This window comes from Neomonachus schauinslandi, chromosome 11 (assembly GCF_002201575.2).
Source record: "Neomonachus schauinslandi chromosome 11, ASM220157v2, whole genome shotgun sequence".
Taxonomy (NCBI): Eukaryota; Metazoa; Chordata; class Mammalia; order Carnivora; family Phocidae; genus Neomonachus; species Neomonachus schauinslandi.
In genome coordinates, this window is record NC_058413.1 from 106,950,211 (window position 1) to 107,022,299 (window position 72,089).

Below are 72,089 nucleotides of genomic sequence, written 5' to 3' on the forward strand. Positions count from 1 at the left end.
ATGAGCCAATTACTCAAGCCTGTAAGACTGCTTCCTTATCCATAAAATGGGGATACTTACCCTACCCATCTCAGAGTGCTACAGTGAGGATTGAATGGTTATTTGTACAGCACTTGGAACATAGGCTGGAACAAAATTAACACTCTATAAATAGCCGTTACTATCATTCCAATTATATAGTCTCTGTGAACAGAACGTACATTCTGTTTTTGCATAAGTTTAAAGCACACTAAAATCTGATGATTTAATTCACTTATGTAGGCAAAATTTGGGGTCAGAGGTAGTCTGCAATACCTCTGTCCCCCTGCTCTATCGGCCCTAAACCTCCATGCAGTATTTTCAAAACCTTAGACCACTGTATTAGTCTCACCCATAACAGCGTAACCACAGAATGGGGGGCTTAAACAACAGAAGTGTTGTCTTACAGCTCTGGAGGCCAGAAGTCTCAGATCAAGCTGTCATCAGGGTTGGTTTCTTCTAAGTCCTCTCTCCATGGCTTGCAAATATCTGTCTTCTCACTGTGACTTCACATGGTCTTTCTTCCCAACATGTCTGTGTCCTAACCTCCTCTTGTGATAAGGACTCCAGTTGTAGTAGATTAGGGTCCAATCCTAAAGACCTCATTTCAACTTAATCACTTCTTTAAAGACCTTATGTCATGATACAGTTACCTTCTGAGGTGCTGTGAATATATGAATTTAGGGGACACCATTCAGCCCACAAAAATCACTAACTTTAGTTCAGCTATTAGTCATGGGTTTCTGTTTCAAGTCAGCCCTGGTAAGCACTGAGTTCCTTCCCTGTTATTCGTCTCTTGGAAGGGGACTAGTATGGAAGAATAAGCTCAACCCATAAGGTGAACACAGAGGCCTTACTCTGCAAGGATCAATGATTTTCTGTAGCATATTTCAATGACCTGGAACTAAGCATGGAAGAAAGGAAAAAGAAATTAAGTTTACTTTGCCCCAACCAATAGAAGCTGCAATTCTGCCTCAAACCACCCATCCTTTCAAGGTCAGCTTCCTTCAGACAAGTTTCCAAGGCCGAAGAGCCAGCCTCTAGCATGCCAATGTCAGAAATCTGCTGGGATTTCACATTTTCCACCAGTGGCCAGAAAATCACAAACCAGCTAATCACACATAGATGTTAAGGACTTGGCCCTTTGCTCTGGGCATTTGCCTCAGCCAGCTCAGATTATTCTCCCACAGCTGTTCCTTCTCTTTAACATACGTGGTCTTGGTCGCCACCGTACCTTGCTACTGCCACTTCATCCTTGCTGTTCCTTCGGGGGTGAGCTGCCTGGGTGCTGTTCTTCACTCCCATCAGGAAGGTGCTGAAACCCTTGGCAGAGTCTGTTGTATTTATCTCTTGGAAAGTCAGAAAACTTAGCCCTAGGCTTTACCCCCAGGAAGCTCACCCCAGGGTAGCTTTATTCCAACTTTTGGAGCACCTCCTTTCTTTATATTGTAGGAGGTCTGAGGATCACTCCTCAAGCAGCTCAGCCATTTCTGCAGAAACCTATTTAACAATAGCTAGCTCAGTATCAAGCAGGTATGTGCATTCTACAGATAGAATCCATCTAAATTCTCTTTCTGGGAAGGAGAGGAATATAGTGAATGAAAAGTACATAGGCTTTGGGATTCAAAGAACTGATTCAATTTTGGTTCATCCACTTTATTCCTTTTTGGAATAAGTCCTTGGCAAGAGCCTACTATGTGCCCTGCAGCTGTGACCTTGAGTAACATTAATACTCTGCACTTGTTTTTTTATCCACAAAATGAGCACATAATTACTGTCTTGCCTAGTTCTTACAAAAATTTAACGGCATCAGGAATGGAAAGGCCTTGGCTTACACTGGAGATTCTCAATAATTCTTAACTAATATTATTATTGATGTTAGTGTTATTATTTTGTGCAGATTAAGGGTGAACATCAGCAAATAGACCCACAGTACTTTGTAGTGGACCTGCCATCTTATCAGCTCTGGCCCTTATCCCCCCTTTCAGTGAGGTCTTCTTTTTTCTATGTTTCTTGTTTTCTTGTTTCTTGTTTTCTATGTTTCTATGTTTCTATGTTTTCTATGTTTCCTTCAACATTTCTCATTTGTCCGTTCAACATACCCATTTTGAATGTCAACTATGCCCCAGATACAAAGCCAAACCCAGGGGATACAACAGTGAACAAAAAAGGCATAGTTCCTGTAAGCAAGAGTCTTACAGGGATATGGAAGACACAGACATTACATTCAGCCAGTGATTCCAGATGCGGTATACGCTATGCAGGGCTATGGAGTGCTTTGAGGACCTTTATCAATAGGACCCATGTGAGTGACATAGGAACCACTCCAGCTGTCACATAAAATTAGGTTAAGAAAACACCTACAGTCTCCAAACTACGCACTCACACGGGTAACAGTTAAAGGCGAGCTAAGTTGTATTAGTATCCCTGCAGTAAATTCTGCTTTCTGGATATTCCCACGACTTGGGTACATTCCTCCAAAGTGACAGTGATAGGAAAGGCATGTCCTATCACTCCTGGGAATATATGCGCTGTTGTTTCATGAGACTTGGCTTCCACAAAAGAAATGATAAAGACCCGACATGGCCTTTCGTTATGAGAACATTCTTTCCGGGCCCATTCCTGGCATTATAATTTCATTTCTGCAGAGGCTTCCTAATGCATACCACGTTGACCCAGCCAGAGTGGAGGTAGAAGATTGCTCATATTGAAAACCACAGCCAGTTTTCCAATCAAAATAAATGAGGATGAACCCAGACTTCTGCTTCCAGTCCTTCCCATGACCCTTACACATCTAAATTATAGGTTGGATTTGTTTAGTCAGGGCTTTTTTTTTTTTTGGCTTTGCTTTTGTCTCTTTTCCTCTTTCTTTTTGTTGTTGCTTTAGTACTGTTAGAAAGAATTGAGGAGTCAAAATGGGGTTGCAGAGACAAAGGCAATGGGTCCATCATGCCCTGACTTGATACTCTCTGGAAAATACATTGCAAATTTTCACCCACCAGAGCGGAGCAATGGACAGTTTCCTCCAGTCATCCAGTCAGGGACCCAGATCTCTCCAAGGAGAAATAGGAAACAATCAGCACCAAGTAATTGTAGCATAGTAGCTGTGCAATAGCTCTTTATGAAGCAAAGAGCTTAAACAAGGAGGAATGTAAATCACATAAGCTAAACTAAAGCATAAATGGATAAAGCAGCTTACACACTATGACTCCTTATATAGCTTAAGATCATCCTGGACATGTAAGGCAGCAGGTCTTCTAAGAGGTGCCAAAGAGGGTTATTTTTTGCACACTATGATCTCCATCTGATAACAGATACAGTGGATCTCCTTGACAACTAGGAAGGCATTCCAGAAGCTAAAAACCTATTTGGTAAAACAAAACCATAATGATCATTTTGGAAAAAAAACACCTGTCCTTTTTTATTATAAAATTAATATATTTGAAAATACTTTCTAAATATAGTTAAGAAAATCTGAAAATACGTTGAATGTTTTTAAAATACAGTGATGCAAGAAGAAAATATGTATGGGTGTGTAAACTTTCATGCATTTATAGGCATCTCCCATTTTTTTTTAATGATTGAATAAAGATTCTTTGTATGGAAGCAACATAATTTAATTAAGCAACCTTGCATTGATAGATACTCAATTATAATTTTTCTCCATTATAATTAAGGCTGCGATAACTATTGCTTTGGTGAACAGCCATTAGTTATACACTGCATAGTTCTGATTATTTCTAATGACATTTTTTAAAAAGATTTATTTATTTATTTGAGAGAGAGAGCATGCATGAGCGAGGAGGGGCAGAGGGAGAGGGAGAAGCAGACTCCCTGCTGAGCAGGGAGCCCCTGACGTGGGGCTGGATCCCAGGACCCTGAGATCATGACCTGAGCTGAAACCAAGAGCCAACCACTTAACTGACTGAGCCACCCAGGCACTCCAGCTCTGATTATTTCTTATATTTTTCTAAAAATGGAATTGCTGGGTCAAAAATGTATACATTTGAAAAGTTCTCAGATAATTACTGGCAAATTTCCCTGCAGAGGGGTACTTCTTTCCCCTTTCAGCAGCACAGTCTAGGAGACTCCACATTTCCTGGGGACATGTTCTAAATAAAAACAGTGATTTCCATTTTATTTCTTATTTCATATGCACAAACACAAACCAACTCTTGCTCATTTTTTCTCCCCTGCTAGTTCTCCTATCCTATCCTCTCTCAGACTGCTGCTTGAAATTCTTCCCACCTAATTCTCTGTGTGTGGTCTAGGGGAGTTGGCCCTTTTCTGTGCAGACACTTTATTCTTTATCAGAGAGGAATGCCATGCTTCATCTGACCCTGACTTGACAGCTCTGAGGTTTGGCAATAAACTCTTTTTATCCTGCTTATCGGATCTGAAGGTCAGAGGTAAGCCTGCAAATCCAAGTGCTATTTTTGACACAGAAAAGCCAAACATTCCCTGTTCATCAGAAACATCACAAACCTTCTTTGTTCTCTTTTACTAAATGCACTCCTGGGAACCCTTGATTTATTGTATTCTTCTCTCGGTCCTGTGTAATGACCTGCTACTGTGTGATAAGCAAAGATTGATTTTGCTTTCCTCTTGTAAAAGAAAACACAACTTCCCTATTTGAAAAAGCATCCATGCTAGGAGCTGTGAACTGTGGTACCTCCCAGCACCAGCCCTCTTTGACCTTGGCACCAATTAGCAGGAGTACTTCTGAAGTCATGGCCTCCTGTCCACCACCACAGCAGGAAACATGGAGGTGACAGACATACTGTCCAATCCAGTAACCATTAGCCACATGGGACTATCTGAGCTCAAGTTAATTATTAAATAAATTTGAAAATCAGTTCCTCACCAGCACGACCCACATTTCGAGTGATCAATAGGTCAGTGTGGCTAGTGGTTACTGTGTTGAACAATGCAGATTACAGAACATTTTCATCAACAAAGAAAATTCTGTCAGACACCTTTCATCTAGAGATTCATTTCTGGTAATCATCAGAAAAGGGCTGAGGGTAAATTGAGAAACAGAATTTGTAATTTACTTCTTTAGTCAGCTTCAGGTCTTTTTTTGCCTATATTTTGCCCTCTTCCCCCAAGTTCAAGTGTTTCTTCTTCCAAAGCATCCTATCCTCCTTAATTCCAACACTGCATCTCTGGTTCATACACTGTTTGGGAAGGAGTATTTATCCATTACTTGCAGTGAAGAAATTTGATTATAGCAACAGAAGGAATAAAACGCAGGAGACAAATTCACTGTGTCAGCAGCATTTCCATTCCAGACCAGTATTTCTAACTCTGGATCCTGTCTCTCTTACTTTCTGCATCCTTACCATGAACCAGCAGTCTTAGAGGAAGCCTCAGGGCAAGGATACCTAATGGTCTCAGTTAAGTCATTTATTCAGTACAAATTTATTGAGCACTTACTACATGTCCAGCACTGTCCCCAGCACTGAGGACGTAGTAATCCTTCCAACAAAGTATCTGGCATCATAGAGCCATGCATTTTAGCAAACTACTGAGCACCACGATCTATGATTTTATGGCTTTCTTGAATAGAGCAAGCCTCTTTTAAACTTCTCACATATTATTATTTTCACTTTAGACTCCAAACTATTCTCCATTTCACACTCAGTCAGCTTGGATAACTTTGCATCTTCCCTTCATAAAAATCCCTTTATTCTCATTTAATACCTGCTTCAACATGCTACTTTCAAAAGAGAATTTAACTAGGTTAACAGAATCAGAATTATCACTCCCAGATAAAGAAATTGTTCTTTCCATAAGATCTACATTACATGAAATATGAGTTTATTTCAAGCCAAATTCGTAATGACCAGAAGAATAGCTTTGTAGAGTCCATCCTGCGTACCACAGGGATATGATGGATAGGCACCAATGCTTCAAACGTGAGCTTCTGACAAAACCTGCAACAGTTTTTATTCTCTGTCCAAATATAGAAAACATTGCTTACTCCAAACACATCGATTAACCAGAGTAGATAAAAATATGATGTCATGGGAAAGTGGAATTCATACAGTGTTTTTAGTATTTACTCAAAGGAAGTCCTTATGACCACTGTCTCCACCCCCCCCCCCCCCCGCCCCTGTGGCTGGGTGTACATGAACTTATTTCAAATGCTACCGTGATTCAGGTTTAGCCAGCTGACGGGGTCAGAAAGAAATGGGTTTTACTGGTTCTTTTCTCTACCAACAGACATTCAGTTTCAAGGGATGAACACGTTTTGGAATCTGTTCAAAAATAAGAATGCTAAATCATTCTGAAGACATAAAAGGGAAAGTCTCAAGTGCTGCTGGAATATTTAATAATGCAAAAGCATTCCAGATTATTTGAAGCATTCTGATTAATTGAAATTGATGACTAGCTGTCAATTCCCTGACAAGAAATAATATGATTCTCTGTTGGATAACAGAGGAGAAAAATGTTAAGCCAAATATAACCCCTGTTGTTAACGTGTTGAAAGGCAATGTTTTCATCTGCACACATACATTTATACTTGCTGATTAAATTTCTTATTTAATCTTATATCTTATATCACAATATTAATATTCAAATCATTGTAAGCAGTGCTTCAGGTGAAAGCTCTTTCTCAGAACTACATATACTGGGAAAATAGTCTGTGAGAATCTTTATTTCTCTAGGGATTTGAGATGACTTTTTGTTGCTGTTACGCATAGGCAAAAGCAAGTCACTAACGAAGATATCTGTATTACTGCTTATTCACGCAGTGATTCAATATGTTCATTCTGCTGATGCTTTTTAATTGGTGCATTACCTTTTTATTCAGCAAACATTTATTGCCTACTTTTCATCTAGGCAATGAAAACTCTGCCTTTTTAAGAAATAGAAATAGTGCTGACACCATTCATAATAAAAATAAATTATTGACTGCTTTTCATCTGTACCTGATACTCTCCTAGACATCAAGTTGGGTCATTTTCAATGGTCTCTGCTGTCTCAGAGTTTATCAAATGAACACAGCAGGTGTTTACCTTGTCTATAGGCAAAGAATAGTTCACTCTCGATGAATTCAAAGAGGGTCGTAAAGAATATGGCTAATTATTTGTATAGATTTTTTGCAGCTGTTAACTTTTAGATTTTTGAATTTTATGTTGTTTTCCAATGTCATTAAATATAGTGGCTTAAGATCAGAAAGGCAACGAGACCTTCCTTGAGATTGATATGTGCATAACTTCCAAGGATATACTAGAAATCTTTCATTACTCAGATACATTCTTTCATTTCCTTCCCATCCTTATAATTTCATCCATCCTTATAATTGACTCATACAGATTCCAAATAAAGTTATTCCTGACCTGTTCTTGATGGACTGAAATGGTTTAGGAGATACAAAAAAAGCTGAAGTTGCTCTTTGCCTCATAACATGAAAACCTTTATTCATTTTTCCTTCAATCACAATGTGTAGAGCTTAGAGTAAACACAGCTGTGTGTGGGTTCATCAAAGATTATTCATAAAATATGGCTCATCCCTAATCTAACTGAATAAAATATTAATGTACATCATAATGATGGGACTTTAAACATACACACAACATTCCTAAAAAAAAAAAAAACAAACAAACCTGACAAACAAATCTATCATAAGCGCTTGTATTTGTGGCTACAAAACTTACGTTGAAAGCAAGCACTATTGAGGTACGCCGAAGACAAGAACATACAGTGTTCATATGGTATTCACTAGTGAGTTCGGCTGAGCCTGGCTCCTCCACACACATGTGGACTCTAAGGACCCACATCCATGCATGAATAATCATTAACTGAGCAACTACTTTATGCTTCTTAGAAATAGGATTCCTAACCTCAAACAGGGCAACATCCCTTCTCCTTTGTCACTGATTACTTTCTTCACATGGGATAAAGCAATATCAAAATTGAAGCATGGGCTTTAAAACAATTAAAATTGGCATTTGAATAACTTTAAGAACTAATCATGTGTGCTTTCTTTATCCTTGGTGTAACTCAATGAGGTAACTGATACTGTAGGGACCAAGAGCAGACTGCCCCAAGATGGGCCAGTTGGGCATAAAGATTATATTGAGCTGAAGGCAACCAACACCCTGTGGGCTCAAGAAAAATTTTTGCCCCTCCCTTAACTACATGGAAGAATCTAAACTGGGAATCTTTCCCAGAATAAGGTTATTACTAAAGATAAATTTTATCTGAGTGACCCATCTGTACAGCAAACGTCTCATTACCAAACACCTGCCCCATGAAATGCATCCCTTTCCTCTGAAGTTCCAAACTTCCTGGCTCCTTCTACTTAGTTCCAGATGACGTATTTACCTCATTTTGTCTGTCTTTGAAATTTCCATGTCTGTGTGGATTCCCCATCATACAAAATTAAATCTGATTTTCTCCTGTTAATTGGTCTCCTATCAATTTGATTCTTAGTCCAGCTAGTAGGACCTTGAAGGGGACAGGATATTCTGGCTCCTTGACAATATTAATAATTCTGTTTCCCTGAGAAGGGAAAACTGGTGCTTATGGAAAGTAGTTTAAGACTGTCTATTCAGGGGGCGCCTGGGTGGCTCAGTTGGTTAAGCGACTGCCTTTGGCTCAGGTCATGATCCTGGAGTCCCGGGATCGAGTCCCGCATCGGGCTCCCTGCTCAGCAGGGAGTCTGCTTCTCCCTCTGACCCTCCTCCCTCTCGTGCTCTCTGTCTCTCATTCTCTCTCTCTCAAATAAATAAATAAAATCTTAAAAAAAAAAAAAAAGACTGTCTATTCAGGGACAAAATCAGAGTTTCAGTACATGTCCTTAGGCTTGTTAGCAGATGTTTGGTTAGGAACACACTTTTGTGAATAGAATTTTGTATGAAAAAAGCATCAAAGATGAATCAGTTGTCTGAGTATAATCTTAATCATAAATAATCCTAACCATGACCTCAAACTCAAGAAGTTTTCCTTATGTTCTCCCAAGATAGTAAGACACAGGTGAGCATGTGAAGTTTCCTTGGGTACCAACCTGCTGCTATATTAGCCATAAAATACAGGGAACATGGCACTGTTGCCTTGGTAACAAGATGTGAGGAAGCCGGCCTGGGGCACCTCCACACCTCTCTCTGTGTTCTTTTGACAAAACAACAGGATGTGGGTGAGTGTGCACAACTCAAAGCCAGCCTCCTCTGAGAGCTTACTGTTAAAACAAGAGAAAGTTTGGAAGAATAATGTCACTGATTACCTGTGTGAGCACTTTACATTCCACAAACCCAGTCATGCTAAGTTCAAGGTCACTGCTTTGGGGAAAAAAAGGCCAAGTTAACCCAATATCACTGCTGAATGCTCAAGTAATAGGGCCATAAAAGCTCAGTCAAATGTGTAATCATGTCCAAAACCTATTGTCAAAATTATAGAATAAAATGTAATGTCCTAGAAACTGATAAAATCTTAGGTAGTCATTACTTAGAAAAATAAAAATGACAAAGTGCTTCCTCTTAATGTATAAACTATCCCTAAGATTGGCCTTGGAATCAGAGAAATTTTGCCACTTAACTAGCCGTGTGACCTTATGAGATATTATGTAGCTCTCTAGGTCACCATAAAATGGAAATAACAATACTTACCCTACAGTACTGTGAGAAGGATTTAATGAAATAATGTTTATCAATGGTTCCCCATAAGGAGTGACTCTGCTCTCCATGGGACATTTGGCAATATATAGTATAGTACTTTCAATTATTTGTTAGACATCTACTAGAAGCACTACAACATAAGGAAAATACAAAGGATTATAATTCCCTGATATGAGAATTACCTTGAAAAATACTAAATAGATAAAAGAAGAGTTTAGCAATAATGCATAGGAGAAATAAATGATTAAGACACAAGAAGTGGAAATCAACTTCCAAAATGGCAGTGACCTCAGGAAACTCCCCTCCTTCTGTGACAATAAAAATATGGGCAAAACAATGGAAATAGAACATTTCAGAATGTAAGCAATTAACTAAAGTACAAATCAAACTGAGAATCATCTACCCAAAAGAACTAATGAACCTTAATAAGACAATACATTTCTGTAACATTTTACCTGGTAGCTAACCCCATCTCCCTTTCCTTCCCAGCTCAGGAACTTGGTAGCCCAAAGCCAGCAGAATTGCAGAGAACAGTAAGACCCGATTGTTTTCTGAGCTGTGAAAAGTACCCTCAAGCAAAATTGAACTTTTGTCCAAACCTGTAGATCCCTGGAAAATGGGTATTCTCAGCATGTGATGGCTATTTGATGTGACACAGAGCCTCAGCTCAGCAGGGGAGCAGGGAAGAAGTAGGTAACCTTTAAAAGCTCACACATATCCCTAGGGATCTAAAAGGCTGAGCATCTACAAGGCTCTGTGCATACCCAGGAAAGATCTAAGAAAGGAAAAATACTTAGTCACTCATCTTTTCTTGACCTTGAGGCCATGACCAAGCAGGAAGTGAAAGCTGAAGATGCCGTGTAAACTATCATTGGCAAAAAGTGAAGGACATACAGAAAGTATTTAAGGAAATCTTGTGACCAACCATTGACTGACCACTAAATTATATTGATCAACAAGTCACCCTCAGGAAGCCAGGCTTAAAAATAGACAAAAACATTTCCTAAAAATATAGCAGAGAAATGACTAGCCACATATAGGATGGAAGACAGAATCTATAGAATTAGCCCAGGAAAGTAACTAAACAAATAAGCAGCAACAGAAAAAAACTAAAACAACATAAAACAACAACAATAAATCTTGATGGGAAGGAATATGTTAGTGTCCAGTTTTCCACAAAATATAATGAAATGTGCAAACAAATGTAAAGTATGCCACATACACAGAGGAAAGAGTAGACAACAAAAACTGTTTCTGAGGAAGCCCCAGGTATTGATTTAATATATGAAGACTTAAAAATCAGCTACTATAAATACGTTCAAAGAGTTAAAGGAAAACGTGTCTAAAAAATTAAAGGAAAATATGGTCATGATAGTCTCACTAAAGAGAGAATATGAATAAAGACAGAAATTATTATTATTTTTTTAATTTTATTGTGTTATGTTAGTCACCATACAATACGTCATTGGTTTTTGATGTGGTGATCCACGATCCATTGTTTTCGCATAACACCCAGTGTTTCATGCAGTACGTGCCCTCCTTAATACCCATCACCGGGCTAACCCATCCCCCCCACCCCCCTCCCCTCTAAAACCCTGTTTGTTTCTCAGAGTCCATAGTCTCTCATGGTTCATCTCTCCCTCCAATTCCCCCCCGCCCATTTTTCCCTTCCTTCTCCTAATGTCCTCCATGCTATTCCTTATGTTCCACAAATAAGTGAAACCATATGATAATTGACTTTCTCTGCTTGACTTATTTCCCTTAGCATAATCTCCTCCAGTCCCATCCATGTTGATGTAAAAGTGGGGTATTCATCCTTTCTGATGGCTGAGTAATATTCCATTGTATATATGGACCACATCTTCAATGATATCCAAATAGAATAAATTCAAAGAAATCAAAGAATATGATGTATCAGGTGCCTGGGTGGCTCAGTTGGTTAAGCAACTGCCTTCGGCTCAGGTCATGATCCCAGAGTCCCAGGATGGAGTCCTGCTTCAGGCTCCCCACTTAGCAGGGAGTCTGCTTCTCCCTCTGACCCTCCCCCTTCTTGTATTCTCTCTCTTTTGCTCTCAAATAAATGAATAAAGTCTTTAAAAACAAGAATATGATGTATTATAGTCCAATTGCCAAATTAAAAATTCCAAGAGAAAATCTTGAAAATAACAACATAGAAAAAAAAATCCTCAATAAAATTAACAGTTATTTTCTCATCAGAAACCACGGAAGCCTGAAAAGAGTGCAATGACATTTCAAAATGTTGAAAGAAATACTGTCATCCAACAATTCTGTATACAGATAAACCATCCTTCAAAAGCTTAGAAAAATTAGGACATTACCAGATAAATAAAAACAGAGAATTTATTGCTAACAGACCTCCCTTGCAGGAAATCTCAAAGGAGACCTTCAATGAAGTACAATGACACTAGATAGTAACTTGAATTCATATGAAGACATAAGAGCACTAATTGAATTAGCTACATAGGTATTATGAAATACAACAGAAATGTACTTTTGTTTGTAACTGTTTTATTTTAAAAAAACAATTTCATTTAAAAATTTACAAATTCGTATTGAAGTGTTTATAACATATATAGTTTGTATGAAATGATAATAGTACAAAGGAGGAGTGAGGGAATGGAGTTATAGTAAAGCAAAGTTTTTTGCTTTGAAATTAGGTCAGCAATATTTAAAAGCATATTTTAATTTTAAATTAAATTTAGGTTTTTTAAAGATTTTATTTATTTATTTGAGAGAGAGAGAGTGCACAAGCAAGGGGAGGGGCAGAGGGAGAGGGAGAAGCAGCCTCCCCACTGAGCAGGGATCCCAGTGTGGGGCTCAATCCCAGGACCCTGATATCATGACCTGAGCCAAAGGCAGATGCTTAACTGACTGAGCCACACAGGTGCCCCTAGGTTATTTTATTTAGGATTTTATTTATTTACTTGAAAGAGAGAACATGAGTGGTGGGAGGGGCAGAGGGAGAGGCAGATGGAGAAGCGGGCTCCCTGCTAAGCAGGGAGCCTGACGCAAGGCTTGATCCCAGGATGCTGGGATCATGACCTGAGCGAAAGGCAGATGTTTAACTGACTGAACCACCCAGGCACCCCTTAATTTAGGTTTTAATTAAGATGCTAATGGTAACTCGCAGGATATCCATAAAGAAAATAACTCAAAAATATATTAAAAGTTCCAAAAATAAATTCAAAAAATTCAAAAAATACACTAGTTAGTATTTATTTAATGTTGGGAAGACACAATTTCAGGGATAAGGGAACAAAAAAGACCTACAAAAAACAAGTAGCAGGGCACCTGGGTGGCTCAGTCATTGAGTGTCTGCCTTTGGCTCAGGTCATGATCCCAGGGTTCTGGGATCAAGCCCCACATCGGGCTCCCTGCTCAATGGGAAGCCAGCTTTTCCCTCTCCCACTCCCACTCCCCCTGCTTGTGTTCCTTCTCTCACTGTGTCTCTCTGTCAAATAAATAAATCTTAAAAAAAAAAAAAACAAATACCAAAATAGTAGATGTTTTCCTACCTTATTAGTTATCACATTAAGTGTAAATGGATTAAATTTTCTAAAGAAAAGACAGAGACTAGAAAAATGTATTTTAAAATATGTTCTAGCTCTATATTGTCTACCAAAGACACACTTTAGATTCAAAGACAGAAATCAGTTAAAAATAGAAGAATAGGATAAGATGTACCATGCAAGAAGTAACAAAGATAGTTGGGGTAGTAATAGTATTATCAGACAAAAAAAATGCATTTTAAGATCAAAACTGTTGCTTAAAGACAAATGGCATTTTATAATGATAAGAGGGTCAATTCATCAGGAAGATATAATGATTACAAACACACATGTACCTAATAGCAGTGCACCAAAATACATGAGACAAAACCTAACAGAACTGAAGGGGAAAACAGATAATTTAATCATAATAATCAGAGATTTCAAAATTCTATTTCCAATAATGAACTGGGCAATGAAGCTGATTATGGACAAGAAAATAGAATATTTAAATTACACTATAAACCAACCAGATCTAACAGACATACATTGAACACCCCTCTCAACAGCAGCAAAGTATATGTTTTTCTCAATTGTACATGAGACATTCTCCAAGACAGAACATATACTAGAAAATAAAACAAGACATAATAAAACTTAAAGGACTGAAATAATACTCTCTCTGACCACAATAAAATTAAATTAGAAGTCAACAACAGAAAAAAACTTGGGAAATTCACAAATATGTGGAAAATAAACAATAAACTCCTAAATAACCAAAGGGTCAAGGAAGAAATCACAAGGGACATCAGAAAATACTTTGAGACAAATTAAAACAAAAACTAAACATACCAAAACTTATGGAAAGCAGCTAAGCAGTTCTTGGAGAAAATTTTATAATTGTCAATACCTACATTAAAAAAAATTTCAAGTCAATAACCAAACCTTTTACCCTAGATGATTAGAAAAATAAAATTAAGCTGAAAAGACAAGGAAGAAGGAAATAATAATGATTAGTGAAAATAAAATAATTTAAAAAAATAGAGTAGATTACAGAAAAAACCCAGAGTAGACACACTTTTAACTAGATTAACCAAAAAACAACAGCAACAACAACAACAAAACAAAACAACAAAACAAAAAAACCTCAAGAAAAGATTCAAGTTATTAAAATCAGGAAACAAGAGGGGACTACTGACCTTACAGAGACAACAAGGACTCTAAAAGAATATGATGAATAACTGTATGACAACAAATGTGGTAAATGAGAAAAAGTGGACACATTTGTAGAAAGTCACAAGCTACAGAAAGTGACTCAAAAAGACATTTAAAAAAAAATCTGAATAGATGTATCACAACCAAAGAGACTGATTAGGTCATTTAAAAACTTCCAACAAAGGAATGCACAGGACAGATGACTTCACTAGTAATCTCTACTAAACGTTTAATAAAGAATAATGTTTCTTCTCCAACGCTTCCAAAAAGAGAAGAGAGAACACTTCCCAGCTCATTCTGAGGCCAGTATTACACTGATGCCAGAATCAGAGAAAGATATCACAAGAAAATGACAGATCAATATCCTTATAAATATATATGCAAAAATCCTAGTGGATCAAATCCCACAACATATAGAAGGATTATACATCATGACCAAGTGAGATTTATCAGAGGATTGCAACATTAGTTTAGCATATGAAAATCAATCAACAGATACAGAGAAAGCATCTGATAAAATCCCATACACTTTTATGATAAAGATACTCAACAAACTAGGAACAGAAGGAGCTGCCTCAACCTGATACAGGACATGTATGAAAACACATAGGAAACATCATATATAATATAGAAAAGACTGAGCAATGTTGCTACTAAGATCAATACCATGACAACACCATTTCTATTCAACCTTGTACCAGATTTCTAGCCAACATAATTAGGCAATAAAAAAAAGATAAAGACATCCAAATTGGAAAAAGTAAAACTGCAGATGACACGTTCAAAATTCTAAGGAATTCACTAAGAAACTACTGGAACTAATACAAAACTTCAGCAGTATGGTAGGATACAAGAGCAAGATACAAAAATCACTGGTAGTTCTATACACTAACAATGAACAATCTGAAAACGAAATTAAGAAAACTATCCCATTTATAATAGCAACAAAAAGAAAAAAGTAACTAGAATTAAATTTAACAAAAAAAAAGTATAAGCTTATACACTGACAACTATAAATGTTGTTGGAAAAAATTAAAGATCTACGTAAGTGGAGAAACATCCTATGCTCATAGATCAGAAGATTTAACACTGTTAAGGTTACAATGTTCCCCAAATTGATCTCCATATTCCCCAAATTGATCTCCATAATCTATCAAAATCCCAGATGTGGTTTTTTTTTTTTTTTTGCAGATATTGACAAGCTGACCCTAAAGTTCAGAAAAGCCAAAATAATCTTAAAAAGGAAGAACAAAGTTGGAAGATTTTCATGTCCTAATGTCAAAACTATAAATTGACAGTAATTAAGAGAATATGATACAGGCATAAGGATAGACACATAGATCAGTAGAATAGATGGACAGTCCAGATATAAACTTTCATTCATGGGTGACTGATTTTTGACAATGGGCCCAAGGAAATTAAATGGGAAAGAATAATCTTTTCAATAAACATTTGCAGGACAACTGGATATCCACATGGAAAATATTTAATTTGGGCCCCTTTTCACTCCACATGAAAAAAATTAACTAAAATGGATCAGGGACCTAAATGTAAGATCTGAAACTATGAAACTCCTGGAAGAAAATAAGGGATATAAAGAAGATGTGGTATATATATACAATGGAATATTATGCAGCCATCAAAAGGAATGAGATCTTGCCATTTGCAACGACGTGGATGGAACTGGAGGGTATTATGTTGAGCGAAATAAGTCAAACAGAGAAAGACATGTATCATATGACCTCACTGATATGAGGAATTCTTAATCGCAGGAAACAAACTGAGGGTTGCTGGAGTCAGGGGTGGGGTGGGAGGGATGGGGTGACTGGGTGATAGACACTGGGGAGGGTATGTGCTCTGGTAAGCGCTGTGAATTGTGCAAGACTGTTGAATCTCAGATCTGTACCTCTGAAACAAATAATGCAATATATGTTAAGAAAAAAAAAAAAGAAGAAGAAGGTAGCAGGAGGGGAAGAATGAAGGGGGGGAAATCGGAGGGGGAGATGAACCATGAGAGACGATGGACTCTGAAAAACAAACTGAGGGTTCTAGAGGGGAGGGGGGTGGGAGGATGGGTTAGCCTGGTGGTGGGTATTGAGGAGGGCACATTCTGCATGGAGCACTGCGTGTTATGCACAAACAACGAATCATGGAACACTACATCTAAAACTAATGATGTAATGTAGGGGATTAACATAAGAATAAAAAAAAAATAAAGGATAAACTCATGACCTTGACCTTCAATTGGGCAATGGGTTCTTGGAAATAACACCAAAAACAAAAGCAACAAAAGAAAAAATACATAAATTTAATTTCATTAAAATTAAAAACTTGTGCATCAAAAGACATCATCAACAAAGTGAAAAACCAACCTTCATAAAGGGAGAGAATATTTCAAAATCTTTTATCTGCCAAAGGACCTGTGTCCAGCATATATAAAGAACTTTTTCAATTCAACAATAAAAAGACAAATATCCCAATGGGTAAAGTGCCAAAGGATTTGAATAGACATATCTCCAAAGACAATATACATATGTCCAATAAACAAATGAAAAGATGTTCATCATCATTAGTCATTAGGGAAAATGGAAATCAAAACCAAAATGAGATACTACTGCACATCCACCAGAATAGCTAAAATAAAAAAGATATATAATAACAATTATTGGCAAGGAGGTAGAAAAGTGGCATCCTCACATATTGCTAGTGATAATGTAAAATGGTGCAGCCACTTTGAAAAAGAGTTTGGCCATTACTCACAAAGTGAAAAACAGTTACCATATGATCCACTAATTCCATCCCTTGGTATATAACTTAGAGAAAAGAAAACATGTATCTACACAAAAACTTGTACATGAGTGTTCATGAAACATTCATAATAGCAAAATATCCTAAATTTTTATCAACTGATAAATAAGTGGTATATTTATATTATAGTATGTTGTTGAGCAATAAAAATTAATGAGGTGCTGACACATACTAAACTTGAAAACATTATGATAAATTAAAGAAGAAACTCACAAAAGACCACTTATTTTATGTTTCTGTGTATGTGACTTGTCTACAACAGGAAACCAGAGATAGAAAGCAGATTAGTAGTTGCCTGGGAATAGGGATGTTGAAGGATGGGGAATAACAATTAATATGCACAGGGCTACTTTTTGGGGTCATGAAGATTTTCTAAAATTAGAGGGTGGTGATGGTTCTATAACCTGGAATATATTAAAAACCAATGAACCATGTACTTTAAACATGTGAATTTTACAGTATGTGAAATGGACCTCAGAAAGCTGTCATAAAGAATCCAGAGGTGGAAAAAACACTATCAAGAGCGAGAGAATCAAAGAAACCAGGAAAAATTGATAGAAAAAAGTATGATATATGGAGGCCTTGAAGTATGGCTATGGTGTGTGCTATCACGGATCTGAGTGTGTGTGACTCATATCTATCTGTTTGGAGTGCCGGCCATTTCTTTTCTACACCTGGGCCTTGAACAAATCTAGCTGAACTGTTAGCTCTTTCATATTTCGCAGATAAACGATCACTGGGGAAAACATGTCAGAAGGAAGAGGAGTCCACCACAATGGCTAGATTCTTGATAAGACAAATACTCAGCTGATGAATCATAAGTATAAACTTAATTATCTGGAACAGAACCCAAGAGCAGTGGTTTTCCCAGTGCATGCAACTGGGAGAATCAAAGGCAGGAGTAGGAGGAACCATTAGTTCAATTGTTCCTTCGTTCATTCATTCATTCATCCTTTTCAGTGCTATCTCAAACTCTCGAAGAATAGAGACACAGGACAGACCTCAATCTTGATCTTAACACACTTAACAAATCTGTTGGAGTTTCTTAACCATGACTCTTTTTTTTTTTAAAGATTTTATTTATTTATTTGAGAGAGAGAGAATGAGAGAGAGCACATGAGAGGGGGGAGGGTCAGAGGGAGAAGCAGACTCCCCGCCGAGCCGGGAGCCCGATGCGGGACTCGATCCAGGGACTCCAGGATCACGACCTGAACCGAAGGCAGTCGCTTAACCAACTGAGCCACCCAGGTGCCCCCCATGACTCTTGATAAAAACAAAAATATTCAACTCAAAGGGTCTTCTTAAGCAAAAAAAAAGGAAAAACTGAAACTCAGAACTTGGAAGTTCAGGAAGACCGGACTACAGACAAGCCTTATTCCAGGAGCTCAGGGTTGTGAGGGCTCAGTCTCTCCTTTCTCTCTCCTGGTTTCTGCTTTTCTTCGCTGCCATTCTCAGACTGGTCTTGCTCAATGACTGGCAGAATGGCTACCAACTTTTTTTTCAGGTATTTAATTTCCCTTAAAAGTTAGTAAATTGATCCCAGAGAAGTTTCCTGTTAACCTGAGTCATGGGCTTGCTTATCCTCCTTTCAAAGTTGTTGTTGGTGGGCATGTTAGTTGGGAGGAATGGGCAGGGTCAGGACACATGATTGGCAGCCCCAACATACCAGGTGAGCAAGAACCATAACCACCACTCTCTACTCCAAAGACAGTCGTGAAGTCTCTACAGATTCCCATAAAAAGCAGAATTTGTTAAATGCTGTACAAATGGGGTGAATTAAATACTAGTGAGGTAGAGAGGAGCAAAAAATCTCTTCTCACTGCAGATTTTCAGCAAAGGAGGTAGGATTTTAATTTGGAACTAACATGAACTCCAATATAAGCTTCCAGCAGGTGAGTAGGGGGAGAATAGCGAGGCAGTCATGCTATTAAGCGGGAATCTCACAGACTGTGTGGAAGGACATGTCCGAGTGTCATCACAAGGGTGATGGGGATTTTCCAAAGGCAAAAAGTAGAGAGGGGAGAACCATTCCCACGGTTGCCCTCCTGGGACCCTCCTTTTTCTAGCATAAGAAATCTATGTGATTTCATATTTTTATTCAGATCTTTTCTCTTAAGCTGACCCTCTCCTCTTCCCAACTTGCTAAACATAAGCAAAAGGGTCACGAATACCTGAGTGGGCAAACCAATAGAATTTTCTGCAGGAAACGAGTTATACGTGACGACCTCCAGGAGCTGCTGGGCTTTCTCCCTGCGTGTGAGGCGGGCACCTCACCCAAACAGGCAACCACCGTTCCACAGCAAGGAACTGAAACACATACAGGATGAGTGAACTCCAGCAAACTGTCACAGGGCATTAATTTAAAGCTATTAGACACTCATTATAGCTTCATCGATTTTTTTACAGGGAGAAATGAACATTGCTGGACTTGTGAATCTTACCTCACCGCCTGTGAGTTAGATGCCTCGTTTTGTTCACTTTGAGGATAATGTCAAAGCTGAGGTTCTTGCTACTGTAGAAGATCCCTCCACCCATCTCATCCTCCTTCTCCTTCCCACATATTTCTCTATTGATAATAGCTTTTTTTTTCTTTGAGAGAGAGCGAGTGAGCGAGCAAGCATGGGGGGTGGGAGGGGGTGGGCAGAGGGAGAAGGAGAGAGGATCTTAAGCAGGCTCCACACCTAGGACGGAGCCCAACGCAGGGTTTGATCTCAGAACCCTGAGATCATGACCTGAGCTGAAATCAAGAGTCCAATGCTCAATGGACTGAGCCACCCAGGTAGCCTGAAAATAGCTTTTATCCTAAACCACTCCACACGGGTTCACACTTTCTCATTTCTTTCTCACTTTAACAAGGAAAAAGAGAATTTCTGGATTTAAATCCTAGCTCTACCATTGAACAGGTTCTGGCCTTGGGCAAATTATTTAAGATTTTCATTTTTCTGTTTCCTTTTATTAAAATGAGGCTAATAATAGTACCTGTCTCATTGGGTTGCTATGAATACTGAATGGGTTAGGACAGGCAAAATCTTTAAAACAGGGCTGATAATAAGCACAAAAACTTAATTAAATCTATTATTTAGCACAAGAATATTTTCATCCCCTCTGAGTGTCTCACTAAGGTCTTGGTGGCTTGTAGGAATTCAGATCGGACCTGAATGAAATATTCCTCAATAAGCAGCCTGAGCCAATGGTTCTGCCACCCCCACCTCACCCTGTCCCGTAATTACGTACTTGTAAGTGCTGTCGGCAGTAAATAGAGAAAAGTCACAGAACCAAGGGGACTGCATTCAGAACAAGGTTTACGGTGCAAGCGTTATTGAGGCCTTCTGCCCTGCCTTCATGTGTTTCTTCCCCCTGCCTTTTCCAATCCTGAACGCAGCCACTCCAGCTCTTCATGGCTTTTCCCAAACCCTTTACTGTGGGATGGCATGACCGGCAGGGGGGAGCACATACTTAGCACGCCAGCAGAGCTGGCACTCCAGGAAGGAAAAGAGAAAAACAGAAAATCTGGAGAAAGGCCTCTTTTGGTGTCAGCATATATTAAAAGTTACATCACTTCAAGACAAATTCTGTTTTATAAAATTGAGATTCCCCGTCGACCCGCAAATAAACAGGGTGCAGTGACAGAGGCAGGTCGTTCAGCACTTAGTGTCCTGGTCGATGAGCCTCTCCATTTTACTGCACAGAAACAATGAAGAAGGTCAGACACGAACTCACTCTATCTCCAAAACCCCTCATCTTCAAATGCATCTGTGCTCACACACCTGCTTCCTTTCTTCATTCTAGTTGCAGAATAAAAGAGGTCCTGCTCTGCCCTTTGCTTCTTCTAATGCCACTTCTCTGTCTCTTTCTCTCTTATTCTCCCAGCTGCTTCTCAGCTTATCAAATAGGCTCATACATCTCCTATTTTTGGACACACAATACATCCTTCCCAAGGTTTGACCATGTATACTTGCCCTGTTCTGCGGCAATGTGAAACAACCAGTTACCCCAATGTGTTTCCTTCCCTTGCTTACCCTTCTTCTTTCCCTCATTAACTAGGAGATGCGGGCTTGCTGTTCTCAGCATCCCACTGAAACTGCTCTCTGAAAGTCAGTAGCAGCTACCTGGTCCTCATCCTGGAGCCTCTGGGGCTCTCACTAACGTCCCTGAGGCATCCGATCCCCTCCAGCAATGCTTTCTCTCTTGACATCCCTTGCTCCCTTGACTTCCAAATCAACAATTCCCATTTGTTCTATGCCTTACCTGGCTTTACTTTTCTTGTTTGCACACTCCTTTCTTATTTATTCGAGGCCCTGCCCTGATCCCACCAACTCAGAAATCTTTGAGAATAGGTCTTAACAATTTCTATTTTTACACAAGATCCCTAGGTAATTCTTAGAGACAACTGCTCTTTCTACTGGTCATGTTGCCAATCTTCCTTCCTCCCATCCTTTCTCCATATGGTTACCAGAACGGTCTCTAATAAACACAAGCCAGACCTAATCCTATACTATTTAAAACCCTCAATCACTGTCCAGCACAGAGCACAGTTCAAACTCATTAACATGACATAAAGGCCCTTCAAAACCTAGCACTTTCCCACTCTTCAGCATTTCTATCTCTACTTCATTGGGTTCTTAAACTCAGGTTGCAGAGTTATTGTGATTTCCCAAAATGTGATTTTATACTTCTGTGCCTCTGAATCTATTATTTGCTCAGTAAGTCTTATTTTTCTTTCTGAGTACTCTATGGTACCTTTCCTGATCACTGTATCTATCTGGCTTCCTCTTTATGATGCGATCTTATCTTTTGGATAAGACCTATGTCATCCATATTTGTACCTAAGCATTAATTGCAAAACCTGGCATTTTCAGTTTTCCAGTGTTGCTTTGGTATGTTTGATGAATGTATGAATAAATGAAAGTATGGGAAGAACAATAGCAAATACTCACTGAGCACTTACTATGGGCTAGGCGTATACATATTGGCAAGTCTGTTCCTCACAACAACTTCATGAGGTGGATAATACACAGACCAAGAAAGTGAGGCTTCAGGAGTAAATTTATCTCTCGAAGTCACACGGTAATGGTTGAAATTGGAATTTTAACCTAGGCCAAATCTACTATCAGACTGCATGCACTCAACCTCAATGCTTTATTGAGTTAATAAGCAAAATATTGAGGCTCATCATTAAAAATCAGGTTAACATGAATCAAAGTTTGAAGCAGAATAATTTTGATTTAATAGAATTTATCAAAGAATACCCCATAACAAAAAATAAAGACTCAAGGTTTTACAGAGGGCATCTATCAAATGCTCAAAAATGAGTTAATCTTAACAGTCATTAATCCTCCAAGAGCAAAGAAAAAGACAAATTCAATGAAGTTTTCACCTTATACTTTCACTCTACATGTCACTTATGAATATCAATGTAAAATTCCTCAATATTAGCAAATATTATCTAATGCCACATAAATAATTATTCGCCCTAACCTAGTTGGATATATTCCCAAAATGTTAGGATGGTTCAATATTTAAATAATTTCAATTCAACATCTTAATATATCCGAGGAGAAAACCATATGATAAAGACTTTAAAAGCTTTGACAGAATTAAACACTTATTCTTGATTGGAAAAAACAACAACAACAACAACAACTGTCTGCTATGTTATCATATAGAAACCCTAGAGGCATTTTCATTTTCACAGTGCTCAGACAACATCACAATGAACACTCTATCTGGGCACTCCTCACCAGGTTTAAACATGCACTGGAGATGAGAGCCTGGGTGGCTCAGTTGGTTAAGCGACTGCCTTCGGCTCAGGTCATGATCCTGGAGTCCCTGGATCGAGTCCCGCATCGGGCTCCCGGCTCGGCAGGGAGTCTGCTTCTCCCTCTGACCCTCCTCCCTCTCATGTGCTCTCTCTCATTCTCTCTCTCTCAAATAAATAAATAAAATCTTTAAAAAAAAAAAACATGCACAGGAGAAGTAGTCATGAAAAGAGACAAAAAAAAAACTACTGGAGAGAGAATAGGTAAAGAGGAAGTACACTCATATGTGCTTATATAATATACTTTAAAAGACCCAAGAGGACCAATGATGATGCTAATAAAAATAAGATATTAAAGAAGCAGAATATAACATAAACTACAAAAATCAATCGCCCTCATTTATACATTTAATAACCAGTTTAAAAGCTCAGCAAAAGAGGAAAACCACATAACAACAACAGTCGTGACCAAAAAAGTAGTAAGAAAAAAGAAATATACTAACAAATTTTTTTTAAAAATGTGGAAACACAGGAAGAAATCTCTAAAACACTCCTGAAAGACACAAAATGAGACTTGGACAAGAAAGACACCCTTGCTCTTAGAATCACTCGACGTTGTCAAGATGTCAATCCTCCCCAAGTTGATATGTACATTTAATGCTGCTTCTATAAGAAAATGAGCAAGTTAATTTTCTGGAGCTAGACAAATCTCTTGGAAAGTGTGTGTGTGTGTGTGTGTGCGCGCGTGCGCACGTGCTCATGCATGCATGCGCACATAATGCAAGCATAGCAAGGAAAATAAATTGTGGAATTAAAAAAAAAGCAATGAGGAGTGGCTAGCTCTATTAGATTTAAAACATACCACAAAGCCCATTTAAAACAGCAATGAACTGGAACATGAACAGACAGACAAACCACTGGAACAGAAGTCCCCCCAAATTTACCCAAATATATTTGGTAATTTACCATATAATGAAGGGATTTCTCAATCACTTCTTGATAAGCAGACTAGAACAAATAGATAGCCATTTAAAAAAAATAACACTATTGGGCGCCTGGGTGGCTCAGTTGGTTAAGCGACTGCCTTCGGCTCAGGTCATGATCCCAGGGTCCTGGGATCGAGTCCCACATCGGGCTCCCGGCTCGGCGGGGAGCCTGCTTCTCCCTCTGACCCTCTCCTCTCTCATGCTGTTTCTTTCTCTCTCGCTCTCTAATAAATAAATAAATAAAATCTTTAAAAAAAAATAACACTATTGCCATAACTCAGACCATATCCCAATAAACTCCAAATGAATGAAAGATCTTAATGGAATAAAGGAAATCATACCCAGTAGTAGCAAAAGACATCCCTTTAAAACTGGGTGCAAGTATGAGTATGAGTAAAGCCTTCCTAACTTGATTTCTAACTTGATTCAAAAACCTAGAAAAGAAATTGCTAAATTCTGCCATGTAGAAGTAAAATATTATGGCATAAAACTTGACAAAGTCAAAATACACCTAAGTGGGAGAATATTTGTAATTTATATTAGAAATTCAACTAATCTCTTTAATTTTTAAAGACATCCAGTAACAATAAGCATACGTAGTAACAGTAAGTCTATTTAGAGCCCAGATCTTGTTTTTTGTGTATCATTCCCTACTAAAATAAATCAAGGCCTCTTGGAAAAATGGTTGTTCTTGGTCAGGAAAAGCACAAGACGAGCCTAGGACATATGGTCCTGCCAAAAAGCAAGGAATTACTCAACTAATGAAGTCTGGTTGGAACAACATGAGAGCCTATTTGAAAGGGCTTCCACTTGGCTATGGGATATTTTCAGAATAAAAATGAATAATAAAAATTATTGTTGAATAAAGAATCTATAAATCCAAATCAACACACACATGTACATACCACACCGGGTGAAAAGCCACTAGGTGTAGTAGGTTACTAACACAATCTCAAAATATTCCCAAATAGATGGCTTGTAACTTACACAAGAAAAACACATCTTTAAAATGAAGAGATGTAGCACTCGCCACCCTAACCAAATGACAAACCTCAGCATCACCAATATGAGACAAGCTAGCATTTTATCTAGTTAGGCACTTACTGCATCAGCATCAAGAGGATACAACATCGTTTAAGCAGTATTTTCCCCAGCATCCTTTAGCTGGAAGCGAATCAGTGGACAACAATCAGACAAATTCATATGTGGAATATGCAATGTTCTACAGGCCACCTGATCTAGACTCAAAAAACTTTTGGTATCATGAAAATAAAAAAAAAAAAACATTTTGTGGACACCTGAGAAAATTTAAATATGGATTGTGTATTAGATCATGTTAAGTGTGACAGTGGTGATAATGATGTGCCTGGTCTGCCGAAGCCCATCTTAATCTTGGAATATGTTTGATAAGATGACAGGTCAGACTCTTACTTTCAAACAGTTAAAGAAAAAAAAAAGTGTGTGTGTGTACATAGATGTTAGTGTGAATGGCTCCCCCGGCCTAATTTTATATTCTTCATAAAAATATAACTTAGAAAGAAAGCACAAGCAAATATGGCAAAATGTTATAACGAACCTAGGTAAGGGGTATATGAACGTACATTGTATTTTTTTTTATGTTTTCCTTAGAGTCAAAAATTTTCAAAACAAAAAAATTACAAAGATCCTAGAATGAAAAATACCAGAAATGTAAATAAAATATTGCTCAGTGAACTCCACGGGAGAAACACCATCGTGGTGACTACTAATTGACATTTTCTTACCCCGTTAACTTCCTAGATTTGGCTTTAGGGTGATCAAATGTGACAGACATCTATGACTAAATTTCAAAGCTCTGTTTAATACACACTGCTCAATTTACCATACTAATTCATCTTTACACCTAATCACTTAGTAGCATACTATAGTACTCTCCTGTGAGAACTCCTATAAAAGATAAATAAGAGACAGGAATAGGGAAGTAATCCCTCACTTTACAAAAACATATGATAAACTGTTGCTTTAGATAATGAGTTCTTTTAGGGCCCCTTGAAAAGTCATTTAACAGGGCAATGGATAAAACAAGGTATACACCCACCAAATCTGTATGTATTCAAAAGGATGCTTTGGGGGAAATATTGTCTAATATACTCAGTGAAACTGATTCTTTTATTAAAGATATCATCAAATTACTTCTTTAATATTTTTGTTTTTACCCAGATTACTTGTGCAAAATGAATCCATTCTTAGCCAATTTCATTAAGGCGAACTTTTTTTCTTTATGTCTACTCCACATCAGAATGGAGGGGTTGGTGGAAACAGGGAGGTGGGGGAAAAACCTTTTTCCAAGCTCTACAGAAGTTTGTGAAGACAATATTCCTTAGTGCTGACGACAGCCAGTGGCAGTCATGTTCAGTCAACCCAGCGTTTACGTTTAACGTGATGTTTTGGATGGATGTCTATGTGGCTAAACTCAAGGGTCACGGATAAGACCATTCCTACCTTTACTTTTTGGTGAGATATTTACATTTCTAATTTTAAAGTTCCATTTCCTGACTTAGGATCTGCTTTCTCCTTGGCTGCTCTGAATGATTGCTTTCCTTTCTGGTGCAATCTGCATAAAGCTGCTTACCACCACGGGGATATTTATTGTTTTAAAATGTGCTCATAGATCAAGTCAACAGCACAGATTTTACTTTCACTCCCTTCAACTTTCCGATTTCCCTTCTAGAGCACTGCTATTTATATACTGCCTCGTCTTTGAAAAGCTCAGAAACTCTTCACTTTATACATTTCGGGTAATGGAAATGTCAGTGGGAAGCTAGGTGGTAGGGCATACCTGACTAGGCTATTTAATACAAACTTTACTTCTTGATTTATTTAGTTGTCTCTAACTCCAAACAGCAAAGCCCCCCCCCCAAAAAAAAACAATAAAAGGACAAATATGTGTGGCTCATTAGAAAAGGGGTCTTAATTCTTATATTCTAGAAACTAAGAGTTATGTAACATAAAAACCATATATGAAATTACACCATCTTACATATCAAATGGTATTCCTTAATATTGCTTTGGATTTGAAATCTCTGGTGTCTTTTCCTCCGCTTGAGAAAAGGAAATTCATTCCGCTCCTCTGAGGAGGGGAGCTTCTACCCACGTCTGTGAATTGAAACCCGGTGAGATTAAAAGCTGAAGGATTTTCCCAGAACAATTTCTTTATCTTCTCTGAATTCCATATGCCCTTCTGCCTGACTTGCATTTTCATCTTATCTTTATTGTTCTCCAACGAATTTTTCAGAAATGTCCCACAAAATGACTTTTATTGAAATTACTTTCAACTTTCAAATCGCTCAAGCAATTTGGAAGCACTTTGGACACAATCTTTAAATAATTTTCCTAAGTAACCAAGATTGAGAGTTTGCGAGTTTGATTCCTAAATTTCACCAATAATTAATCCTCTTTGACTTTTTCCATGAAGAAAGTATTCCTTCCTTACATAGAAACCTTACCAGATTTTAAAGTAAATTGAGCCAACATTTCTTCAAAACCAAAACTTGTATTTCCTAATCTGACTTATGAAAAAATTTCCCTCCTCCAAAACACTCTTTTCTTAATTCACCCTACTTGCATCCAAGAAAAATTTTCAGTGTCAAGTACTATACATGATATTTTCAGTTATTTTTCTAATGTTTGTCTAACATTATACACCTCCTGTAATACTACAGAAAGCCTATAGGAGGGACATACTTTTCATTCCACTAGTATAGACATATATAAATCATTAGAAAAATATTATTAATAAAGCAGTGAAAACTATATTGAATTGGCCACTAAAATGTTCAAATTTATTGAAATCCTGATAGAGACGCTTAGTAAGCTATTAGTTAATTTATGAAAGATTTATATTGTATATCAGAGTCTGATTCCTTGGGTGAGTATCATACAAAGAATAGTGTAACTCTAGGGCATTCTGGAACAGGTATTTATGAAATACCATTACGGCAGCCTGGAGGAATTAAATCTTATACGGTGACAGGTAGCTAGAGCAGGCTCAAACATGTTTTGACTGAATTCTCTGAAATGATTTATATTTCAGAGTTTAATGCTGGAAATCCTCGTGGCATGACATCTGGGCTAATAAGTAGTTGATTTTATGGTATTTCTTCTGTGTTCTCCAGCACACATACAGACTATCACCTGGACATACCACCTGTAGCTTAGCGTATACATTAACTCGCGTTAGAGGCCCCAAAATTCTTTACTCATGGATACTCCACGTTACTCATCTTTGCCAGAAGGAAGATCAGGAATTGGCAATGCAGAAAGCAGTCACAGCACACAAAAACAGAGATTAAAAAAAAAAAAAAAGAGTACGAAATCTTCAGCAACATGTAAAAGTACCCAGTTTAAATGGAAATGAGTCAGCACTTCTGTGTTTGTTTTGAGAAAACAGAAACCCAACTCAAACTAAACTTTAAGGAGGGAAAAAAGGTATTTTCAGCTCATCTTACTGAGATATCTAAGAGACATCATATATGCTCCTAGCTCCTAACGCCGTTGGCTCTCAGGACTCGAACATCACGTGACCCACTCCTTTAGCCCATTATCGGGTCTCTGTTGGCCTCAGGAGTAAGCAAGCCTTCTCTCCGAGCTGCTAAGATGACTCAGGGCAGTTCCAGATTAGCACATACACTCTCAAAGGATCAGGATGCTTTTTCCCCCTGTGTCCACATCAGTCCTGTCAAAAGGACTCTACCTGGCTCTGCTTGGTCCATGTGCCCATGATTGATCCAATCACTGTGCTGATAGGTAGGGAGGGAGGTGATTGATAGATGAGAGGTAGGTCATAAAGGGCTGATAGATATAAATAGATGGATAGATTACAGACTGACAGGAAAGAGAGAGAAATAGCCACCTCAGTAAAATCATGTGTCTAGATTTACACCATACAGTCCGGTATTAAGTCTATGAAAAATGTCTTTGATATTTTCTCATTCTGGTTTCCTGCCATGTTTTTCTGTTTGCCTATGTGTGTATTTTAAATATCATGGCTGCATAGTGGTTGGAAGACAGGCTTCAGAGTCAGAGATGCTTTTGAATCCTCTGCCAGGGACTAGCTGTATGACCCAGGCCAAGTTATTCTGTCCCTGGAAGCTTCAATTTTTGTCATATGTAGAAGAGGGATCACCATATTTACTTCCTAAGGGATTTACAAAGATTAAATGGGATAGTCCAAACAAAATGTTTAGCAGACTACCTGGCAGAGAGAAATCTGTCATTCAATAGATATTATCATTAGTATGATTACTACCTAATTTCCATATACACATTCTTAATTACCCTCTTGGCCTGTGGTAGGCATCACTAAGCCCATTCAGTGCTGTTTAGACATTAAAGCAAAAGGGTTGCTGGTGCACACATCAGTGATGCTGTATCATTATGCACCAGGGCCGCGGACACCAGGGAAATGCTCTCCAATGTCCAGCGGCCAAACAGAAGCTTCCATGCAGTCATGCTGGGTATTTTCATTTATGACCAAGAAATGGGTGACAACCTTCACCTCTGGCTAGCAGCCCTGCCTTAAAGTAGGGCATATGCAGTTTTAAGAATAAGGGATGCCTGTTGTGGATAATTATTTTCTTTTCTGATTTAATTTGTCCAAGTTCATAAAAGAAAGATAAAAATTATAAAGTTGTTTTCAGTGTGAAAGATATGCTTGCATTAGGGAAGTATTGCTTCCTTGAGCACTGGAACATGTGTACTTTGGAGAAGAGAAGTTTTCTTTCGGTAAATTTAGCAGTCTACATTCTGATGGATCTGCCCACCCTAATTTTGAGACATTGCCTTTTGGTAGAAAAACCCTCAAATCTGTTCATTGTAACCATAATATAAAAGGGCTTCTTCCAGATTGCCTTTTAAGAAGTCAGTCTTAAACTTGACATTCACCTTCATTTAAAGAAAAATACCTTTATTTTCAGCAAAGAATCGCTGCTCTGCATTTATTTAAACTGGTTCATGATTTCCTTTCCGTTCTCCTTTCAATTGCCCATGAGGGAAAAATTTAGTGAAAGCATAATCTAAGGACTAATGAGCAAACTCTGCTAAGTGTTGGTTTAGTGAAAGATGATTTTTCAGTATTTCACTGGCTGGAAAGAGTTTGCTTTTAAAGATTTTACCAAGTGTATCACTAATCTTGTGGCAAGGTATTTTCCAGTGGTCTGGATATGGCCAGAAGGTGGGATACACATAGAAGACTGAAGTTGCAAGGGAGAAGGATGTACCTGAACTCCTAAACAGACTCTTCGAGGCAATTTCCTACCAGTGTAAGATACACTAAATGACGACTGCAAGGTATGCTTCAAAAAAGATCAGAAATATACTAAAATGTGAATACTGATTATTTTTCAGTGAGGAAATTTTAAGAAATGAAGATGTTACTTTCCATAGCTCAGGGCAAATAAATTTAAAAACCTATAGAAAATAGAGAATTATCTGGGATAACACAATTGACCAAAACAATCAAAAGTGCCACAAGACAATTCCCCCATTCATTAAGGTAGAATAACTGGATTTTTAAAAGCCCTTTAGAGTCATTCAACAAAACTTTTAAGTTCCAGGACTAAAAATCTTGCCATTTGCAATGACATGGACAGAACTAGAGGGTATTATGCTCCGCGAAATAAGTCAATCAGAGAAGCACAATTATCATATGATCTCACTCATATGTGGAATTTAATAAACAAAATATAGGATCATAGGGGAAGAGAGAAGAAAATAAAAGAAGATGAAATCAGAGAGGGAGACAAACCATAAGAGACTCTTAATCATAGGAAACAAACAGGGTTGCTGGAAGGGAGAGAGGTGGGGGGATGGGGTAACTGGGTGATAGACATTAAGGAGAGCACCTGATGTAATGAGCACTGAGTATTACATAATACACTATATGTTTATTAATTGAATTTAGATCCAAAAAAGCAAAATTAAAAAAAAGAAAATATGGGAAAAAAATGAAACAAAAGTCTTGCTTCTCTTTTCCTAAAATTATTCCTAGAACCTGATGGCTTTTATTGCAATTTTAAATGATATATTTTTAAAATTACTTTTTCTATCTCATTATTGATGAGATAGAAAATTGACTTAAGTATATTGATCTTAAAGGCAACTAATTTGTCTCCCTCTTAAAATTTCTAATGATCTGTCTGTAGAGGTTTGGGGGTTTCTATGCAGATGATCATATTTTTTAAAATTTCAGTTTATATTTTATTTATTTATTTATTTATTTATTTATTTATTTATTTATTTATTTATTTATTTGACAGAGCGAGAGAGAGAGAGAGAGAGAGAAAGAGCGCACAAGCAGGGGGGAGCGTCAGGCAGAGGGAGAGGATGAAGCTGGCTCCCCCTGAGCAGAGAGCCCGGTGTGGGGCTTGATCCCAGGACCCTGAGTTCATGACCTGAGCCAAAGGTAGATGCTTAACTGATTGAGCCCACCCAGGGACCCCTATATTTTTTTTAAATAAGCTTTATGCCCAACGTGGGGTTTGAACTCAAGATTCTGAAATCGAGAGTCATATGCTCTCCTAAGCCAGCCAGTCACCCCAGGATGATCATATTTTGATTTATGAGATAATTGTTCAGTTCTCTCCAATTCTTGCTTATACCTTTGTTTTTATTGTTTTACCTCACCAGCTGGTATAGTACCTCTAATAACTCTAGTACAATGTTGACCAGAAGCAGTGACAGCAAGAATGCTTCTGACATTTCATATATTAAGAACAGGTATTTGTTATAAGGTTTTCGGTCATAAACAGAAATTGAATTTTATAAAGACACTTTGCTGCATGCCTTGAGATAATCATATTTCTTTTCTTTAAACAATTTTAGTGTTGAATCAAGTTATTCTCAGAATAAGCCGACTTTATGCATAATGAATTATGTTTATATGGCCAGAATTGCTAATACTCTGTTTAGAATGTTGATCTATATTAATGAGTAAGATTAGCTTGTGATTTCCATTTGTCACACTCTGTGTATTTTGTTATAAATGTTAAAGTCATCTATTAAAATGAATAGGAGACTATAAACTTTTTTCTTTTCTCTGAAATGTTTTGCTGAGGATTAGATTTATCTGTTTCATGAAAGTTTGCTAGAATTTGTCTATAAAATCATGTGACCTAGTTGGTTTTTTATATTCTACATGCAAATGAGATCATACAGTATTTGTCTATGTCTGACTTACGTCACTTAACATCATATCCCCAAGTTCCATCCATGTTGTTGCAAATGGCGGGATTCTTGTGTGTGTGTGTGTGTCCTTCTTCATCCATCAACAGACACTTAGGTTGTCTCCGCATCTTGGCTGCTATAACGATACTCTAATGAATAAGGGGGTGCAGACACCTCTTCAAGACAGTGATACAGTGATCTCATTTCTTTCAGATATATATGCGGAAGTAGAAATGCAGGATCCCATGGTAGTTCTATTTTTGGTTTACTGGGGGACCTCCACCCTGTTTTCCACAGCGGCTGCTCCAGTTTCATTCCTACCAATAGCGCACCCCAGTGGCTTTTCCTCCACATCTTCATCTGCACTTGTTCACTTATTAGTCTATTTCTTTTTGAATAACCACTGGTAAGTGGTATTTTTTCCGAGTAATTTGCCAAAACAGACTTTGTTGGCATAAGGTTGTTTGCCTTTATTTTTTCACACTCTACTGCCTGTGGTCATGCTCATTTTTCAGTTGTAATATCTGTACTTTTTCTCTTTTATTCTTAAACTCGATGGGGGTTGAACTATTTTATTATTGTTTTCAAAGCACTTTGGTTTTATATCTATACTTTTATGTGATTTTAGATGCATACATATTTATACTATGTAAACTTCCTGATTCAATTCAAAATTTTAGCATTATGCAATAACATTTACAATATCTAAAATTGCCTTTTATCTTAAAGTCAGTCTTGTCTGAACTTCATATTGCTCTCCACGTTTCTTTTAATTAGCATTTAAGACTGATGTGCTATTTCCATCCCTTTACTATTTGTCTGTTTTCATGAGTATTTATGAATCCCCAGTTGGGATTATGATGGGTCAGAGGGGTTATCGAATCAATGCCTTATATTTTTTCTTGAGCTTTCCATTTGTTCTCCTTTCAAGCCATTTAGAATTTTTATGTTGCTTTATTATTTTTAAACCATTCTTTTTTTCTACACATTTGAAAACTATATCCACTCTATTTTTTGTTAATTATAGAAGCTCATGATACATTCCAATTGAATGTCTGAAGCTAATATAATTCTCACCCCCAAACAATGTAAGAAAATATTTAACACCACATTCAAATCAATCTTCTCCATTTTACATGCGCTTTTCGGTTCAATCATTTAGTGCTGTTCTTTTTCCAAATTCCCCAAGTTAGATATTATTTTATTTAAAAATATTGGTTTGGATTTAACTACATATTCATCAATTTCTTTCTTTCACTACTTCTTCCAGAATCATGGACCTTTCTTCTGAGATCATTTATTATCTCACATAAGTACTTCAGCAAGTCCCTTGATGTAGGCTTATTTATGGTAACCTCTTTGTATATAAGTAAGGTATGTATTTCATCTGAAAATATATTTAGTCTGTCTTCCCTCTTGATTTTTTCTCAGGAACACAAAAGTTGAAAGTAGTTTTCTCCTAGCCCTTCAAATGTATTATTTCCTGCCCACTTCTATTGTTGCTATTGAGAAATCTGTTTTCAGTCTAATTGTTACAATTTTGTAGGGGCCTTGGGACTGTTTTGTTCAGGATAAGTAAGTGGAAGGGATGGGTATCGCTCCAGGTTGAGACAGTGACAAGGCCTATGTAGTTATCCTCTCCCTTCTTCCCCTCCACAGCAAACATGGAGACTTTGGGTCAAGGTGGCAGAGAGATTCAAGATCAAAACAGTTTAGATTGCTGACTCCCTGAATGAAGAACAGATGACGAGCATCACCTTGACTAATGCCAACTTCTGTTGTATTAAACCACTGAGATGTGCAGGTTGCCTCATTGCAGCATGGGCTAGAATGATTAACACAGAGTATCTCTGCATATGTTGCCTTTCTTCTATTCTCCCCACACTGTACTTCTGGGAATTCAATTGAGCATCCATTATAACCTCTATTCTATCCTCCATCTATCTTAATCTGTCATGGTTTTCATCTCCTACTTCTGTGTTGTGTTTTGGGCTACTTCTGCACATCTGTTTCTCAGTTTGCTAATTATCTCTCCAGTTACATCTTATCTCAGTTTTTGTTTTGTAATATGTTTTAAGATAGAAGTTCTATTTTGTGTTTTTCCAATCTGTCAACTATCGGTTTTGATCATTTTCTTATACTCTTTCTTGTAAATCTTTTATTTCTATCTGAAAATTAAAAAGCCTAAATTCATTGGAGATCTATGTTTGGTTTTTTGTTTTTGTTTTTGTTTTTGTTTCTGCTGGCTTTCATTCATGGTACTTTATTTCCTTGTGTGTATGATGATTATTTGGAAGCCATACATCTTAATCTATGGAAAACCTGCAAGATGAAAGTTATGATGCTTTCTTCCAGTGGGGATTTACTTCTGTTTCCTTTTGAAGCCTGGTTTTGCAATAGACTGGGTCTATTATATTACCCTTCCGAGTCCATTTCTGGAGGCTCAGGTTCGGTTCCCCCATTCTGTAGGTAATCCCGTGCTTAGTCTCCTGATTAGAAAGCTGTCAGTTATTTACCACCAGGAAAACCTGATTTAAAGCTTACTGCTCATCAAGCATCAACCTCCCGTTTTGATTGTTAGCCCCTTTGTCATCTTACTTACATCTGAGGCCCAGCAAAACAGTGAAATATATTTTATGCCACATGTGGTTGTTTTATAGAAGGTGGCTTCTTGGCAAATCCAATTTGTTAATCAGCCCCACCTCCTATTTTTTAAAGATATTTATTTATTTGTTTGTTTATTTATTTATGAGAGAGGGAGAGAGAGGTAGGGAGGTATGGAGGGAGAGGGACAAGCAGACTCCCCACTCAGCACAGAGCCTGAGGCAGGGCTTGATCTCATGACCCTGAGATCATGACCTGAGCAGAAACCAAGAATCAGATGCTTAACTGACTGAGCCATCCAGGCGCCACCCCACCCCCCACTTCCTATTTTTATACTGCTTCCAATTCCTATTACCACTGGTAAAAGTCAGAAAGTTATAAAATTTAGGAAATTTTTAGCTACATCCTAATAAACTGTGTTCGAGAAGGTTGAAAAAAAAATTAGAAGTATCACATTTTGGGGCACCTGGGTGGCTCAGTCAGTTAAGTGTCCGACTCTTGATTTCAGCTCAGGTCATGATCTCAGGGTCATGAGATCAAGTCCCGTGTAGGGCTCAGCCCTGGGTGTGAAGCCTGCTTGAGATTCTCTCTCTGCTCCTCCCCCCACCCGTCTCTTTCCCTCTCTGAAAAAAAAAAAAAGTATCATGTTTTAATGGATAATATGCAAGTTTTAAACTCAGATAAACATCTTAAATCTTTGAGTTGTGACTTTGGGCAAATTACTAATAGCCCATGAGCCATAATTTTCTCACTTTTAAACAAAAATAATAAAAGTTTTCTTGTGTTATTGAGAATACATATATAGAAAGACCATGTGCATCTGATATATAGACAATAAATGGTAGATACTTTTATTCATGGTACATATTTTCCCTTGCATGTTGTATATGATTGGATTATCTAACCTATTAATTTGTTGGAACGCTGCTAGAGTAAATTAGAATACAGCAAGGAGAAGACAGTGTTTTTCTTTAGCTGCTATACTGAAGGAGAAATTCATTTTCCACTCTAATTCTGCATGTCTATATACACCATAAACCTGGAACTTGTATATTAGTTTAAAATGATATCAATAGGACATATTAATATGGAAATATGAAAATCTCTAAAACAATCTCCAAGATGCCTGTTATGTTATCTTTCCTTGTAGGTTTTCTTCTTCTACAGTAACTTGAACACATAACTAGGTGCTTATATTAGTATTTAAGTAACAAAGTAATTTACCTCCCTCTGCTAAATAAAGCGAAGGACTCTAATGTGGTTGTGAAATGAAGGTATTCACACTGCAGTCATGTTTTCTGCTGCACACTTAATCAGAATTCAAAATGACAATATTGACAGAAATAGTCCGTGGAATAAGCAAACGTTGCAAATGGAAACATAACACTGACCTCAGAGAAATGTGATTCAGATGATTTGACAAATTAGCTAGGTTTGTCAAAGGGAAACTATAAATTCAAGTAACACAGAAGGTTTGCAAAAGTCTAGTAGCCACTTTCTTTTTTGTGTTCTTTGACTTTGCATGCCTAGCAAGCTAGCAGGGGTGGGGGGCTAGGGAGGAGTGATTTCTGTTGGCTGTGCAAGTGATATAAATCACACTGTAATAAAGCCAAACTAGACTCCTATAAACTGTCTAGATAAATCTTTCCTGCCATAATCATGATTTTCCTGTGTGCCAGACTTTCTGTGTTGTTTGTACTAAATATCAAAGACCAGATTTGTAATAGTAAGATCAAAGATAAAAATAGTAAACATGTAATATTTACCTGCATCATTTCACTTAATGTCCACAATACCTATAAAGTAGGTACTATCAAACTCTCTCATCTACATATGAGAAAGGAGGGACAGAGAATGTTAATGGGGAGAGAGAGGTAGTCCCTAAAGTATTTTTCTAACCATCCTCACCACCATCCTGTACATATCGGTTCTCCCTCCAGCTCCTAGTCCACCTCCCCCAGAACTCTGGCATTTTTGTTAGATAATTTGAATGGATGTTCAAATATAATTCTTATCAAATAACTCAGAGCTGAGTGGGGCAGTGAGTTTATTGCATAACAAAATCAAGATTATCAAACATTTTAGTAGACCGAAGTAAAAGTCTAAATCTAATATGAAAAGACAGAAATTTTGTCAAAAAAGAATTATAAAAATGAGAAATGATAGACATGTGGTTTAGCAGCCACCTTCCTCATATAAGGATTTTAGTTTAGTTTACGATAGATGATGATGACGATAAAGAGACAGGTTTAGAAGAAATGCATAGAAAGAAAGAACTCCTGTTCCTCTAACAAGCCAGGAAGGAAAGCATGATTAAAAATTTGAAATTACTTTGAAGAAACTTAGCAAAGAAGATGATTCAATGGGTGTGTGTGTGGCATGAACTTGAGCAAGGTCGGAAAGTGGGTTGCTCTGACAAGTGTTTACACTTCAGATGAGGCTGGAGATAGACACGTAGTGTGTCATCAAAGCCATCCTGGTGCACCATGTTTACAGTTTGGCTATGGAACAAGGAGGAGGCTGGGTGAGACAGGGCGTACAAATGGATTTGCTTGATGCGTGACTGCCCATGAGAGGTGAACAAAATGGTAAATATGACATTGGTCCTCTGGCCTGGGTGATCCTGGGGTGCCAAGTGTCCCATTCTTCCAGGATCATTTCTTCATTTAATTGTCAAATACAATGTCAGAAGCTCCCATGGTGCCTAACTGCACAAAGTCCAGTCCTCTTTCACTTGTCACATCTGCCAGAGGACCACTGCTTACGGAAGCTCTACTGACCCCTCCTGCTTCACTGTCAGACATGGAATGGCAGGGTGGTTATGAGCATGGGCTGGGGGGCTCAGACCAACTAAGTACTGGACCTGTCACTTCCCAGTTGAATGTTCTTGGAAAGTTACTTATCTATGCCACACCTTCCTCAATTAAGAAATGGTGATCCCTCACCATACCTACTCTCCTGGGCTGTTCATCCATGCAGTCCACAGGTCTTTATCCATTACCCACGAGGGCTTATTGTATCAAATTCCCAAATACCTTGTCCCTTGGGAGAAGAATGATTAAAAGCCTAATAATATTCCCAGCTAAAGATGATGACCTTTATTGTGTAGAGAAATTTTGCTCTTCTTTGTCTCACTTTGAGACTTGTATTGGCAAAAAAAAACGCCATTTTAGTGTTTTCTCAAGAAACAAAAAAGCAGATGCCTCCACACAACCTCCCTCCTTCTCTCCCTCCCTTCCCCTACCCCTGCGCGTGCGTGTGCGTGCGCACATACACGTATCTTACAACTTCTACACTGGAGTTGCTTACTGGTAGGCTTTCTTAATGTCACATTGTTCTCCAATACATCATTCTCTTGAGAACCAGCACAATGGGAAGGCGTGTGTATGCGTGAGTGTGAGTGTGTGTGAGCGTGCATGTGTATGTGTGTGTGTGCTTGTGCTCATATATATATATGAGAATTATGGGTAGTAGTTTGGGACATGTTGAGTTTCAAATGCCAGTGGTATTGCTTTACAAAATTATTCAGAAGGTATTTAAATAAGAAACATAAGTGTTCTTTTGTTTTTTGTATAGCCCCATAAACTATATTAGAAATTGATCTTGAGACACTAAAATCATAGTGAATAACAAATGGTAGTTGAGTGGTTTGAAATTAAGAGTTCTGGGTCTCCAGTAACTAAGTATTATTGGGAAAAACAGACATAGCCATGTTGAATTAATCCAAGAGAATTCTATTCACTCCTCAGGTTATAAGTTGTCAATAGCTCCCAGTTGTCCATTAAAAATTCTGAATTCATAGCCCAGCATTGGAGGTCCTCAGTGATCTGGCATTCCTTCCCTTATCTATTACTTACTTCCTTAAATATTCTAAGGTCCAGAGGATCTGAAATTCCCAGACCTCTATTGTCACCTTTAATTCCAATTCTTTCCCAAATCTAGAAAGACTGACTTCCCCCCAACTCCAAACATTCAGTTCATCTCTATTATTCAAAGGCCATATTTCCCAAAAGATCTTCTTACTGATCTCAAATGAACTGGCTTATCTATCCCTCTTCTGAACTTAGCTTGTAACTAAATATGGCACAATCCCATCTTTCTCTGGGCCACCAGGATTGGTGACATAAATCTGTCATGATCACAGATAGCTTGTATACAACAATTTCTCCCATAGTTCCTGGCATGCAGTAGATATCCAAAACAAGTGTGTTAAATGACCAGAAATTTGTCTGTTACTCAAACCAAATAAAATTAGTTCAAAACTGATTTCTTAAACATACTCCTAGATTTACCAGGATTATTACTGAATTATTTCATTCTAATGAATGCCTATATCATGGCATTTTCTAGAAAACATTAGACGCCATTTCATCCAAAGTAACTAGAAACAATTTTCAGCACCTCAAGCATTTCTCAAGGAGCCATGACCAACTCAAGAAGTCCAGTCAAGAGGAAAATAAAAAATCAGAACTTACAGCCACCGCTAATTCTATAGGAGCCTCAGATCACATTTTTAAAAGAATTGACTTTGAAATACACAATGCGATAGAATTTTTCAGTTAAATGTTTTCAGCTTCAAATGTCCACAAGATTTAATAGAAGTCCTCCAAAAGGAACAATACTGTGTCTGGGGTCTTCAGTGGGTGTACTGAATGTTGGGACAGGCTACCCAGGTCCTCCCTGTAGGACAAGTTGCATATTCCCCCAGGTGCCATGAGTACTGGCTTCTTGCAGTTCACAGCCACGTCTCCTCCCAGGAATTGCCATCAAACAGAGGGAGCTGCCTAGCCCATGATCACACCTTATCCCCACGGGCAGTCTATATCCAACTACTGCTAGACATGAAAGTACCACTGCCCAACTGATAAAACTCTGAAGGTCCATCCAGCTCCAAAACTCCCTGTGACACTAAGTTCTGTTGCCACTGTACCAGAATTCAACTTCTCCTTATACCCTTTCAGCTTCCCTCAATCCTTCATAGCATGTCCCGCTACACCACCTACACACACATCGAAGTATGAGGTCTTTCTCCAGGGAACCCAGCCTAAGACAGTGGGGAAATCAGGGTTAAGGAAATAATACATAAATGTACTTTAGACAATAAAGTCTTTAAATTGCTTTCCCATACATCGTACAAAGTCAATAATTTTAAGATAACAACCAGAAAGAAATCATTCTGTAAATGTTTATTAAGGGAATATTTGTATATTTTTAATTGAATTATAATGGACATACAGAAACCTATTAGCTCCAGGTGTACATGATAGTGATTTGATATTTTTATACATTATGAATTGATTTCCACAGTAAGTCTAGTCACTCTCTGTCACCACACAGTTATTACAATATTATTGGCTATATTCCCTATGCTATATGTTACATCCCTGTGACTTGTTTATTTCATAACTGGAAGTGTGTAACTCTCAATTCCCTTCACCTATTTCATCTGCTCCCCCAACACTCCCCACTTTGGTAACCCACAGTTTGCTTCCTGTGTCTCTGAGCTCCTTTCTGTTTTATCTTGAATGGTATTTTAATTTCCAATTCATGACTCACACTACCTAAGCACAAGCTTCGGAAATGTCCATTGGTCAAATACATATACACACAAAACCATCAAACAAATGGAGGGACATCTAGTCAAATGCAGAAAAACTGAAATAGCTATATTGAATTTCACCCCAAATATCCCAACATCTACAATGATGCTAGCAGTTTCTTGGCATATAAACACACACACACAAAAATCACCACCAAGGAAATGCAAACAGGAGAAGTATTTTACTAAAAGCAAAGCTATCATGGAAATGTGAGGGGACTTAAGACACGACTCATTTCCTTATGTTCCACATTCTCTCCTTTACTTCTCTGGGCTGTCCTCGGCTCACTAACCGTCATCACTCAAGCTCTTCCCACAGCTAAATGCTATTTACCATTTCTGGGCTATCATCCTCCATTTTATTTAATTTTTTTTTAAATGGGAGCAATATGCATGATGATTCAAAATTTATATTTACTGGAAAACAATAAACAATGAGGTTTTGTGAAACTGTATAAAAACTCTTCTAAGAATACTTGACATGACCATTGTGCCAAAAAAAATTTCAGTGACTCTAATGCATTTAGAGAGATATAAAAATAATTATAGGGCGCCTGGGTGGCTCAGTCGTTAAGCGTCTGCCTTCGGCTCAGGTCATGATCCCAGGGTCCCGGGATCGAGCCCCGCATCGGGCTCCCTGCTCTGCAGAAAGCCTACTTCTCCCTCTCCCACTCCCCCTGCTTGTGTTCCATCTCTCGCTGTGTCTCTCTCTGTCAAATAAATAAATAAAAAATCTTAAAAATAAAAATAATTATATATTTTAGTAACTCTAATTTATTGAACAAAGCACTAGGAAAAAATGGTAGAAAAACAAAATTTATGATCCCACTGCAATATGGCTGCTAGCTGTCCTCTGTAGCAGGTGAATAGTGATGTCATGATGCAGGAGGTCAGCAGTTCTGAAAGACCAGAGGGATGCTTACATGAGGAGTCATGATTTGTGGGGAAAAAATTTCCACCCTATGCGAAGGCATTTAAATGCTGCTTGATCGTTCCTATGTCACTTACGACATTTTATGACAAGCTCGGCATAGAAAACATAGCCGTGTGTCTCAGCTCGTTGCCTGTTCTATTACATTAAACTATATGAAAAAGCCAAAAGAGAAGACTGGCAGAAAAGAAAGGACATAATACTACATTGTCTCGGATTTAACTTTAAAAATGACAACCCACTGATAAAAGCAATAGCGCAGTTTCGTGAACACATAGATTATCTTCCAGCTACAGCCTGTGCTGACAACAAAGCAGTTGTTCTGCTCAACCTGAGCTGAATCTAGATGTAGGACGCAGAGATTTATCCTTCCATTCCACACAGTACCCTCAAAGCACAGTTACACACACACACACACACACAGTGCCCCACAACCAAAACAAAAAGTAAGGGTCACCCAATCTATCACTTGCAGGCTGTGAATTAGGTGACACCAGGCAGAGAATATTTGGCAAAGAATTGATACCTGGGTGGCATATGTTATGTTGCATTGTGTTGCATTAATTCCCTCTCAATAGTGCTCTACCATAAATTTAAATTTAAATCCCCAGAAGATTATCAGTCCCTCAACAGTAGAGATGGAATTGATCAAAACTGTGCTGTAAAAATTACATGTGGTTGGTCGCGAGTTGTAAAATTACCTACAAGTGGGACTCCAGGGCACTCAGATTCAGTCTTTGTGTTCTCCATCAGTTAGTTCTAGGAACTTCCATAATTCTTCTATAAACTTTGACCTCCTGGCCTGATGATTTTTAGAGGGAAATGTTGATGAATTTGTTCTGGTTTCTACTCCTTCTGATTTAACCTTTTGACAATTGGCGAAAGAAGTTAGTAGAAGGGAGGTGTGAGGGTTCCCCTTTCTCTGCATCCTCACCAATATCTGTTGTATCCTGACTTGTTAATTTTAGCCATTCTGACTGGTGTGAGGTGGCAGCCACTCTGGAAAAAAGCATGGAGATTCCTCAAAAAGTTGAAAATATAGCTACCCTATGACCTAGCAATTACACTATTGGGTATTTACCTCAAAGATACAAAGGTAGTGATGTGTAGGGGCTCCCCTATGTTCATAGCAGCAATGTCCCCACAGTAGCCATACTACGGAAAGAGCCCAGATGTCCATCAACAGATGAATGGATAAAGATGTGGTATATATATATGATGGGATATTACTCAGCCATCAAAAAATATGAAATCTTGCCATTTGCAACGACGTGGATAGAACTAGAGGGTATTATGTTAAGTGAAATAAGTCAGTCAGGTAAAGACAATTATCATATGATCTCACTGTTATGAGGAATTTGAGAAACAAGACAGAGGATCATAGGGGAAGAGAGGAAAAAATGAAACAAGAAGAAACCAGAGAGGAAGAAAAACCATAAGAGACTCTTAAGCTCAGGAAACAAACTGAGGGTTCTGGAGTGGAGGGGGGTGGGAGGGATGGGGTAATGGCTGGCTGGCCTCCCTGCCTCCATTCCCTCCACCCTAACTTCCAATTCACCCTGCACATTTTTATAGCCCTCATTGCTTTGCACCAGAATTTCCTGTTTGCACTGTTGTATTTTTCCCTGGGAAATGACTTATTGAGGAAGATATTACACATCACGCACTTTTGCATCCCTGTACCATATTGTCCAAGGCATGAGGAGGCAGAGTTCCTTCAAGCTTTGGGCAGTAGCTGAGGAGTTAAGACCTAGACAGACAGCTGGGAAGGGAGCATCTGAGGACAGAGCAAGAGGCAAGAGGGAGTCAGGTGATCCACCACAGGTTTGCACTCATCGGGGAAGAGCTTCCCGGAGATTTTCATCTGAACCTTGAAACCCACCTTGGATATGAATAGAAATTACACTAAATTGATGAATGTGCCAAGAAGTGGTTTGTCAATAGAAAACGCTTTGACAGTCAATAGGTTGGTTCCAGTAGTAAAGTGAGAATGGTTGCACAGCTTCCTTTCCTTGGAGCCTGTTCCATCTCAGACCCCAAGGGCTCAGTGTCTTTAAGTGGCTCCCTGGATATAGAAGGCCCTACCAGCCTCTTGTCCCTTCCAAGGCTGCACAGAACCACTCCTCTTTGACCTTCGTTTAGCATAAATTAGCATATCTACTGATTTGATATAAAGTGTAAGTGGATGTAGTTCATTCGTGTTTATTTCTCCCCCACGACTTTGGCATTTTAGAAGCCGTTTCGGTGCCTTAATTATAACTTGAGCCCTGCCAACTTGGTTTCCAACCCCATCTCTGCCACACCCTCATATACCTCCACCCCACCCATCCTGAACCACGTGGAATTTCCAGAGTACCCTCTGGTATCACTCACTTCTCAGCCTGGAACACCTTTTTTGCTTAATTATGCTCAGCTCACGCCTGTATCCCTGCCTATCCGGGCTTAGGCCACACTTCCCCATGCATGACCACACCTGGTACTCTATGTTTATTGTAGTGTTTGTCATAATGTATTGTGCTTACCATCTGCTTGTCTTTTACCTCTAGTAGAATCTAAGATCTTGATGCTCAGAATTGTGTTTTATTCTTTTGGTCTTTCCAGTATCTGGCAGTGTTGAGTGTGCTACACAAATATTGAGTGAATAAATGACTGAGTAGTCCAAAGTAATAATTGAGGTGGACTTTTAACAGAACTTCGGAGGGAGTGATGCCAGGTGACACCAAAGGTGCATTTTGTTGCCCATTCCTTCCACCAACATCTAAAGGTTGACCTTACCTCTCAACCAAGAAAACTCACATTACCCCCCATTACCTAAACACCCCACCTGGCTCAGGTTCACCGTGTGAACCAGTGGATAGCTGACCTATTTTTGTTTGTTTGTTTTCTGTTACTCTTCTGGGCTTCTCACTAACCAGTGAGAGATTACTTTAAATTAAAGGCTTCAGTAATAATATACTAAAACTTTTTTTTTTAATTCTTGTCTAATTGCTTCAGGTGGGCAAGGCTCGCCTCTCCTGTAATCAGGTACATATTATATACCAGGGACCAGATGTGATTCTTCTATTTGGTCCCATTTGTATCTAGCACAGTGCCAGGCACAGGATAAATGCCAAAATAGAGTAGCTGCAGGGCTCTGGGGATCAGGAATACTGACACACTGGAATCTGATTTTTCTCCACACACTTAACAGACTCTGAATTCCAGACTGCCAGCCTACCTCCGAGAGCATACCCTGAATGATGTGGCCATCTGGAAATGCAGTTTTTAATTTCTCTGTGCAGTGGAGGTGAAATGAAAGTTCAGATACAGAATTAAATGTCTTTAATATCATAGAGGCTCTTAAATATTTAAGTTTGAATTAAACTGGTATTTGTGTAGTGATAAGCCGGCTATTGAAACTGGGGAAATGAGCCCTGGTTTCTATCTCAGCTCAATTTTATCTCTGGCTTCCCTGCATGGGAGCTCAGAGAACAACCCAGGATCTTAAAGAACGTCCCCATACTCGAGGCAAATTTTCCCATCCCATACAATTAACACAAGAATTTGGAGATTACTATGTGGCTAATTCTTCCACAGATACATTGGAAATAAGCAGCTGGAATTTTGAGACCCAGAGAGTAAGATGGCAGAAACACATGGTGACGCCCTCCAGGATTGAGCAAACTTTGAGAAAGAATGCTTTTTCTTGCTCCTCCTGCACTCGTAACAGTGGTGTCCTTTGCCCTATATCTGATCTGCTACCCTGCAAGCCTACTGCCAAAAGCTTACGCGTGCATGCACTGCGCTTTTCATGCCTCAGCACCCTGGCTTCCCTACATTCTTCTCTGTGGGAATGCTCTCCTGGAACGTTCTTTCCTTCTCGATGCCCTGAGTAACTCCCACTTAGCCCGCAAGGCTTTGTTTGTTGTGAGTTCCTACAGCTCTTTCCCTGGTCCCTCCTCCAGGCTCTTACACTCCTGGGAATAAATAGCTGGCTCACTGTTTTGCTGTTAACTATTTTTGTGAGTCTCCCTACGATCTTTCTGAGTCAGACTCTTTCAGATTCATTACCCAGTACAGTGCCTGGCACATAGTGGTGCTCAGTGACTGCTAAACTGAACAATATAAAATTTCCCATTTATCTTTAATATCTTTTCTTCCCCATTACTTTTCTTCTCTGTCTTTACGGTCCAGTAATTGAGTGTGGCCCCTGACGGCCAGGATATCCCTCAAGATCTCCAGCACATGTCATCCTGGCACTCACTCCTGCACCTGGCTCATCCTCTCGTGCACATTCTCATCACACTTACGGTAAGAAACATAACGTTCTCCTTGTTCACAGCTCTGATTTTGCAGATGACCCAGATAGAAGTCTCATGGGTTACCCTGCCAGTTAGTGACCCTACTCAATATAGAGCCCAGTTCTACCATGTTTAATGCCAAACTCTTCATACTCTCCATATCGTTTTTTTCCTGTGTCCTGTTTCTCAAGACTGTCTGAATTACTCAATATATAACGTCCTAATTCTTGCAATGAGCCGGACTAATCCTAAAGAAATAATGCCTCTCTAATAGTGGAAATATCAGGAGTCATGACAATATATAGGTAGATGATGATGCTCTCACATCACACAAAGTAGGCAAATTCCTACTTTATACTTAATATCACTCCGTGTTTACTGAGCTCTTGAGGAAGATGGATGGCAAAAACATTTGTGCTTCACTGGTGAAGTTAAACATTGGGAACAGCAGATTTTGAAAAGGAGACAGTGACTTGTGAAAATATCCTGACGTGCCAAAGGAGATCTTCTAATCAAAAGAGACCTAAAAATAACTTCTGAAGACATTAGTATTTAGCCTCAACAATTTGAAGGCAGTAAGATGCCAGAAATGTTGGCCAAGTCTAGGAATGATAAAGGAGAATTTCAACAAGTGAGAAAATTTTTGTCCAATGAGCACCAGGGAAATCAGGATAGAACACCTGAAGCTAAAAGTGCTGACATTTTATTTTTTTAATCTTGCTGTTGGTATGACCAGTTTACAAAGAATGAAGCCAACAGTTTTTTTCTCTTTCTCTGTTTTTCACTAATGGAAAAGACAGAATTCTTCCAAGAGGCTTTTTGGGGGGAGGGGTTGTTTCTGTCTTTTGGCAGATTTTCATTTCTGGATCTACTTTGTCATTAATAGGATGGCCATCATCCAGGGACTGTACCAGAGGAATGAATTCCATGCTGGGCCTCAAAAAATGTTTGCTTCAACTTTACAATCTGATGATGGTGCAAAACTATGACAATGGCATACTTGGTCATTAATAGGATGGCCACCATCCAGGGACTGTACTGGAGGAATGAATTCCATGCTGGGCTTCAAAAAAATGTTTGCTTCAACTTTACAGTCTGAGGAGGTGCAAAACTAGGACAATGGCAAGACTTATACCAGCTATGCTGAATTTATGATCCCATATTTACAGAAATATATACTAACCTGTGCAAAATACTTTATGAAAAATAGCTTGTGTGTAAGTTATTTATGAAAAGATGATTTTCCCTGGACTGGAGCATCTGTATTATGGACAAAAATCATGAATGCTTTTGTAGATTGCAAAATGACCCTAGATTCCCTATAGCCCCTTTTATCAATAAGGGGAGTCTCCTTCCCTGCTTCTTAAATTGGGGGGCCCTCGTGACTTTCTTTGACCAATAGAATGCATCAGAAGAAACCATTGCATGGCTTCCAAGCCTGGGTCTCGAGAGACTTCACTGTTTCTTCTCTTATGCTGATAAACTGTTCCACCACTCTATGAACAAGTCCAGGCTAGCCTGCTGATAGATAAAAGACTGTGTGACAAGAGGACCCAGCCATTCCAGATATGCCATCCACTTCCGCTGGGAGGCTCCAGAAGCATGATGCATATTAAGTACTTGTATTAAGCCGCCAAGTTTTGAGATGGTTTGTTATCAGCAAAAGTTGTATGACATAGATGCCTTACTTTGAACTTATCAGTTGTTTCCTAGATGGGGTCTAATGTCTAGCCTGATGCAGAGGTGTGCCTAATAACTTCTTTCAATTGGACATTTTTATTTATTTGAGATTTTCTGGGATGAGGACAGTTGCCTGTCCATGTAAGCACTCTCAACAGCAATGGGCTCCTAACCTGGACTTCAGGAACAAGAATGGATGAGAACTAATCCCTTTCCCATCAAACTGGGTTCCTCCTAAAGGACCAGGACGTTAGCTTCCAAATCGCACAACTTTTCAAGTGAACAAAGAAGTTGTTTGATGAAATCTATCCCTAGGAGTGATGACACTGCTGGGACATTGGATTCATTTTAGTCCAAATTCCAAATTGATTCTGGTTCAAGGCAAGAATATCCCCTGGAGATCATATTCCTCCCAAGCCAATTTTGTGCAAAATGCTTGGATTAAGATGATGGGACACTTCAGTGTTAGTCCAAATATATTTTTATTTTAAGAAGACTCTTTAGAAACGAAGTTAGATACTGCCCATCACTTGATATTTTTGCAGTGCTTATTCTAGCTGAGACCAGATGGAACAGAGCAAATCATATGACAGCACCCACAGTGCTGGCCAGGTGGTCCAGGATTGATGAGTGGCAATCAGTGGAGAAGTATTTGTGGTCTAGAAACACTGCGATGGATTTAGTGATCTATGAAACAATGATTTACATAAGAACATGTGAACAACTTAGTATATGGATAGAGAGAAGTGGGGAAACTCTCAACTCCATTCTCTCATTTTTTTAACTTATTATTTGAAAACTATTTTGCTCAGTGCTAAGCATTTGTAGAGGTTGAATCAAACTGTACTGACTTATATTAGTGTAACATTGTGCCCTTTCATAAAGTACTGGATGTGGACTAACCGATTGTGGTTTCTCAGTGTATTTGTTTGCTCTTTCTCTGACATGCTTTCAAAACCACTCCAGGCCACAGATTTTTAATCTCTTAGATTGGGCATTTTTAAAAAAATGAAATTCCTTCATACTCTCAGAATCTCTGATTTATTCTTGGATCACAACTTCCTATTTTATTCATTCATGAAAAATGTTCTGAGAAAGATGCTGGGTGGGCCTGATTTTTGGAAATCATGAGAACAGTATCCATAATTATCAGATGTAATTATTCATTGTATCCTAGTGATTAGCACTGCATTTCAGGAGACATCTTCCCCATGATAAACTTAAGAGTTCTATTGAGAAGGTAAATGAGATACACACTTGCAGGAAGGATTATGGATTAAAGCCTGCCGTCTGTCAGACAGCGTTCCAGACCTTTCACACACCTTACCTCATTTCACTATCACCACATCTCTGTGAGGGAGGCACAGTGTTCTATCCTATGTTATAGGTAAAGAATTGGAGACTCCAAGAAAGTGGGTCATTTTCCCAGGATCTAACATCTCATCAAGAATAAAGTCAGGTTCACCATTCCCACTGCAAAACCCCACCTCATTAAGACCATCATTATCTCTCCACTGAATCACTGTGATTAAGCCTGCTTTCATACCCCCCAAAGTTCATTCTCCTCATTGTTGCCAGTGATATTCTCAAGGCACAAGTACTATGGTTACCCTGATTAACAGCACCCTTCAGTGGTTGCCCACTAACCACAGAATATAACCCAAAGTCATCCCCCATGGCCTGTGGGGACCCCCCATCACCTCCTGGCTCTGCCTCTTCTATAATAATACTCCTCATGACACTGGCCTCTTTGAAAGCACTCACACATCTTAACTTGTTTCTCTCGGCTACTTCTACTCACCGTTTTCAGTGCCTGGAACACTTTCCCCTCAATCTTCATGTAGCTGTCTGCATCTCTTTACTTCTATGTCCCCTTCAGTCTCAACCCCATTATCTATGTTATTTTTTATAACACAACTTGATACATAAAGAGTATTAATTTTTTGCCCTACTAAAATATAAGCTCCAACTCTTACTCCAACATGTAGAACAGTGTCAGATGCAAAGAAAATGCTAAGTAGAATTGTTTTATAAAGGATATAATTGATCCAAGCAGGCAGAAAGTTGAAGCTCATCCAGACATCCATTTCTTCTTCCATCTATCACTTCGTTAAAGGTTAAACACACAAACAAACCGAAAACACATGAATAAGTCCTTTGAAAACATGCCTCCTAACAAGAAAACAGAGTACACAGAAGAAAACCCTTTTCATAAAACACTTTCTCCATGGGAAAAAAAAAAAATGCAGAAAGCATGAGTTTGTAATGTAGAAGCCCCCTAACTCTGTAGTTAAAACTGCAGGTTTTGGCATCAGACCCACTGGGTATAATGGCTGCCTCTTCCACTCACAAGCTGTGACCTGGAAGCACTATGTCATTTCTCTCTGGCTCAATTTCTTCACCTGAAAAAATGTGGATCCCAAGAGTATGGACCTCACAGGATTTCTCTAAAAAATAAATTCACACATGACGCACTATTAGTAGTACACTGGTAAACCAGCTTTTAGAAAACAAATCAAACCCCCCCACCAAAAATCCTGATTTAGTGATGTTTACCGATTTCCATGGTATAAGTACCATGGCTGATTTTAAGCTATCAATGGTTTAACAATTGGCTTCTAAAAATTCCTGATTATTCAACAAATACCTCCCATTATCCTCTATGAGATAGCTCCAACCCACCATTGATGATGCTTAATTAGTAAGCAAGAAGATACTATTTTAATAAAAAGGCAAACTAATAAAAACAAGATATGAAACCAACACAGTATACAATATTAAATACAAAGAGTTTTCACCTCAATCATTAGCCAATTCAGCACATGTACAAGCCAAGAATATGACAACAATGATTGTAGGAATCCTATCACACCCTCTATGAGTATTCTTAACCTGTCCTACCCCTTAAGGTTCCCGATTTTGCCTCTACTTCCCATTTCCCAGTCACTCTCATGATCTTCAGAGTTGGCTTTTTTATTCCTTCATGAATTGTGAGGCTTATCTTCCTTTAAAGACTTTGGCTTAGTATGCTGCTCTTCTCTGTGTCGGACTAACCCCTCCAATGTACTCGATTCATATACACTGGATCTAACTCTCAGCTCATGGTTAGCCTGCAGCACTCACAGCCAGGACCTCTTAGTTTCTCTTAGGAAGAAAAGTGATACCTGCTGGACCTTCAGACCCACTCTGAGTGTAGCCACAATGGTCTACGGTACTAGGTCCCTTGACTCTATGTACCATGATCTCTCTCCTTTCTTCACCTTTGACTTGCTTAGCACCCTCTTTCCACCTGTCCCCAACTAACACCTTATTCTTCATTTTCGTGTGAGATACCACTATGTTCAGAGGGCTTTCCTCCTTACCCAAAGACTCACCTAGCTGACATACTGACACCTTATATTGTGCCTCGTAGGACACAATGTAAATGTCTTGGTTCCTCACCTATACAAGTCCACTACACTTAAGATCCCTGTTGGCAGAAATTCTGCCCTATGTAGTGTTTTCTTCCCAGTGCCCAATAGTGCCTGGCACAAAGAAGCTATAGATTATTTTATGTGATTATGGGGCTAACTCTTCTGCACAGAAATAGAAGACTTTCTTGTCTCATACTCCTGAGTTCGGCCTCTGAAATCCTTCTGTGCCCTTGTTTTAAGTACACCAAGTCAAGTGGCTCAAGTGCCAAGAGGCCATGGCATGTTGCTCTTGTGAACAGCGATTGGTTGGCTCTCTGGACCTGTCAGCCCCCAGCCATGCTTCCCCATCCTGAGCACCACCTGTGACTCATTCAGCACTAGCTACAGCCCATGTGAGTTTCTACCAGCTTTGAGAGCAGGACACCAGGGGCCCTGTTACGTTCAATTCTGGCTCACAGTACAGGAAGAGCTGACCTTATTATTTCCAGTCTACAAGATCACATATTGCTGATTCAGAAGAGGAGAATAGCTTTGCTAAAAATCTATTGTTCTATATCTAAAGGGTTCCCAGTTCAAGGTTCAAGGAAAAGTTAATTTTAAAATCTGGAAACAACTGTGACTCTCCTAATCCCATCAAGTTCAAATATAATTGTGAAATGATTTCCAAGGACTATGTGCGGAAATGAGCTTAGCGGAGAAGGGCCTGAACTGCAAAGTTCTACAATTTAGGGAGGAACTACAATCTCATCTCCCCTTGTCTGAACCAGATTATTTTTTAAGTGCAAACTAAAGGATTGAGGGCAATACAATGGGCAAGAATGTCCCTGATTAGGAGGGAAAACCCTTGCCCCCTTACACAATGTATAAAGGTAAGCTTCAACTCTTACTCCAACATGTAGAACAGTGTCAGATGCAAAGAAAATGCTAAGTAGAATTGTTTTATAAAGGATATAATTGATCCAAGCAGGCAGAAAGTTGAAGCTCATCCAGACATCCATTTCTTCTTCCATCTATCACTTCGTTAAAGGTTAAACACACAAACAAACCGAAAACACATGAATAAGTCCTTTGAAAACATGCCTCCTAACAAGAAAACAGAGTACACAGAAGAAAACCCTTTTCATAAAACACTTTCTCCATGGGAAAAAAAAAATGCAGAAAGCATGAGTTTGTAATGTAGAAGCCCCCTAACTCTGTAGTTAAAACTGCAGGTTTTCCGTTTCTGTTATATCTAAGTTTATGATTAGGTTTCTAGTTCATGAGAACTTTTTCTGTTAGATCTTTTCTACTGAAGATGAGTCTTGGGCTCTCCAGCTCACTAGTCTGCTTTGCCCTTTGTCTCTGCCTGCTGAAACAGCCCTGTCAGTTCCTCTTCATTCAGAATAAAAGGTAGGTTTCGGGGCCACAGTTTCTCCTTTCCAGAATATATATTTGTCCCCCAAATCCTTAGTCATCATTTCAGTCCTATCTTCCTGAGGTCCTTTTATATAATTATGCTTCTCTGTTGCTCCTTATCTTTGCAGACTCCTTTATGATTTCTGTTCCCAGATTTCTCTGGTGAGGACATGTTTTTCTTTTGAGAAGCCACTCTCAAGAGATTCTCAGTTTATTCTTTCTTTTTCTAGTCCCAAATCACGTTGCTTTGCCCTTTACCAAATAAGATCCTTTCCTCTCCTCTCTAGTTAAAGGTCACTTGTGTCTTCTCTTGAGCTACTGACCTGCTTTCCATCAGGCCAAGAGAAGCTTCATACAGTTTCACCAGGATTTGTTTACATATTGGTCTCCCACAGTAGGTGCCAGGCTCCTATGGAAATTTCTGGGCTTCTTTGTCTTTGTGTCCCCATCCTAGCCCCTCACATGGCAACTAAATGCTCAGTGATCTTGATTGAAATGGGTTATTCTGTGAAGTGGGCTAAATAAACGCTGGTGGCCAGGGGTCCATGGTGTGTTAGGGACTACATGATCAACTACAGTAATATCCCATGCAACAACAGTAAGTTTAAACAAGGATGGAGTTGCTCATGGTATTTTATTCTTCTTCTAGCTTTAAGAACTCAGAATGAATACTAAACCCTACAAGAAGTGAACAACTGGCAAATGTTTACAAAAGTAAAAAGCAATCAACCCCAAAATAATGGAAGTTCTTTAAGGTTTCAATTCACTGGTTCTGTTCAAATACGTATCTTGAGTAGACCTTCCAGTTAGGAGCATGTCTTACTTCACCAAAAATTGTTAAGTCTATTCTGTAAATTATGTCTCAGGCAAAATAATTTACTTCATACAGATAAAAAAAAATGGGGGGAACAATATGGATTTTGCAATGTTTCTAAGTGCTCATTATTTGTAAGAAAATCTACTGGTTTATTTATCTTTTTAAAAGATAGTAATTCAAAACTGACAATCAAATTTCAGATGACCTTGATCTCTGGAGCATCATATCCTCTGTAGGAAGTTGAAATTTGGTATCATTCTAATGCTACTTTCCCTTAATGATTATGTTGATTTTTTTTTTTATTCAGACTGAAGGGGAAAAAATATGGTGTACCTGAGGAAAGGTAGCTTGGGAAGAAATAAACACATCACAGAAATTATGTGTCATTCCAGTTCTTGGCCTCAGTAGGTATATTCTGACACCCCTTGCTTACCCTGTGTGTGCCAAATTCCTCAAGGAAAGGGCAAAGATGACCAAACACTGCCCCTATGCTTTAAGAGTTCATATTTTAGTGATACCAAGAGGCAAGAAAAAAACAATCAAAAAGATTAATGCCTATATAAAACATATCCAAATTGTCATGGAAATATGAAAAGAGAGGAAAACATGTCAGGCACTGACTAGAGCATTAGGGAGAGCTTCTATAGAACAGCGACATTTAACCAGAGAGGTGAAGAAAAACAGGACTATCTAGGTTCAAGGGGGGAAAAGTGACGAGGAGCTTTCCTGGAAAATGAAAGAAAAAGAGACAACACACAGAGACATGAAGAAACAAGGCACATTCAAGGAAAGGGAACAATTTAGTGTGGATGGAAGGGGAGCTGCATGGGGGTAGAAGGAATGATAAGGCCAAAACTGTGGGGCTCATGATGATGGTGGTGGTGATGATGATTGTGAAAAGCTTCATCATGAGGTATAACGGTTCTGCCAGTAAATATTGAACAGGAGAGAGAGGCTTAAGCTGTGGGGATGCAGGAGCAGACCATCATTCTAGTCCACTTAAGAAATGAAGGAAAGGAGTGGCCATGGGAAGAGATGGAAAGAAAAGAATTCAAGAGAGATTTGGAGATGAAGACAATCCTCCTTGGAACCTGTAGGGGTACGTTCGTTACTAAGAGAACAGGTATGGGGAGAAAGATATATTTAAACGTTAAAACCACTTGGTGCTTGGTTAGTCATGATCATTCGAATTAAAAAAGACATTTGTAAGGCCCCAAGTAGAGAGAGAAAAAAGAAATTATTCTTTCAAGTAACATGTGACCCAGAAAAGGAGAAAATATAAGTGTGTCAATAATGATAGCACATTATACATTCCATACTAAAGTAAATAATAGCAAGCTTCACAAGAGGTGTGACCACATTTGATCAGCCAATAGAAAATATATTGGAAAGAGTTTTTAAGCTGTGTTTGAATCTCATCTCTGTCACTATCTGCCTAGATTGATGTCGTGGGTTCCTAATGAATATGTTGGTTAGCAAAGGATAAGTGATAACTTTGGATCAATTAATTTTTCTGATCTTTGTTTCTTTTCTGTAAAACTTATCACAATACCTAGTAGAAAGGGTGAGGAACTCTCCAAGTTTGCTAGGGACTGAGGGATCTCCTGAGATGCTGTTGGTCACCCTCTCACAAAATGTGTCCTGGAAATGTCATTTAGTCTCTCCCAAACCGATCAGAAAACTCTCTGTCCCTAGAGTTAGTGAGATTATACCCCCTACTTATTTGTGAAGTCCATATGGAACTCCAGAGATACCTGTATTCATCAAAATCCAGAGACATGCTGAGAAGGCATATGAGGCTCCAGGCTAAGGGTGAGTGGCAGTTGAGGTGGGGTGGGTATATAGAGACATGGCGAGTGAAATGTGAGTATGCACTGCAGGGGAAGGAGGGCAGCAGGGAGAACAGAAAACTATTCATAGACTTACTGATCACTGGATACACATCACTAATTCCTCTGCAGAAATGAACTGATATTAGTATCTAAGTTTTACGCGAAAAATGACTAACTGCTGGGCGCCTGGGTGGCTCAGTTGGTTAAGCGACTGCCTTCGGCTCAGGTCATGATCCTGGAGTCCCGGGATCGAGTCGCGCATCAGGCTCCCTGCTCAGCAGGGAGTCTGCTTCTCCCTCTGACCCTCCCCCCTCTCAGGTGCTCTCTCTCTCTCATTCTCGCTTTCTCAAATAAATAAATAAAATCTTAAAAAAAAAAAAAAAAGAAAAATGACTGCAAATATAAGAACAAATCAGGCACTAGGAAGCTGCAAATTATTCTATGGTCAATTATTTGTATAACTTGATTTGAAATACTAATTTGCATTTAAAAAATTATTCACGGTATTTATTATATTTATCCTGTCCTCAGATATAGAGTCAATTAAAAAACAGTAATGCTGGTATTTTGAACTTCATTTTCTCTAGGATTCACAATCTTGTCTTTAATACATATAAACAATAAAAATTGTTCACATGTTGTGTGATAAATCATCTATGCTTTACTAAATGTATATATGGTTGAGTGTTAAGAGATTCACAGTACATACAAAATATGATCCTTTATGTGCTATACAATAAGATAACCAGTAGCATAAGTGATAAGCCACATGATTGCACTCGATTGCATCATGGGTTCAAGATTTGGAGATTTGAAAATGTAAAGGACATCTCTGACAGATAAACAACATAAGTGGACAATAAAATGCTGTTAGAAAATAGAGCGTATCACCAAAGGGTAAAGCCCAAATTCTGGATACTAAGGCTCAAGTCTGAATTTTCAATACATGACATGCTCTCAGGTTACGTGATAATACACAGATAGGAATTACCTAGATGTGTATTTACCTGAATAATGGGCCAGGCAAAGGCAAAATAGGGAAATATACAACTGTTGCCATTCTAAAAACAAACAAACCCCCCTCCCAAATTTAAAGATAGATGAAACTATACGAACATTAGAGAATCTGCTGGTAAACTGAAAGTCTGTAGCTTTAAGATTTTTCTGCAAAATACTAATTTCTTCATAATTCCATAAACTGTTTACCATTTTTTTGCACTTGTTATTTCGAACAGGGATCAAAATACAGCTATGAATGGAGGAACCTAGAGCAATACCATACAGCACCTGTAGGTGGCACCAGGTTGGATCCTGGTCACCTGTGGAAGGGTTCCCACATCCAAGGGGGTGACTCCCTTCTCCACCAGTGCCCTTTGCTATTTTATCTATTAAAAGCAACCTTCAAGAAATTGTCAGAAACTGATTTGTACTAAAAAGTCAATAACTAACAATAGCTTCAGCTGGTTTTACATTTTCTAGAACTCAGAACATGAAGCTTAAAGGTTATTAGGATCAGGAATCAGGAACCTATAGCACTTTTTTTTCAAGTAAGGTTAACCTAATAGGAGTTTAGGTTAGCCCTCATTGTATAATGAAAATGCCCGAGGGAATTATGGACAGAACTAATTCACATACTGAGTGTTATGAAAGACCAGTAAACAAAGAAAAATAAAGATCTAACAGATATTAGGAATTAAACTTAAGTAACACTCAGTTTCTCCATATGATGTTATTTTGTTATCATCCATGCAAATAAGCTCAGGGGGAAACTTTTGCTGTTGGAGAACATTCTGTTTTCCTTATAAGAGATGGAGAAAGAAAAGATTCAGAAATAGCTAAGTTACAAGAAATGGTTGCAACTGCCATGATACTTCTCTGGTGTGTCTGCTCTGAATAAGAATATGTGTTTGGAGGTACCTGGGTGGCTCAGGTGGTTAAGCGTCTGCCTTTGGCTCAGGTCATGATCCCAGGATGGATCTGGGATGGAGCCCCATGTCTGGCTTCCTGCTCAGTGGGGAGCCTGCTTCTCCCTCCCCTTCGGCCCCTCCCCTGCTTTTGCTCCCACTCGCTCACTCTCTCTCTAAAATAAGTAAATAAAAGCTTAAAACAACAACAACATGTGTTTGGTACTTTCTTCCCAGAATTATTACAAGAGACCATTAAGGAAGATCCACTGTGTCCCATTTTACAGATAACAAAACCAAGAGTGGTTGTGTAATTTGCTCAAATGTTACAGAACTAGTAAGCAGAGACAAAATTTATGACTATCTTTAAAAACCTTCACTAAGCTAGATAGAATTTTACAATTACTTGGTCAAATATTTTCAAAGGTGTTACATATGAGCTTGTCTATCTAATTATACACCTAAGGAGAGAGACTGCTACGCCTTCAGGAAACTTGTGTCTATGAACCTTCGGACCTTGAAACCTAGAACAACTATAAAATTTCAGTTCAACTAAGACTAATCCTAATTAATTATGAGAGCCATTCTTCACACTGTTCTTCAACCAGTCTCTATGCAGCATTGTCATGACGACACTAAGATGACTCTTGGCTGCAGTCATACCAAGCACAGGACAGGCAGTTTAGCAAATCTCATTTCTACTTATTTAATTCATTTCTGTGCTCCTTTTAAATACGGGTGCCACACATGCCTGCTTCCAATTTATGCCTCATCTATTCTTTATGAGTCCTGGGCCTTCGATCTTTCTTCAATTGCTATTATGGTTGCAATATCTCTCTGCATAGTCCTACAAGGTCATTTTGACAAGAAGGATGCAGGTTCATTATGTGGGTGGCCAGTTAAGCTATTATTGCTCTTTTTGTGTCATGTAATATAATGGGAGCACTGAAAATGTAGTCTTTTTTATAAAAATGCTTCTGGACTTTTCATTTCTCTATGTGTGTAACTTCCTGTAATGAATTGGCAGCAGACTGAAAACTCTGAAACACTGCTTCTGTCCATGGGGAACATACAGTGTAGAAGGGATACAGACAAATTTTAAAAATCACAATTCAGAAATGTGCTAAAATAGGAGTGAGCACAGAGACTATAGGGACCCTTAGGACAAGCACTTAGTACAATCTTGTATAGTTAGAAGAAAATTCATTTGACTGGATCATAGCATATCATTAGTAAGATTGAGCCTGGAGGAGAAAGCCAGGGACTCTCACAGAAATTACACATAGTGCTGAGGACTTTGGACTCTCTCCAGTGAGAAATGGGGAGCCACTAAAAGGTTTTTTAATCAGGAAAGTGACATGAACAGTTTTGCATCTTTACTAAGACATCCCAGCTCCATTGAGGAGAATGTAGATCCACTCAGTCTTTACAGATAAAATGCCTTTGAATACAATTACCCTAGAAAAAGTAGGGAGGTAAGTTAAATATATCTCAATTAGGATAAGTGAGGAAAGGATGGAGGGGCAGGCTGCCCAAGGATGGTCTTGGATCTGGGCTCAGATAAGGTGAAGACCTTATTTGTGGGTCTCCCACTGTCTAGGCACACGGAAGGTTGATCAGGGAGCATTAGGACTAAGAAAGACCACTTCCAGAGAGGACTAAGTGTCTGGGCACAAGTTGAGGGAAAAAGGTAGCCTCAATTAGCAATAGACAAAGTATTGTTAGGAGGAGAGAAATTATCTACTGCAGTGCAAGCTTAAGCCCCTAAATTATTGTACCTTATGTGATTACATTTCTAAATCCAAAATATGCCTTCAGGATAGATACCTTTCATTGATGGAGTGGGCATTATTTTAGGCTTAAAAGGGAACACTGGATTAAAACATTATCATGTATTTAACTTTCTGCTGGACATCTTTCTCCCTATATATACCACAAGGGCCACTAGCTTAATGTGAATAAGCTATCCCATTTCCTCTGCACCCCTCAAACCCACTCCTTGTCCCTTATTTCAGTTACTGAGGCCAAACCCTGGATCACTCAAGCTTTCTCCCTCAACCATGCCTTCACCACCAAATTACTTTAAGTCCTCTTCATACTAATTCTTACTCACCTCCCTAATCTGTCCTCTCCTCCATCCCTACAAGATCTGATCATTATGTTCAAATTGCAATATTTTCATGGTTTTCTAAATCATCTGCTAACTTCTGCCTCACTTCTTATTCCTGCCCTCCATACTGCTGCCAGAGATATCCTTCCAAGCCATGTATCTATTCAAGTAGTTCCTCTAATTGAAACTCTTCTATGGTTGTGTCCTAACTACAGAATAAAGGGCCACTAGCTCTATTTGACACACAGTGCCTCTCTCCATGTGACCCATAACTGCTTCCTGGACTCAGGTTAACTGACTCCCCTCACTGCACAATATGATACTCATGCTATATGATAAGCTTTTCTCTCCTCATTTTATGCTATTCAAGTCCTCTGAATGTAAACACATGCAAGCCTAACTTCCTGAGACGCTCTTTTCCTCATCACTCTTGCCCATCTGCCAAAAATGTCATCCCTTTCAACCAGAGCCTCAAGTGTTAACTTTCTATGATATCTCAGAGTCCCCCAAGTCAACCCAAGTGTATTTTCTGTTCTTACATGTACTGAATGGTAGTGTGCCCTACAGAGAGATTACAGGCTTCAGTTGGACAGATCTAGATTGGAATACAAAATCCATCACTTAGCATGTGCCCTGACGAAAGCTACCAAACTTTTCTGAACCTTGTTTTTTTGCCAAAATAATTCAAAAATTATTTTGCAGGATTCTGTTAATAATTAGATTGCAAATTTACATTGCACCTTCTCAGTAAATGGTACTATTATCACTAATATTAAGTATGTATTTTATCTGTTGACTCACTGAATTGAAATGACAGAACACAAAGATTTACATGGTGTCTTAAAAATTATACTAGCACTCAAAATTATTTATCAAATCAATCATATTAACTACAGCCAAATATGTGAAAACACAATAGAATTTAAGAATGGGAAGTTAATTAGAGGTCATAATGTAAGTTTCATACTGAAGAGTTTGAAGTCTTCCTACAGTATAATGGAAAACTATCAAAAATTTGAGGGCAAGTGATTGCAATATAGCCAAGATCCTGATACTCAGTTTTTGTCTAATCATGTACCCTCACTTCACCTGGGTAACTCTGCTCTTCAAGATTTCAAGGATATAAGCAAAATATTATGATGATCTATATGCTGAAAACTACAAAATATTAAAGAAATCAAAAAAGATATAAATAGACATACTTTGTTTATGGATTGGAAGACTTAATATTATTAAGATCCCTAATTTGATTCATAGATTCAGTACAACTATAGTAAGACTCCAGTAAGGATCTGTAGATAATGACAAGCTGATTCTAAAAGTTACATAGCATGGCAAAGAACTTTAAAAGATTAAAAGTTCTGAAAAAGGACAAAATTGGAGAAGTTACACTGTCTAAATACAAGACTTATAAAGCTACTTTAACCAAGACAGCATGATGGTAACAAATACAGATCAATAGAACACAACAGACAACTCAGAAATAGACCTACGTAAACACAGTCAACTGATTTTTGAAAAAGGTACAAAGGCAATACAATGGAGAAAGAAGAGTCATTTCAACAAATGGTGTTAGAATAATTGAAAATCCCCATACAAAAATAAATATGCTTGAGATGTACCTCACATTTCATACAAAAAATTAACTCAAAAGCATCATATACCTAAATGTAAAACTTAAGTTAAAAATTTTGTATTAGAAAACAAAAGAAAATCTCTGTGACCTTGAGTTTGGCAATGAGTTTTTTAGATACAACACCAAAAGCATGATCCACAAAAGAAAAAAACTCATCAACTGAGCCCTGTTAGAGTTAAAAATTTTTTGTTCTACAAAGCACACAGTTAAGAAAATAAGAGATAAGCCACAGAGTGGGATAAAGTATTTGCAAACCACATATCTGAGTAAGAATTCATATCCAGCATATAGGAAGAACACTCAGAAATCAACAATAAGCAAGCAAAAAAACCCAATTAAAAAAGTTATAAAAGATATAAAGTGACTTCACTAAAAAATTGTGTGAAAATGGAAAAATAAGCATATGAAGGGCTGGTCATGATCAGTCATCATTAGGACAATGCAGATTAAAATCAAAATGGGATACTGCTACCTATTTAAATAGATTTTAAAACACCACCAAATGCTGCCAAGGATGTGAAGCAACAAAAATGCTCCTTCATTGTTGGTGGGAAAACAAAATAGTACAGCCACTTAGGAAAACAGTTCTGCAGTTTTTATAAAGTTAAATATATACTTACCATATGACCTAGCAATCATGCACCCAGGTATTTATCCAAATGAATTGAAAACCCATGTTCACACACACACACATCATCATCATCATCATCATCATCATAGTAATAATAAAACTTTCATGCAAATGTTTATAACAGCTCTTTACGATAACCCCAAACTGGAAACAATCTAGAAATTCATCCATAAGTGAAATGATAGACAAGCTATGGTAAACTACACAATGGAAGTATTACACAGCAGTAAAAAGGAACAAGTTGTTGATTCCTGTAACATGATAGAAAGATCTTTAATGCATTTTGCTGAGTGCAGGAAGCTTGATTCAAAGGCTTTTCTTGTATGATTCCATTTAGATGGCATTATTGAAAAGGCAAACTATAGGGATAGAAAATCACTCTTGTAGCTGTAAGGGGTTGGTAAGGAGTGATGGACTACTACAGGACAATCTTTACAGTGATGGAACAGCTCTCTATGGTATTGGGGAGACAGATATAGGACTTTATGAATTGGTCAAGCCCACAGAATTGTACATTAAAAAGAATGAACACTGTTGTAGGCATATTTTTAAAAACCAGCCTGGAAATGAGGGGATACCAAGGTAAAATGCAAACAGTGAGAAATAAATCTAACTGTATCACAAAAACATGAAACAACAGCACTGAAAATATTAGAGAAAAAAGGACCTGACCTAAGAAGCTTTAGCAATGGTATTTTGGTCAGAAACGGTATGGCTAAAGACAAAAGAACTGTATATAAACACTGTATTATATTTGACAATTTTTTTTTTCTCACAGAGCTCTGGGTTTGCAATTCTGAAATTACATATATACTAGGACTGAAGAAGTAAATAAATTATGGATAATGGTAGCCAGATTTGTCACTGTCAGAGAAAGAAGGTACAAGTAAGGAGAGAAGTTTGAAATAAACCTTGTAGTGGTGAGTCAGAGTTGGAAAAGTAACTATGAATGCATGTTTTTTAAATATATGTGCAGATATCCAGATGCAGAAATAATTACAGATGTGAGTATACACGTGGGTTACTACACATACATATATATTCTAGAGTTGTCCACTGAGGACAGAGACACCCCAGTAGCAACAAGCATACCTAGTTTCCAGATCTTGGTTTCTAAATACCATTCTCCAACAAAGGGAACCAGGACACTTTAGAGAAATGGCTGATTCTAAGGCTGGGATAGGGAAAATACATGATACACCAGCAGCATCTTGCCATGCCAGAAAGTAAGAAATGACTTTTTGAGAAGTGATGGAGATATGTCCTAAGGACAAAGGAACTAACCCAAAGGAGACAAAGCTGGAATGATTAAAGCAGCAAAATAAATGGTGTATTAGATAACCCCAAAAAAGGAAAAATAATGACCTCCCAAACATGACCATATCCTAATCCTCAGAATCTGTGAATAGGTTACATTACATGGCAAAGGGAATTAAGATTGCTGATCAGCTGATCTCAAGATGGAGAATTTATCGTGGATTTTGTGGATAGGCCCAATGTAATCGAGAAGTTCTTATGAGTGGAAAAGGAAAGCAGGTGAGTCAGTGTCTGAGCATTACACTGTGATAAAAACTCAACTAGACATTGTTGCCTTGAAGATGAAAGGGGGCCAGGGACCCAGAAATGCAGGTGGCCTCTAGAAGCTAAGAAGGTAAGAAAATGGATTCCCTACTAGAGCTTCCAAAAGGGTCCACAGCCCTGCCAACCCATAGACTTGAACCCAATGAGACCCATTTCAGACTTCCGACCTCCATAAGATAATAAATTTGTATTGTTTTTAGCTACTAAGTTTGTGGTAATTTTTTATAGCAGCAAAAGGGAAACTAATGCAAACCTATAGAATAAATAAATATCATGAATCCATACTGACAGAAGTTATTAAATAAATGAGTGGGGGAGAAAAAGGACAAATCTTCCTTACAGAAGAATTCTTTTTTTTTTTTTTTAAGATTTTATTTATTTATTTGAGAGAGGGAATGAGAGACAGACAGCAGGAGAGGGGGGAGGGTCAGAGGGAGAAGCAGACTCCCCGCCGAGCAGGGAGCCCGACGCGGGACTCGATCCCGGGGCTCCAGGATCACGACCTGAGCCGAAGGCAGTCGCCCAACCGACTGAGCCACCCAGGCGCCCCTTACAGAAGAATTCTAAGTAACATGTGCAGATATTTTGCACAATGGGATGTGTAGCTTAGTTCCTCCCCCCTTGAGTATAGGTTGGACTTAGGGACTGACTTTCAAAGAATAGAGTATGGAAAGGGGAAAATAACTTTTCAGTGGAGAAATCTGGTAGACACCAAGTGATCAAAATTAACATCACCAATAAGAAGGCATGTTGCTATTGTATACCCCTAATATGACACTATAAAGAAAGTCACACTTTTCCTCTCTGGCAGCTTCCACAAAAACCTATAACCCCAGCCTAATCATGAGCAAACATCAGACCATATCCCTTACCTGAGAGACATTTTATAAAGGACCTGACCAGTATTCTTCAAAACTGTCAAGACTACAAAAGAAAAGCAAGACAGAGAAACCATCAGAGATTGCAGGAGACTAGGAAGACATGAACAGGAAAAGGACATCCCTGGAAAAACTGGTGAAATGTGAATAAAGCCTATAGACTAGTTAATAGTACTACACGAATGTTAATTTCTTAGTTTTAACAAAGGTAGCATGGTTATATAAGATGTCAACATTAGGAAAAGGTGAGATAAGGCTGCACAGGAACACTTGGTACTGTTGTAACTTTGCTGTAAATATAAAACTCTTCCAAAATAAATCTTTAATTTTTAAAACATGTCCTCATAAAGACCTGTACACAACAGATTTATTCATATTAGCTGAAACCTGATAACAGCTTCTCCCAGGTGTTTTACTATATCAAAGGAAAACCAAAAACAGTCAGCAGATAACCCCAAATATATAGTATCGTTTTATTCATTTACTTATACATTTTAAAATTTACCATTTAGTACAGAGCCATTTGCACAATAAGAGCTTAGTCGTCCTCATGGTACACTTAACTGAATACTCACTTAGAGTCTTGTAATAAGCATCTTCTCATGTATTGTGTAGAAGAGATACTGCATCCACAGCCATAGACACCCAGTTATTAGAGTGGGCAGATTGTCTACACAAAGCTCATTCTAGAGGGGCCTGGTGGGGCCTATTCCCATTTGATAATTACACAACATTTGGTACTCCAGCCTGCTTCAGCCATGCCCCTTCAAGTAAAGGGCTTTGGTATGAAATTTTCCATCTCATTTCTGACACTACCACCTGCAAAAATTCAGGTGAGAGGTAATCTGACCTAGTACTCCAAATGATGGACCATCAACTAAAATGATGATGAAGTTCATTTGTGCGAAAGTTTATTTGATGTTGGAAGTGCCTCCATTCTGATGGCTTTTGGATTTAGGAACCAAAGAATCTTCTAGAATCTACAACTGCTTCCATGAAAAGCAATCTTTAGTAAACCGTACTCACACTTGTCCTTCTGTATTAAAATATATTTTTTCTCTGAACAGAACAGGTATTATTCAGAGTTGCAGGGAGTTGGAAAAGGACTCATCTGCTTATCAAAATGGCTAATTATGAATCTGAGTGTTTGTAGCATATACTTTACAGTACTATAGAGTCACCATCAAATCCACAGTTGAAGGCAAACAAGTGAATTAAAGGTAAATAGAGTTAGACATAAATTTTTTTTCTTTAACCTCAGGTTCAGAGAGTTAAGATAATTATAGTGAATTTATTGGACCAACACTGGTCCATTGGAGGGAGGCCCTGCTCCTGGCTTGTGTTTCCTGGAAATACAGGACATGAGTGTAGAAGATGTGCTTTCATTCAGAGTCTCTCATGTTAGTTTGAGCTTAACTTGTTTTATGACTTAATCATCAGGAAATCTTAACCCAGTCCCTCAGAGGAACCCCCTACATCACAGACTTCCTTTTTCCAATAAACTACCTCCCTGATTTGTAATCCCCGGGCCCGGGACATAGAAGTGGTGGAGGGGTTTGTTCAAGAGTGAGCAGATCCAACTGCAACCAAGCTGGGCTCCCAAGGAAGCAGATCGAAAGACAGAGGTCAGCCTTCCACTGAAGGACGTCCTAATGGAGGAAAGTGTGAAACGTCAACCCCTAACTTGCCCAACGACTGCAGGATGAGTACTTCAATGCTAGCGGGGCGACCAGGACAAACATCATGGTATCAGCACACACTGTTAACCATCTTCCAGCCCAGTGGGACTTCAGGTGTGGGCTGGGGCTCCTGTTCTCTGTATCATCAAGGCAGTGGGTGCTACTCTGTCCAGGGCGAAGTGGGACAGGAAAAAAGTGTGAACAAGAAAGCCTTTCCCGGGCGCCTGGGTGGCTCAGTTGGTTAAGCGACTGCCTTCGGCTCAGGTCATGATCCTGGAGTCCCGGGATCGAGTCCCGCATCGGGCTCCCTGCTCGGCAGGGAGTCTGCTTCTCCCTCTGACCCTCCCCCCTCTCATGTGCTCTCTCTCATTCTCTCTCTCTCAAATAAAAAAAAAAAATTTTTTAAAAAAAAAAAAAAAAAAAAAAAAAAAAGAAAGCCTTTCCCAGACTATTATCCATGCTTGGGCCCCTGCCTTCTTTCTGTCTGGGTTGGTATCTTGACCCTACTTAGGATCCTAACCATTTTACCTTTATGGGTGTACCTGAGTTTTTACATTAAGTTTTGGGATTCATCAACCTCGCTCTTCTTACCATAGCCTTCCACGAACTGTTGCAAGGAAAAGTCAAGTGTTCATTTCTACCTTTTCAGAAATCACAGGATTCTATGAAAACAAGATTAATAATTTTTAAACCAACCATGTGAATAGAGAGAGGGCAGCACCTTCTAGGGTTTGGGAAAAAGGGGGCAAACAGAACCTCAGTGGTAAACAGAATAGTGGAGGTGCTGGACTTTTTCAAAGAGTTCAAGAAAAAGCCTATGACCTTCAGAATTTGGGGAAAAATAAAAAGGAATTACATCTAGTGATAAAACATAGAACAAAAGATTCAAAATTAGTAAAATGACAAATATTTGACAATCCCATACGATATTATAAAATTATAATTCTGACAGAGATAATATAACATTAAAATAAAACAAAATGATATATCAGGAATTTTGGTGACATTTATTAAACTAACCTCCCCTATCGAAATAAATTTCAGATCAAAAAATATTGATTGTGCCATCTCTAGAGGAATTTCTATATTCCAAAGGTGCAGCATGACTAATTTTCAGCAAGGAAGGATGTACCTTTGGCAGGACACATAACATGGACCAGGTAAGGTGGGCCTTTCTATAAGCAGTAGGATTGAATTATTGTTTCAGTGAATTTTTACTGAATTATTCTTCATCATTTTTTCTATCTTGAAATATTTATGATTCACATACTGCTCTAGAATGGATTTGTAGCTTATGCTTCACCATTTACATAGAGTGTTTTATATCATTTTGGTTGTTCTATATTGGTTTTGAAAGACTTTTTTTCTCCTTTTGTGAAGTTTGCAGGGGTAGGGGGAAGGGGTACATGACCTCCCTCAACTCCACTGTTCTGATAAAATCATCATGTCCTGTACTGCTCAGCATCATGCAGTCAGTGAGGCAGACCCTCGGACATGCGTTAGGATCCAGCCTTCTGACTGTCCTCCTAATTCCTACTGAGCAAAAGGGACCTATGGGTCACCTTCTCGGGGAAGATCTTGAAGCAGAATGAAGTATTTATTATTCCTGCCAGGGACTAGTCACCTATAGAAATGGCTCCAGGGCCCAGAGGTAACTTGAAAGAATATAGAAAGAAGCAAAGAACTTTTGGAAAACTTCCTCAGAAACTTTTGGTGCCTCAAGATTTTCTTCATCCTGTGAGGTCATACACCTTTTTCAGTGAAAGATTTTTGAAAGATTTTAGAAGCCTCAAATTACCATGACTTCTCCTCCCTCCACCCCCACTCCCCCATAACTCTCCCTCTGAGTGGGGGAAGAGAAGAGGTCCCTGATGCTCTAATTTCCAGAGTTCTGGCTCTTTTTATATCACAGGAATGATTAGTTTGGCACTGATCTTTGAAGACAAGGTTAGCTAAATATGGCCTGTCTATGAGACTCAGTTCTCTCACACATACACACAAGTATACACACACACACATACATGCAAAAAAACCCCAAAAAACCAAGAACCAAAGCCAAGCATCACTAGGCAAATTCTAAAAGGAAACTATAGGATGGTATAGCTTTTCCAATTACTGTGCTTGAAAACATCACATCTCTAGCAGTGAATTGGGGAGATGATACAGTCAAGGTTAAAACTCCTCCCAGTTTTCTTTCCATTATATTTTAATTCCATAATTGTTATTATTCCTCAACAGCAGGCACTATTTCCACGTATAAACCATGAAAAACAGTTTAAAAGATTTTTTCTTTGAGGTTGCCACAAAGTTCCTACATTTCAAGAAAAGGTATTAATCAATCTTCGTCTTCCAAACTTTTCATATTTTTCTTGACTTTCTCTGTTCTCAAAGTTTTTGTTTCTGACTATCAGACCCAAATAATCAAGTGTGTATGTGCGGGTGGAAACATCATTCTACTGGGACTCCAGCGTGGTTATTTTACTTTGTACTCTATCAAAACAAGGTAGATAACAAATAATTACAACCAAGAAATTATATTATATGCAGACAATAAGAAAACACTGTTAACCTCCTAGGGTCTTTCAGAAAATACAAATTTGTCTCTTGCATGAATTGTGATTATCTCATTTACTCCTCACAAGAACCTAAATTAGAGCTGAATGTCACCCCCATTTCCCAAAAGAGAAATTGGGGCCCAATAGATTATAATGTCCTTACATATTTAAGGACATTAGGGATCCTAAACCAAATTGTGATTCCTAATCTAGTGTGAGCGTTAATTTTACATGTCAACATGACTAGGCCAGAGGGTATCCAGATATTTGGCTAAGGATTATTTCTAGGTGTGTCTGTAAGGCTGTTTCTGGATGACATTAACGTTTAATAAGACTGAGTAAAGCAGATTGCCTTGCCCGATGCAAGTGGGCCTCATCCAACCCACTGAATGCCTGAATAGAATAAAAGCCTGAATAAGAAATGATTATTTTCTCTGCCTGGTTGTCTTTGACCTGGGGCATTTGTCTTCTCCTGACTTTGGACTCAAACTGGAACTGAAGGTTACACCATTAGCATTCCTGGGTCTCCAGGTTTGCAATGGTAGATCTCAGACTTCTCAGTCCCCATAATTATGTGAGCTAATTCCTTACAGTAAATATCTCTTTCAATGATAGATAGATAGATGATAGATAGATAGATAGATAGATAGATAGATAGATAATAGATAGACAGGGTGGACAGACACAGAACAATCAAGCTGTCTCTTATTGGCTCTATTCCCCTGGAGAACCAAGACTAAAATATCTAGTATTTCCAAAATAGCAAAGATTCTTGAATTTTGTGTGTATCAGATTCACCCAGAATTCTGATTTTTTTTTTTTAAAGATTTTATTTATTTATTTGACAGAGAGAGACACAGCGAGAGAGGGAACACAAGCAGGGGGAGTCGGAGAGGGAGAAGCAGGCTTCCCGCGGAGCAGGGAGCCCGATGTGGGACTCGATCCCAGGACCCTGGGATCATGACCTGAGCCGAAGGCAGTCGCTCAACCGACTGAGCCACCCAGGCGCCCAGAATTCTGATTTTTTAACAAGACTCTCAGGAAATTCTGAAATGTACCAAAGTATGAGAACATAGCTTATTATTTCATACTTCAATCGCCTTCTGACACAGGGATCTTGGAAAATTCAAGAACACTTTCTACTCCTGCTAGCTAATGTTTTGTAATCACTAAATGCCAGACTCTGTTGAGAGTGGTTCACTTCTATTAACTCATTTACTCGGCAAAACGTCCCTGATACAGGTACTATTGTCCTCTCTATTTTATCAATGCAGAGACTAAGACACAAAGAGATCAGATACCATGCCCAGGCTCACACAGCTAATAACGGAGTGAGTTGAGGTTGGAACATGGACAGTGAGCCTCAGAAGATCACACCATTAGCCACTCTGCTCCCTGTCTCTCCATTAAGAATCAATTTCATAAGAAACTATGAATGCTGACTTGTTATGACAGCAATTTGGCACTGCACTTAGAAATAACATACCCCTTAGCCCAAATTTTGAAGTTTGGTATGCTTTCTCCTACCACACTTGACACTCCCCAAAGTGAAATCTATACTCTGTATTCTGTAATCGCCCAGCTTCATTACCCTTATACTGAGAAGCAAATAAATCATTATTCATATGGCTTAATAAAATTAGGGTGAGTAGAATATAGCTATCATTTTCTGAGTACTTACTATAGACTAAGCACGGTGTGAAGTTCTTTTCCAACATTTTGTCACCGAAGACTCTCTCCTGTGTCTATCCTTTCTTCAGTGTTTACTATATGGTTACAATTGCTCTCATCCCTCATAGTGCATGAGAATCACCTGGGAGCTTTCGGCACCTACAAATCCCAGGTCCCAGCTTCAGAAATTCTGAGTCTGTCTGGACTGAGGTGGGACACAACAATTGCTTTAAACCTTCCCCAGTGGATCCAGGGTGCAGCCAGAGTTGAAAACCACTAAGCACTCCCCATGCTTTACATATGTGTTTTCTTTAAACCTTAAAAAACCCGGTGAGGTCGGTATTATTTTCCTCACTTAATGAGAAAACTCATACAGAGAAGGTTAGTAACTTGGCCACGTGAGAAAGGGGCCATGCTGGGGATTTGAACCCGCATCTTAAAGACTTAAAAAAGTCTGTTGCCATAACCACTGCATTATTCTTCGATTCAGCAGTGCTCCCATTCATGGAATTCAGTTAGATTTCCAGCCTGGCTGGGACTGCACTTCTAATGTTCTCCTGCTACTTGCTTCTGATAAACACCCCCTGCAAGTTTTCCTCGCCAATGGACTTACTTAAAAGCTTATGCCATTTCACGTTATTCGGGCTTTATTGGCTCAACAGTAAAGTTAGGACATATTTCCAGATGGCAGCCAAGCTCCTGTCTAGAGCAAAGCAAAACTAGCCCCAGGGGAAGGCTGCATTCTATCCACTTAAGGATATTCTTTTGATGTGAATAGTGTGCCTCATGCTCAGAGTAAATTAGTTTGGTCAGCTCCCACTCAGAGACCCTAGGGGGGAGATGTGTGGATTCAGGCAGCTGGCCAGAACACAGCTGCCCCCAAGTATTTTCATGAACCATCACACTACTACTATTACACCCAAAGGTCTTCTTGGAGCTCAGCTTTTTGTTTTACAATTTCACTCAGAAGTGACTTTTGCAGTGAAAATAAAAAAAACAATAGCACTTTACATGTGACTCTTCTTAGATCATTGTGGACTTAACCCAAGACACCCTTTCTCTGGGAGCTAGATAAAGATGAGAAGGTCTTCAGTCTTCAGACCTTGCTTAATAACCAACCTGCACCTTCACATTTGTACTCATTAAAGTCATGTTACACATGTGGCCTCATGAGTGCATAGGTGATTCTAGGAAGCTAAATTTCCATACTATCTATTCAGAATAAAGCTTACCAGTGTTCCAAAACAGAAAGAAAGGAAGGGAGGGAGAGAGGGAAAGAGGGAAATACGTGATCCACTGATCCTCGCCGACGGTACAAAACAAACATAATAAAGAACTATTTGCTTCCTTCGTTCTTGTTTCTCTAATTCTTTTCTTCTCATGGTTCTCTTGGTGTCCCCCAAGGGTAGCCTCCTAGAGGGAGCACTGTGCCTGGGAGGTGTTCCCCTTTTCAGAGCAGCTCCATGCAGTCTTTGTGTGAACTTCACTGTCCCCTCTTGCTCCAAGGAAATGCTCAGTCTCGCCTCCACTGAACACTTCATTTCTGCCCCTTGTTGCAGATTCTACACTATTCTTTTCTCACATTCCAAATTCAGGCAGAAATTTCAGAGGTCTTTCCAAAATGGAGTTGTGCTTTTCCTCATTGCCTTCTTCTTGCTTCCCTGGGCATTCTTCCTTGACAGACCCCTGAGAAGCTGCTCTGCCCTTCACACTGCGCTCAGCAGGAATACTTGAAGTCCTACTTTGTCAGACATGAACATCTTCCTCATGAAATATGGCTGCCCTTTCCTTTCCTTCCCTTTCCTTGTGTTCCCACACCCTGATATCTTCCTAGTCTGCCTCCCACCTCCACCCTATTTCATCTTTTTCTCAGTTACTCAAATGCCACAAATATACCACAAATATTCATTGAGCAGGGACATGCCAGGCACTGCAAGGGGAATATAGAGTTATAAATATTTCCCCTTGAGCAGCTCCAATCTTGCTTCTCCAAATGAATTCAAACAGATGCTGCCAGATGCAAACCTTCATTTCCTTTTCTGGCTGAAAACTTGCAGTAGATCTAGCCACCCTTCCCTCCAGTTAGCCTGTGGATAGTCATTCAATGCTTGCACAAGTAGTTAGAAATGAAACAAAAGGCACCCAGAGCTTTCAATGATATTTTGGAGAAAGCCTCTTTACCATTCCATGGAAGCAGTCATGATAGCAGATGAGACTTCTTGCAAAATGAAAACACACCAATTAGTTGGAAGCTGAGTTTAAGATACAAAGATGAAGTATTAGACAGGCTCTCAAATTCCTGTGTTGGTGTCTTAGAAGACCCCAGGCAAGGCCAGTTGTCTCCTCTTCACGGGGTAGACAAAGCATTATCTTTCTCAGAAGTCCCCAAGCCTTGGGCGCCTGGGTGGCTCAGTCGGTTGAGCGACTGCCTTCGGCTCAGGTCATGATCCTGGAGTCCTGGGATCGAGCCCCGCATCGGGCTCCCTGCTCTGCAGAAAGCCTACTTCTCCCTCTCCCACTCCCCGCTTGTGTTCCCTCTCTCGCTGTGTCTTTCTCTGTCAAATAAATAAATAAAAATCTTTTTAAAAAAAAAAGAAGTCCCCAAGCCTTACTGCAGACATTTGTAGCTCCGTTCAGTTTGATGTGGTCCCACGTCTCCCTTCAGGGGGATATTCCAAGCTCTGCAGTCCACTTGGCAACAAAGAATCCTAGAAGTCGTCCTTTTCTTGTTCTTCCCCCAGGGTTCCATTTTGTCAAAATCCAGCAGGCCATTT